The following is a 71,544-nucleotide window of genomic DNA, read 5'->3' on the forward strand; positions in this document are numbered from 1 at the left end:
TTCCTATATTCCCGCCATGGGTATAACTTCACAACGGCTGGACCGTTTGGGCTGAGAATTTGCATAACTATAGTTTCCTATTTTTCATAATTTCCGTGTAAATTTCGTTGTATGTTTTAATTATGGATCCTACGCAATCATCGTCTTGTCCCTGAGCTCGGACTTTTGATGTCGCTATTCCCGTTATTGGATTTCTCATTAACGCATGATCCTTTTATTATGGAAATTTGGGAGGATTAAGAGTAGATCCTTTCCTTTCTAATGGGCTATCAAGCTTGTCTCGGTCGTTACTAGTTAATCTTCGCGCTTGCTTTTTAGACATTGTCCTCGTTTTGCAGGAGTTTTAGTCATATCTCCGTCGTTTATGGGTAGTTTCCCCTATAATTACTCTCATTGGTTCCGTTTGGGTGACATCTACATTTCCTATTATAAACACGACTTTGACTTTTGCATTAGTTCCTGAGGAATCTTTGTTCCGTGGTACTTCCATCCTTGCTATGTGTGCGGACGTGGGAAAGTAGTTTCCGTGGAGGTTCTCTGATTATTTTTATAGTCAAATCTTGGTCGATTGTCCTAATTCTTGGTTTAATATTTGCTATAAATTCCCCCGAGAATTCCGTCTCGTTGATGGTAAGCTTGAAGTATTTTTGTTATTTTTCTTTCTTTCGATTTATCGTGTATAGTCGTAATAATTCGTAAAAATTCGTAAAATTCGTTAAAATTCAGGTCCTTCTATGTTCTCATATCTACTTGTCGTATGAGGTTTTGTGATTTATCTGGCATATTTCCATAATGGGTTTCCATAGTGTGGCCGTTATTTCTCCTACAGCGCGTCCACTCTTTCCTCCGCTTTGACGTTGAGGGACTCCTCAGGAACTAGGAATGAACTGGGCAGACGGGGCCGGAAACCCATCAGTAGCGTAGCAGGAGCTTCTCCCGTAGTAGTGTGAGGACTATTATTGTACGCTAGCATCAGAACGTTCAAGAATTCATGCCAGTCGTCCCTGTCCTTATTGACATAAGCTCGTAACATGACTTCTAATTGCTGGTTCATTATTTCCGTCTGTCCGTCCGTTTGCGGGTGCGCAGCTGAAGACATCGCCAGCTTAGTGTTGAAGTGATGCGCTAAGGAAGACCAGAACGTCGAAAGAAAACGAGGATCCCGGTCGCTGACTATCACTGCGGGCAACCCCACATGTTTAATCACATGGCGCCATAATAAGTCTGCAGCGCCCGTCGCGTCTGTGGTGGAAGAGCATGGGATAAAATGCCCATATTTCGTGAACTTGTCTACCACTACTAAGATGGCGTCTGGCTGCGTGGCTCCTTTAGGAGGGGGTAATCCAGTCACGAAATCCAAGGTTATCGTGTGGTAAGGCAATTCTGGGACAGGCAAGGGTTTCAGCAGACCCGGCGTTTTGCCTCTGTCATGCTTGATCTTCTGACAGACGTCGCAAGTTTCCACATACTGTCGAGCATCCTTTCCCAGGTCCTTCCAATAACACTTAGATTTCAGGCGCTTGAGCGTTCTTTCTATACCCGCATGGGCGGCCTCGTGAGGGGTGTCATGAATTTCCTTGAGGATCGTGGTCCTCAGACTTCTCGGGACACATAGGCGTCGGTTGGTTTGCGGGTCGTCCCAAAGTAGCAACCCTTCCTCCGACACTTGGTAGGCACCTCCTGCTACACCGCCGTCAAGAGTTTTGCGGTATATGTCCCCGAATTCTTCGTCCGTGTGGTAGGCCAGACAGAATTCCTCGGCTGTTCTCGGGGCTAAACCCAACCATAAACTTGTCGTGCCCATTTCCACTTGATTTTCGTCCACGATGTCCATGCTACGCGATAGGTCTAACTTGTCTACGGCGCGAGACCGTGCCCTGGTAACCACGAAGGCTCCTTTCGCTGGGTCCCTGCGCAGATACGTGCTCCAACTTTGGATAAGGTCCTCCTGAGCCAGGCTGGTTTCTAGACTGAGTAGCTTTTCCACGTTCGGGGATATCGTCTCCAGGGTCCGGGCCAAGCGAGATAAAGGGTCTATGTTAGAATGTGCAAGTCCCGGACGGTGGACTATGGTCATCTTCGGGAATGCTGCGAAGACTAGACCCCATGCCGCTAGGCGACGATTGTAGTTTTCGAAGGTCCTCGCCCATTGTAATGCTGTGTGGTCCGTGATTAGGAGTAGGTCCTCGCCCTCGATGAACGGCGTGAACCTGACTAACGATTCCTTAGCTGCTAAGGCTTCTCTCTCTGTTGCCGAGTATCGGGTCTCGGGACCCTTGCACGTTCGACTCCAATAGGCGATAACCCTTTCCACCTGGACAGTAGAATCTTCGAAAGCGGACGCCCACTGTGCAGATGGGGGGCGATCGTCTCGTCCGGCGTTCAACTTCTTTACCAACTCAGGGATCTGCTCCTGTTGATCATATGCGAGTTTCAACTTCTCGTAGGCGCGCGTCCCCTTGAGGTCCTTAATAGTCATCGGCTGTATCTGCTGTAACGTACCCGCCAAAGCTACGTCAGACGCGTTGGTATAGAGCCTATAACCCAACCCTTTCATGGGGTGTCCCCTGACCGGAGCCGTGGCTAGGGCGTATTTCAACAATGAGAAGGCTTGTTTGCACGGCTCATGCCAGATCCAGGGAGCCCCGTCTTTCAATAGGTCGAAGAGGGGTCTGGCAATGAGTGAATATTGAGGTATGAACGAGGAGAAGTAAACCGCTATCCCAAGGAAGGTGCGCAGCGCCTTCCTGTTTTGGGGTTCTTCGATCTCCAGTAAGGCTTGCACCTTTTCCCTGTGAGTGGAGAGTCCCAGGCGGGATACCTTTTGACCTAGTAGCAACAAGCTCTGGTATCCTAAATGACACTTGGGTGGCGAAAGCGTAAGGTTAGCCCTCTTTATAGCATCAAGAACTCGATCTATATGTGTCAAGTGTTGGGCGAAAGACGTGGAGTATACTACGATGTCGTCGATGTACACTAGGGCAAATTGCCACAGGAAAGGAGCTAGGACTTCCTGCATGACTCTCTGGAACACGGGTGGGCCGTTTCGCCACCCGAAGGGCATCCTCGTAAATTGAAACAATCCGCGATGGGTACGAAAGGCCGTCTTGTCTCTCGATTCTTGATCGAACTCCAATTGCGTAAACCCTGATAGCGCGTCGAAGGTTGACATGTATTGGGAGCCGGAAAGGGCCTGTAGAATATCCGTTTGTCTTGGAATGGGGAACTCGTCCGGGATAGTGACCTCATTCAGTTTTCGCCAATCCATGCAGAGCCTATTCTTCCCTCTTTGGCTGACGATTATAACCGGGGTGCCCCAGGGACTCTGGGACGGCTCGATCACTCCCATCTCTAACCAGGTGTCTAATTGTTTATCGATGATCTCTCTTTTCAGAGGGGAGGCATGGTAGGGCGGAAGCGAGATGGGTTTCGCGCCTTCTCTTAATGATATATGCACGCGGGCATCATATCGTCCCAGGTTCCCAGCCGTAGCGAAGGCCCTCTCGTGCTTCTGCACCAAGGCTCGGAGCTGCTTCTTTTCCTCGGGCGATAACTCTGGGTTTACGTCTACCACATCCACTAAGGTTTCAGGGAGGACCTCGTCTCCAGGTATCGTCTCCGCTGTCTTTGGTCCGACTAAAGCTCCGTCGATATCATGGGCTTCCTCAGGTTGTCCCAGGACGTTGGCTTCCGCTGCGACAGCCTGTATTAATAGTCCTTTACTCTGGAACTCACGGATCTGAGGTTCGCTTAGTTGTTCGGCGCCATCTAGATCCTCGTTGGGATTGGACATGGATGCTATCGTTGTCCCGCTCTGGACTTTGATCGGGTATGGGTTTGGATTGGTCAAGGGTAGCCTAAAGGGATGGGCGGTGTTTACGAGCATGGTCGGAGGTGGCAGACAGTCACCCTGCTTCCATCCCGTCCTCCGTCCTTCGACGAGGCGTACTCCCGAGTTGTGGTCGAAGTTACCAGTGACCCCAACCAGGCGGACTGTGTACGGTTCTAAGGTCACATCCTCCGTGATTTTTAGTCGACCTGTACCCGAGACGTTCACTCGTTTAGGTTCATGAGAATGAGAAGGACCGGCTATAACTGGATAGACGGGCGCGTGATGAATCTGGCTCTTAAGGGGAACCTGGTGGTCTGAGTCTGCCACTTGCCAGAATTCTCGTTCAGCTGGACGCATGGTATGCAGCTGGAACGCTGTCTGCACGTCTTCAGCTATCAACAGAGGGATGGTCATCCCTTTGAGTACGTAAGCTTCTACACTCCTCAGCAGGACGTGACCTCATTGTGAGGGCAGGTATAAGTCAATCGTCGTGTAGCCTTGGCATTTAGCCTTCCCTGTTAGCTGAACCAAATTCAATTTCAATCCTTGCTTAATGCGGGTGCCTTCTCCTTTAATACGGTCATACAGGTCAGCCGAAATTAGTGTGCATGCTGCCCCGGAGTCGGCCAACGCTTCTATCTCAATCCCGTCTATTGCGTTGATACGACAACGGACTCGACAAGCGTCAGATCCTAAGGACTGCTGGCCTGGGGGTCGCTCGAATATCTTACGGACTTCATATATCTCACCCGGGACCAGGGCGGCCCCAATGAGTCTCTCGTCAGGCAGGATCTCCTTCCACGTACAGGCCGCAATGTAAGAAAAGGAAGTATCTTCGGCATTATCTATGTCAGGTATGTCCGACGATTCGGAATCGGACAGGGTACAAAACTCTGTGTAAGCCACTGCGAATTCTGCTTCCTGACCTCCCACTAAGGCAGCATAAGCACGTCGGTAGGTACTTTCCAACTTGGACGAGTTGTCACGTTCCTTATGGTCGTTCCTGGCTCGATCAGCCTTCCTAGGGGGACAGTCGTTGTCCCAATGGTTCGCACTTCCACAGTGCCGACACGGTCTGGGCGGTTTCTTCCGCGACTTGAAGTCGCTCGTAGGGTAGGTCTGGCTTCCGGACGCGACGGCGACACTTCTGGTCTCAACACGGTCTCCTCCGTGTTTGTTCCTCTCCAAATTGATGCGGGCGACTCGGTTTGCTAAAGCGTCGATACTGAACTCGTCGCTAGCTACTAATTCGTCATGCTTAAGTTTAGTCAACCGTAAGAGTTCTTCGGCTGTGTCGACCTGATCGATGTTGAGATGGGCCCACCATCCTTTCGGGATGTCTTCTAGAAGTCTTTGGGCCTCGCCCCTCAAGACCTCTGGTCTGGGAACATCGGCGAGTGGATATAGGATGCGTAAGAGTCATAGTTTGCGTGTCGCGAAGTCGTGTGGGGACTCCTTAGAGTACCTTTCACCCTTACGGTACCTACAAGCGTGGAATCGATCTCGAATCTTGTCGAGGAAGGCGGGTGTTAAGAAGAAGTGTAGCACATATCCGTGTAGATCTTCCCAATTGGTGGTAAAATACAACTTGTCGGCGACCGGTACAGTCGACCACCAGTCTGCCACAGCGCCTTTGAAACGATCAGGAAGTACGCGGGTCATTTGTTGGGCGAAAGCAGGCGAGTGCCTGGCCAGGTTCCGACATATGCTGCACCACGTTATATAGCTGTCGATCGAACCATCGAACTCCGGGAAGTCTGATGCAGTATATTTGCGATCCACATAAGGTTGCGTGCGGTCGAGAGGAGGTCTGTATCCAGGATTCTGCTGAGGCGCTGCCAACGCTCCAGGTCCGGGAGGCGGGGGAGGGGGCGGTGCCCCAGCGTATCTGATGGGTGGAAAGTGCCCCGGGTAGGGAGCCCCACCGGGCGGAGGGGGTGGTCCTGGTGGAGGTGGTGGTCCTGATGGGGGTGGTGGACCCGCATCTCGTGGTGGCGGCTGCCAGGGGTCGGGAGGCGGTTGTCTCGGATCATGACCTGGATCTCTGGATCCAATGGGTCCTTCATTCGCCGGATGGTGAGGGACACGAGGGGGTTCGGGTCCACGGTTGTCGGGATCGAGTCTCTCCTCGATAGGTCCCAACTCTGTCTTCCTTCCAACCCTCAGACCTTTCACAAATTCCGTGTAACCCACATTCTCCTTGGGGTTCTCGAAAGCGTTGGTCTCTCGACGAACTGTGATGAATGGCATCGAGGGTTCGTCTCTGAGTAACATCCCTGCAGCGACATTAATGCTTGGTCTAGGCACCGGGAAGGCCCTGGACGGTAGGGTGCGTTTACGAACGAAAGTGGTCTCTTCCGCGGGAGATATGAGATCTTCAAAAGTAGTCCATCCTGACAGGGGCTTCAGGTTGACGTGTGGGTCGCATTTTGGTCGACCACGCCTCCTCGACTTGCCCAGGATCCGTAAACTTGGCGGGCGAGACATTCGCCAACCTGAGTCCACTCATGCGCGACTCGTCAAATTCCTGTGAAGGACGAGCAGCTTTCTTGATGGCATCGAAATGTTTTTCGAAGGAATTGAAACGCTGGTCTAGGAAGTTCCATGCAATACTGAACTCCTTTGGTGACGACCATCCTCTTATAGTGAATATCAGGGCTAGGTCGCCTCGGGGATCCACTACGAAATCACCTGCAGCTAAGTTGGCCTTGGTGGCTAGCTGGGTGAACTCGGTAATTTTCATGAGCAGGTCGGTTAGCTCGACCCGCCAGACGGTCCCTAGTCGATATCTCAAAGGCTCTCCTTCAAGACCAACTCCAACAGACTCTTTCTCGAGATCAGCGGGAGCGAGACGACGCCAATTTCGTATACGTTTCATGTAGTTATTTGAATCCTCAAAAATTCCACCTTCAAACTCTCCAAGAGCTTCGATGACTTGCCTGAGAGCTTGTTGTCGTAGGAATGCGCCAGGCGAGGAATGCACGTCTTCGCCTACTGGCAAGGTATCTCTTGAATTGGATCTACGATCTGACTGACTAATCCTCGTGGGGCGGGAAGGAGGATACAAATCGTGCGTCATTTGGGCCGGGGTGACTGGTTCGTCTCCCAACAGGGACACCGTCTTGGGTGGCATGGTGCGAGTTTCTCGCACCGGGGTTGGGGCACCAATGTTACGGGGATGGGGGAAATTCCCCATTCCTCGATCCGTTCTTATAGTGGGAAGGCGAGAGTCATGTCTAGTTTGTACCATAACTGGAAGTGTAATTGATGAGTGATCCCAGTCTGACCTGGGAGTGGGCCATCGAATTCCCATCGATCGCGATGGGTGATGTAGTGAGCTATTAAGGGATTGATGATTGATAGTCGGAGATATCAGGACAGATGGGTCAGCCACGGATACTTGGCGCTCCTCAATGGAGCGTACCGTGTGCGAGGTCGCGACTGGTGAGATGGGTGAGAGCTTCGCGTAGTTGCCATCGGGTACTTGGCGTTCGCAGTGCGAACGTACCGGTAGCGGGTTGATATCGTAGGTGTGCAATGAGGGCTGATTATTAGGGCCTTCGGTGACTTGGCGTTCCCAAAGGGAACGTACCGTTGGCGGGGACATATGATGACTGGCAAAGGAAGAAACAGACGGTGGATGGGCGGCTACTTGGCGTTCGTGTAGCGAACGTGCCGGCATCGAGGGTAAGTGGGCCTCATAGTGTTCACGATCACCATGATCGTGATGGGACGTCGTATGTTGAGTACTGGGGGGAGAGCGGAGTGATGAAGACCCATAGGGTACAGGTTCAATAGGACGATACACACATCGAGAGTCTTCGACTCTCGACTTCGAGTTCTCACGGCGAGGGCCGTTAGAGGACTCGATATAACCAGACTTATAAGACATATTGAGAGTTGTACAGTCACACAGGTTCAGTTGAGTCACAGGGAGGGTTGTTACAGAAGACGGTACACGAGACAGTTGTAGAGCAGTTGTTAGTTAGTGGGAACCGCCTTCGGCGGTTTCCGTACATGATGCGTGACTATCTACAAATGGTAAGGTCGCGGGAAATCCCGCGAAACACAAACAACCTCGGCCAGCACCAAAACCCCAATGGGGAAAGCTTTGCACGAGGGGGGGGAAAGGGGTAGAACGGGTAAGGAGGATAGGGTAGCAGGATAGAGGACAGAAAGTAGAAAGAGGGGAGGAGCGATAGAGAGGGGAAGTCTTTGACCATGCGACGGATATGGTTGTTGGAGACTCCGTATCCGTAACAAGGTGAGGTGGGAATCCAGAAGTGGTGGAGAAGAGGGTCCGGAAATTGGATCAGGATTGGGTATGTATGGATATGACAGCGATTCCGTATATATTTCCCTGCGCACCCTGAAGATGAAGGACTGGAAACTTGATCCCGACCCCGTAATATCTTCAAGGGCTCACCTTATGAATGCCAAAGCAGGTGCAGGTGGGACACTGCAAATAATTGACCTGGGCAAGAATAGTGATTATGAGTGCATTGCATTCTCAATTCCAGCAGTGTTGGAGTTATGGGGGGAGAGGATAAGAGAATTGGTGATGGACTCAACTTGTGAGTAATCTTTGCTAGTCCAAAACATGGAGCTGAAGGTGAGTTACCCTTTAGGGAAGTGTGCAACTGGGAATTGGGAGTTATTCATGTTGCTCAGTGAAGCTCAGGGTTCAGGCTTGCCACTGGGGTGGTGCTTCATAGACCAAATCAAAAGAAACTAGGAGTGGGAGTAAGGAGAAAGTACTTACTGCTTGGTTGTGCCATTTCTGAGATGAGTGGCATATAAAAGCAAAAGTCACTCACTCGGACAAAGATTGGAGTGAAATAAATGCCTATTCTGGAGTGTTTCCTATGGCTAAGTATCAGTTGTGCTTTTGGCACGTACTTAGAGCCATAAAGCAACAACTTTCAAAATTGCGCCATCAACCTGCTCCATATAATGCAGCAAAGGCAATAGCAGAGTTCCCATTTATCAATCCAATCTTCATTCCTGTTGCACAGCATGATCAACTCCCAGTCTGTAATTCCACTCCAATCCCAACATGTACTAAAAAGTTTATTTAGAGGCAGCATGCAGACATAAAAGTTGTCTGCACCCTTATACCCTGAATTTATTTTAAGGTTGGTGGCCAATCAGTTGCCCCAACCCAAATTCCACCAATGTTCCAGCAAATCGAGGAAATCCCTGATGGCCAAGGTGATGAGGACGGTGATGGTTCAGTGCCTGTGTCAGAGACCGGGTCAAGACGAAGGAGTGTCTCCGTGACAGAGGGCTTCGGCCTCAGCGACTTATGCCAGGAGCGCTGTGCCTAGTAAACATGTCCGTGCCCTAACTTACTAACTGGCCACCAGAACTGAAGAGGGTAAACTCTAGTCGATTTTATTACTGAAGTGTAACCTATGTACAAGCTGGATATATATATGGTTACAGCGAAGATGGGTCCGCAAATGGCGGAGCCGAACGGAGCGGAGCTAACAGGGTTAAACATTAGCTGACTGAATATTACCGACGAGTCGGGTTACGGGGTTAACGGAAAGGCAGGCGATAACCCAGAAACGGAAAGGAGGGATAGGCCGGAAGGTAGGCTCTGCAGGGCAGGTGAGTGTATTACCCAACAGAGGCGGGAGTGCGCTAGCGGACATCGGAGCTGTCCGGAAGTCTTCGGGGCTCCGTACTTAGGGAGGCGCAGGTAATAAATTGAAAGGAGGGGGTGGTGACCATCGAGGGGTACCGAGGGAGTTGCGGAATACGGGAGCTCCGAGGTTAGTGGAGAAGGAGCGGGAATAATCGGAGGGATTGGAGGGATTGGAAGTTGATGGCCGGGGATGGATATGACAGCCTGGTGATGTCAGGCAGCTCATTACAAAAGCGCTTGCCAAGAAATTGTGTAGTAAGTAGATGTAGATGGACTTTCAACACCAATTCACTCACCTGTAACCCAGGATTTAGAAGGGGAGCTTGATATGGATGGATCAGATGAGGAGGATGGGCCTGACTGGGCATTTGATGCAGATGAGAAACAGTCAAAGGATCCTGAATATGAATTTTGCCCAGCCACTCACTGCAAACAACTCCTTTCCATCATGACTGTTAGAACTTGCGGATTCGGACGACTCCGGAATGGAATCGGAGACTTAGCATGGAAGGACCTTGGCCTCAGCGACTCAGGCAGAGCGCTGTGCCATTGCTGGTTGTCCTAGGGGTCCCTAATTTCGGATCTAGCAGAGGGAAAGTCTCTTGGGGGAATTCATGTCGATTTCAGACTGAGGTTACAAGTTACTAGGTACATTGTATATAAGGAGGGGTCCGGAATCAAAAGGAACAAGGGTAGGACAAAAGGAGACAAAGGGAGATGGAAAGAGGAACAACACTGAGGGTCAAGAGTTTGACTCAATGGTGTTTCCCAAAGGAGGAATGAAGGGCCATGGCCCAAGAAGGAAGGAAGGAGGATGGGAGTCGGGAATGGCTAGCTGACTGAATGGAAAGGAAGCAGCAGCCCAAATAGGAATGAGGGAGAATAGCGGAATTGAAATGGACAATGCAATAGTTGCAAGGTCCGGAGTAAGTCCGGAAAGTCCGAACTCGGAGGTTAAACTCCGGAATATTGGCAAAGGTAATTAAATGGAATGAGCTAACCAATACAATGGGTATAAGCGGAGGTGGGGTCAAAGTCCGAGGTCGGAGCTAAGACCGGAGGTTCCGGAGACGAGACGTGAACAGGATACCGGAGCGGAGGTCCGGAGTCGGGAGCATAGGTTTTGCGTACTCGTCTGGAAGGTGTCGAGGTTGGGGTCGGACCCGGAATGTTCCGGAGTCGGACCGAAGGTGGTGTCCGAGCCGGAGGTGGGATAACCTCTTGGGAGTCGGCAAGGAGAAGGTGACGGAAGGGAAGTAGGGCTCCGGAAGTCGGAGTTCGGAGTTCCGGGAGCCCAGAGCAGAGGTCGGGATTGTATGGATATGACAGGACCCCCTTCAAACTCGACACCAGGCAACACCCCAGGATGGGGACAGAACCCACCTCTATGTCCGAAGTAGAGGCTGCTGATGCCTTTTCGTCAAGGATGATGAAAATGCAGGAGGAGGCGAAGGCGGCGCTAGAACATGCAGCAGACGAGATGGCCCACTATTATGATTGGGGCTGTGAAGCAGCCCCCGAATACCAAGAGGGTGACCAAGTCTGGCTCAATGCCCAGAACTACACAACTGACCACCCCACCAAAAAACTAGACCACAAATGGCTTGGCCCCTTCACAATAGTCAAAGTCATCTCCCCTGCCGCTGTCAAACTCCAACTCACTGCATGACAGAAAGGAATCCACCCGGTTGTATCTGTAACAAACATCAGGCCACACCACCTGGACGAAATCGCAGAATGACCCCTCGACCCCCGCCCAGGCCCGGAACTTGTAGATGGAGAAGAGGAGTATGAAGTTGAAAAGGTATTGGACTCCAAATGGCTATGCCGGAAACTCTGGTACCTGGTAAAGTTCACAGGCTGGCCAAACTCGGAGAACCAGTGGCTCCAGCGGGACCACTTAACCCACGCCCCCAACTGAATCGAGGAATTCCACAGAATGCACCCCCAAGCCCCAGGGAGAGAGAGGGAAAACCACCTGGCCGCTTCGAGGCGAAGCGGCTTAAGGAGGGGGTGATGTCAGGGCACACCTGCCTGACCTGGCCCCACCTGACCCGGTGCCCCACCATCCGCTCCTCCCGACCTCCCCCCTCTTCCCCTTTTACTCTTCTCTCTTCTCTTTCCTCTTTATTCTTTTCTTATCACACAGATGACTTCCTTTGTATCAATGTACCATTGACCTGGCTGGAGTGTAATGCGCCCGGACCCGGACACACCGGATGACCTCCCACATACCGGATGCTCCTTGGACCTCTTACAGAGGTACCCGGATGGATGCGGCTGTGTGCATAGATGACGTGGCTGTCATATCCATCCCTGGCCATCGACTTCCGATCCCTCCGATCCCTCCAGTCTACTTCCGCTCCTTCCTCACTAACCTTGGAGCTCCCGTATTCCGCAATTCCCTTGGTACCCCTCGATGGTCACCACCCCCTCCTTTCAATTTATTACCTATGCCTCCCTAAGTACGGAGCCCCGAAGGATTCTGGACAGCTCCGACGTCCGCTAGCGCACTCCCACCTCCGCTGGACAATACACTTGCTTGCCCTGCAATGCCCACCTTCAGGCCTATCCCTCCTTTCCGTTTCTGGGTTATTGCCTGCCTTTCCGTTAACCCCATAACCCCACTCGTCGGTAATATTCAATCAGCTAATATCTAACCCCGTTAGCTCAGCTCCGCCATTTGCGGACCTGCCCTCGCTGTAACTATATATATACTCAACTTGTACATAGGTTACACTTCAGTAATAAAATCGACTAGAGTTTACCCTCTTCAGTTCTGGTTGCCAGTTTAGTAAGTTAGGGCACGGACGTGTTACTTGGCACAGCGCTCCTGGCAAAAGTCACTGAGGCCGAAGCCCTCCACCATGGAGACACTCCTTCGTCTCGATCAGGTCTCTGACAGTGGCACTTCCCATGTGGCCTCAACCACATGTATATAATCACAGCCTAAGTGGGAACTGAGAAGCAACCTTCTTCTCACATTTCCCACTTTAGGCAAGTAGCTTACATTTCCCTTGTTAATAACAATAACACATTTCCCACTTTAGCCTGAGTGGCCAGGGACCCTTGTCTGCTTCGGGCCCGTTGTTATGCGTGCCTGCATCATACCTACTGGACCCTCAGCCCTGGGCAATTTACCTGGGCGCTCTCGACCCCGGGTCGGTCCCTGACAGTGTGCCCTGACAGGGAAGGAATAATAATGCCCGTGGAGAAGACTTTGTTGGAGTGGGAAGGGAGGCAAGTGCAGTGGAGAGCATATGCCACAAAGTTGGCAAGCTTGGGGAAGGGGGAGGAGTGCCCATGGAGAGGACTGTGTTGGAGTGATACATTTGACCTTTGAAGCGATGCTGGAAGGGAGATGAGTGCGGTGGAGAGCATATGCCACAAAGTTGGTGAGCTTGCAGGAAGGATAGGAGTGCCTGTGGAGAAGACTACATTGGAGCGGGAAGGGAGGTCTGGGGACACTAAGCAGTATCTGTAAACATGATATAGGTGAAAATAAGGTAAATATTAGTTAAGAAATGTAGAATGATGGGTGAATGACAGTAATAGATATTGATGTTAGGGATGTGTCAGAAGCTGGGAGCTTGAAGAGATATTCAGAACTGGTGGTAAAGAGTGTACTGAGATTGTTGTTTTTCTTGAGGACTCCTCGGCCATGTCCTTGCTGGACTGTCAAAGTCTGAAATACTGTCAGAAGACGAATGGGGGTTCTGTCTGAGTTGAGGTCAGAGGTGTTGGCAGAGGTCTGTTTGTCAGGGGACAACTCCCAGGTCCCCATGACCCTCCCCTATGGTCCACAGCCCTATGGTGTAACCAGCCCTATCCAGGGCACAACCTACTGTGGGTAAGAAGATGAGAAGGAAGCTAACTTCTCATCTTCCCACAGTGGCCACGATATCAGGAAAACTTCTGGGGATACCCGGAAGTCACATGAAGAATAGGAACCGGGCCCGGAGCATGTGGCACGCGGAGCATGTGGGGCAGAGCACACATGCGGGTCCGGGTCCAGGCTAGTCAGGGTGTGTGCCCTGACACTGTTGGAGCGCGCATGTGCAGATGTGTGGGCAGAATTATGCGGCACATCCGGAAGCACTGTTCAAGGTTAGCAGAGTGGGATCATGGTGTCAGGGCATACACCCTGACCTAGCCCATACCTGCATCCACACCCACACTCGCACCCGCACCCATGCCTGCACCCAGCTGTTGCACTTCCCACACATGCCCTGTGCCAGACACTCAGTGCGGCCGGATGGCCCGGACCTCGGGTCTTGGGTCTCATGTGACTTCCAGATATCTCCGGAAGTTTTCAATCTATTGTGGCCACTGTGGGAAGATGAGAAGTTAACTTCCTTCTCATCTCTGACCCACAGTAGGCAAGTTGTATATACTTGCCTCTCTTTTATATAACATCTCTGACCCACAGTAGGATTGTGCCCTGGATAGGGCTGGCCAGACCTAAGGCTGTGGGCCATAGGGGAGGGTCATGGGGACCCGGGAGTCGTTGTAGGAGTGCATAATGGGTGTGCTCAAATTCATGGAACCTTATGCAGCAAATACATCAAAATTGGGCTCCCACCCTTGTACATTATTAGGAAGAAAGAATGATAGAGGGGAGTAATAGGAAAGAAGAAAAAGGGTTTTCGTACGAACCGAATGAGCCTTTCCGCAAAGGAATTGGTTGAGATTTGGTGGTGAAATTCAACCTGAGATGTCCTCATCCGCAAAGTCCGTGCACTTGACTGCAACCATGAGAACAAGGTCAAAAGCTGACGGAAGAGGACGATCTTGGGGTCATTAAATTGAGAGAAATGTCCAAATACTCAGTGTTGAATTTCACCCTAATCGGTTCAGTGGTTGTGGAGATATTCTGATTATCAGGCAACCTAACCTTCCTCTTCTTGGGTGGTTCATCACACACACCATCGTGTGATGATGCGCAAGCATGCTTTAACTTGCTGGTCAAGCAAGTTCTCCATGTGCCATTCGACAACTGTTTATGTGAGTCCATCCAAACATTGTCCCCATCCGAGATTGACCCTGCAACTTCGGATTCGCCATTCTGAATGTGTGCGATTTTATAGATTGGAACTGTTCGACATCGTGAAAGGTTTCGAAAGAAATCTGAGAGAAGCAGCCCTCGAGCTTCCACTGCCTGGACAAGATGCTTGCACAGGTGCTGAGCCTGCAACTCTTGGGCGCCACACTGACATGTCCATTGCAAGATGGACATGCCATAATCCTTCCTGCTGGATGGCCGAGTTGCCAGGGTTACCCATGATTTTTTAACTTGAGTTTGGAAGGAAGTCAGGGGGGGGAGAGGCCAAGGTGACATTCTCCATCTAACTCGGTGGATTTATTGATTATTTTGAGAATGATGCTTGTTATCATTGTATAGATTGTTTGATTGAGTCTTGGCTGATGCATGAAGACAAGATGGACATGTTTCAGGTATTGCCAGTGCTTTTCTGCGGTCATTGTCATACGAAGATGGGGGAGGAGGGATGGAGCACTGGACCTAGCCCATAGTTTCCACATTGCAGGTGCATACCATGATGTCCACATGTATCCCCAACATCTGCTAATCCCCTTTTGACACAAAAGGTGTACATTTCATGTACACTTTCCTCACATATCTGGACTGCTGTTTGGAAAGAGCCATTGCGAGTGGGGAAGAAGGGATGCCGACAAAAGTGTCGAGTCATTGTCATATCCATACAATCCCGACCTCCGCTCTGGGCTCCCGGAACTCCGAACTCCGACTTCCGGAGCCCTACTTCCCTTCCGTCACCTTCTCCTTGCCGACTCCCAAGAGGTTATCCCACCTCCGGCTCAGACACCACCTTCGGTCCGACTCCGGAACATTCCGGGTCCGACCCCAACCTCGACACCTTCCAGACGAGTACGCAAAACCTATGCTCCCGACTCCGGACCTCCGCTCCGGTATCCTGTTCACGTCTCGTCTCCGGAACCTCCGGTCTTAGCTCCGACCTCGGACTTTGACCCCACCTCCGCTTATACCCATTGTATTGGTTAGCTCATTCCATTTAATTACCTTTGCCAATATTCCGGAGTTTAACCTCCGAGTTCGGACTTTCCGGACTTACTCCGGACCTTGCAACTATTGCATTGTCCATTTCAATTCCGCTATTCTCCCTCATTCCTATTTGGGCTGCTGCTTCCTTTCCATTCAGTCAGCTAGCCATTCCCGACTCCCATCCTCCTTCCTTCCTTCTTGGGCCATGGCCCTTCATTCCTCCTTTGGGAAACACCATTGAGTCAAACTCTTGACCCTCGGTGTTGTTCCTCTTTCCATCTCCCTTTGTCTCCTTTTGTCCTACCCTTGTTCCTTTTGATTCCGGACCCCTCCTTATATACAATGTACCTAGTAACTTGTAACCTCAGTCTGAAATCGACATGAATTCCCCCAAGAGACTTTCCCTCTGCTAGATCCGAAATTAGGGACCCCTAGGACAACCAGCAATGGCACAGCGCTCCGCCTGAGTCGCTGAGGCCAAGGTCCTTCCATGCTAAGTCTCCGATTCCATTCCGGAGTCGTCCGAATCCGCAAGTTCTAACAGGTCCGGTGGGTGGACGAGTGGATGCAATTGTTGTAGGCGAACTCTGCTAACGGGAGCCAGTCTGCCCAGTCGTCCTGGCAGTGGTTGACAAACACCTGGAGGTAGGCTTCGATCTCTTGGTTGACCCGCTCGGTTTGCCCATCCGTCTGGGGGTGGTAGGGTGTCGAAGGGGTGAGTTTGACTCCAAGGAGGTCCGTGAGCTCTCTCGAGAAGTGGGAGACAAAGGCACTCCCTCTGTCACTGAGGATCTCCTCTGGGAGCCCATGATGCTTCCAGATGTGTTCCAGGAAGAGCTGCGCAACGCCCGCTGAGTCTATTGTCGTTACTGTGGGGACTGCATGGATGCGTTTGGACAAGCAGTCCACCACAACCAGGATGGCATTGTACCCCTTCGACTCTGGGAGCTCTCCTACCATGTCCACTGAGATTATCTGCCAGCGGTGGGTGGGGACCTTGTTTGGGGTGAGCTTCCCAACCTTTTGTGAGGGGAAAGGTTTGACTCAGTTGCAGGTATCGCACCTGCGTACGTACCACCTGACGTACTCTGCCATCCAGGGCCACCAGTAGTCACGGGAAACGAGTTCTAGGGTTTTCCATCGCCCCGGATGCCCCATTGCCTGTGTGTCGTGGTGCAACCGCACCAGGTCATGGCGGAGTTGCGGGTCTTTCGGTACATACACCTTTCCTTGGTATAGGATTAACTCTCCTTGCTTCTCCCATTCATCCGACCTCAGGGTCCCTTCTCCCAGTTCCCACATGGCTTTTACCACCCTCTCATCGTGCTCCTTCACTCCACGTATCCTCTCTAGGATCCCCGCCTCTTCTCCCTCTACCAAGATCGCTTCCATTGCCCGGGCTTCAAACCAGGTGGGTTGGAGGAGTGTCAGCCCCTCATTGTCATCCTTCCCCTTTGGGTGGTCAGCACATCGTGAGAGCACGTCTGGCTTCCCCATGAGTTTCCCTGGGCGGTGGACGAGGGTGAAATAGAAGCGGGAGAGGAAGAGGGACCACTGTGCTTGGCGCCGGTTCAGCCTCTGGGCCATGCGGAAGTACCCCAAGTTGCGGTGATCCATGTAGACCTCAACCCTCTCCTTGGCGCCCTCCAGGAAGTGCTGCCGCTCTTCAAGGGCTCGGACAATCGCGAGCATCTCCTTGTTGTATACCTCATAGTTGCGTTCCATGTCCGTAAAGCTTTGGACATGAACGCTACCGGGTGGAACTCTCCGTCCAACTGGAGCTGAGAGAGGACTGCACCGGTTGCGAAGTTGGAGGCGTCGCACTCGAGCCTGAAGCGGCTGGAGTCGGTGGGGAAGGAGAGGACGGGGGCAGTGGTGACGGCCTCCTTAAGGGCATGGAAGGCGTGGTCCTCATCCGGGCCCCAGTTCCAGACCTTGGTCTTCCGGGTCAGTGCATGAAGCGGGCGGGCCTTCTCAGAGAAGTCTCTGATGAACCGGCGATAGAAATTCACAAACCCTAGGAAGGACTGCACTTCCTTTACCTTGGTTGGGGTGGGCCAGTCAAGGACTCCTCTAATCTTCACAGGGTCCATCACGACACTTCCCTCAGAGATGACAAGTCCGAGATACTTGATCTGTGTCCACTCGAACTTGCACTTCTCTGGCTTCAGGAAGAGCTTCCTCTTTCGCAACGTCTCCAGGACTTCTCGGACAACCCTCCAGTGCTCCTCTAGGGTAGTGGTGAAAATGAGGATGTCATCCACAGCCCCAGCCACCTGGGTATCCCCATGGGGGATCCCGAAGGGATCCGCTGCAGGTGCATGTGCTGGATGTACCCGGGGGTCGTCCGGAGCATCCGGGGTTGGGTGCGTCATGCATGGGTCGCAGGCGGGTAGTAGTACATCGATCAAGGGAAGTCGTCCATGTAAATAGAAATAGAAAGAATAGAGAATGAGACAGAGAAGAAATAAGAAGAGGGGGAAGTGGAGGGAGGAGGAGATAGGGAGGGGGAGAAGGGGGTAGCAGGTGGAGTGGAGCCGGGTGGAGCCGGGTGGAGCCGGGTGAGGCGGGTGAGGTGGGTGTGCCCTGACACCACCACGAGCACAAGGTGACCAAGACCCCATGCTAGAGCCTGGAGACGGGATCTATGCCGCGATCATTCCTCCAGAGTGGGGACATGAGCTAAGAGCGACTACTACACCCTCCTAGCGGATGGCCCAAGAAGCCCACGACCCGGAGGCAGAACCCGCATCGTTTGAAGCATTGGTGCCAGAGCAATACCAGGATTTCCGGGATGTGTTCTCGAAAGAGGCCTTCGATCAACTACCCCCCTGGAAACCCTGGGACCATGCCATTGATCTAGTGCCAGATTGTCAGGGCACACCCGCCTGACCCGGCCCCACCCGGCCCCACTTCACCCGGTACCCCGCCACCCGGTCTTCCCCTACCTCCTCCCCCCTTTTCTTCTTTCTTTCTCTCTCCATTCCACTCTCTCTTTACTTATCTCACCTGCTCTTTATTTTCTCTTTATTCTACACGGACGACCTTTCCTTGTATCAATGTACCATTGACCCACCGGCAGCGCACTCATGACACGCCCAGCCCGGGCGCCTCGGGCGACCCCCGCTATGTCCAGCTCGCGCGTTCACAGCGGACGCCCTCGGGATCCCCCACGGGGACACCCGGGTGACTACGGCTGTATGCGAGGATGACATGGCACCCGTCATGTGACCTAAGCCGCATGTATATAAACATACCTGAAGTGGGAACCGAAGAAGTAGCCTTCTTCTCACCCTTTTCCACTTCAGGTAAGTAACATAGTATTCCCTTTTAATAACAATAACACCCTTTTCCACTTCAGTCTAAGTGGCCAGGGACTGCCTCCTGAGCCAGGCCCGCCAGTACGCACGCCCGCTCCACTCCCCGCGAGGCTCCTAGTGTCGGGCGTCTCACCCGGGCCCCCTCTACCCCGGACGCGTCCCTGACACAGATGCCAAGCTCCCCAGAGGGAAGACCTTCCCACTCTCACAGCCAGAGCAGAAGGAGCTGGATGAGTTTCTGCGAGAGAACCTGCAGAATGGACGCATTCGGCCATCCAAGTCCCCGATGGGGGCCCCAGTCTTCTTTGTTAAGAAGAAAGATGGGTCACTACGGCTAGTTCAGGACTACCGGAAACTGAACGAGATCACGGTAAAGAACTCGTACCCGCTCCTGCTCATCTCTGATGTCCTAATCAAGGATGGTGATGAGTGGAAGGCTGCATTTGCAACCAACTGGGGGCTGTTTGAGCCCATGGTAATGTTCTTCAGGCTATGCAACTCACCCGCGACCTTCCAATGTCAGGGCACACCCGCCTCACCCGGCTCCACCTGGCTCCACCCAGCTCCACTCCACCTGCTACCCCCTTCTCCCCCTCCCTATCTCCCCCTCCCTCCACTTCCCCCTCTTCTTATTTCTTCTCTGTCTCATTCTCTATTCTTTCTATTTCTATTTACATGGACGACTTCCCTTGATCGATGTACTACTAACCTGCCCGCGACCCATGCATGTGTCAGGGCACACCCGCCTGACCCGGGTCCACCCGGACCCACCCGGCCACACCACACCCGCTCCCCGCTGTCTATCCCCCTCCCCCTCCTTCCTCCCTCTCCTCCCCTTTCTTTTCCCTCTTCTTTCCCCCTTCTTTATTTCATTCTTCTCATCTTCCTCTCCCTGTTTATTTCTTTCTATCTACATGGACCACCTTCCTTTGTATCAATGTACTATTGACCCGTCCGGCCCACACACCCCGGACGGCTTCCCGCTGTGCCCAGCACGCGCGCATGCAGCGGACGCTGTAGGTGGGATAATCGCCCACGCACAGAGCCGGCTCAGATACCCGCTTCCAACATTCAGAAATCTACTTTTATTCATGCGACAACTCGGTACGGAATTGGTATCTAAAAATAGTGCTAATTCGTACGATTCCGACGATATCAAGAACGTCCTAATCGGTGGAGATTTGATGGAGTTCTATATTGGACAGGTTAGGCACGGAAGGTCACGAGCATGTGCGGGCGTGGGAATCTCAAGCGGCAACCCAGAATTCCAGCCTCACTCGTTCCCACGGCGTCTAATAAATTGGTAAAAATGCTCATTGGCTGCGTGAGAGTTATCTCCGGCTACATTTCCAATTTAGGCTCTTAATTCCGTAAATCCATTGAGATATCGCTTATTTTCTCTTATTTTCATATTTCACCATCATTTCAGTTATTGATTGATATTCTTTTATTGTTACTGTTACCCTTTTTTATTATTTCGCCTAATAAGGTACCCAGGTGCCATATGGTACCAATATTCACCATCTATTATTTCTAAAAATAATTATTTCTTATAATCCTGTACATACCGGATTTTTGAATTGAAGTTCTCCCCTCCCCCAAAAATTCTCTAGGACGTGCTAGAGTTGGAGTGAGTGTGTGGAATCCAACAGTAGGAATAAGGGCAACTGTCTAGCCCACAACGAGTGGGTAGTAGATTAGTTGAGCCCGGACCTTGCGGAATCCCGGAGAACCCACCATGGAGTTTTAGGATCGAGCCTAGCGAAGTCAAGAGAGAAAGTAGAGTTTAGGGAGAGTTGTCCCCCACGAGCTGTGTCGGCATAGAGAGCCGCGAGCCCTCTTTCAACGCTCTCGGGATCCCCCACGGGGACACCCGGATGCCTGCGGCTGCCTCCGAGGATGATGTGGCACCCGTCATGTGACTCAAGCCGCATGTACATAAATGTACCTGAAGTGGGAACCGAAGAAGTAACCTTCTTCTCACATTCTCCACTTCAGGTAAGTAGTATAGTTTTCCCCTTTAATAATAATAATGCATTCTCCACTTCAGTCTGAGTGGCCAGGGACCACTGTCCCGGATCGGGCCCGCCAGTACGCATGCCTGCTCCACACCCCGTGACGGCCTCAGTGCCGGACATTACCCCCGGGCCCTCTCGACCCTGGACGCTGTCAGGGCACGCCCGCCTGACCCGGCCCCACCTAACCCAGTGCCCCACCATCCACTCCTCCCGACCTCCCCCCTCTTCCCCTTTTCTCCCTTCCCTTCCTTCCTCTCCTTCTTTTCTATTCTCTCTCCTCTTTATTCCTTTCTTATCACACGGACGACTTCCTTTGTATCAATGTACCATTGACCCGGCTGCAGTGTAACGTGCCCAAACCCGGACACACCGGACGACCCCCGCACACCGGACGCTCCTAGGACCTCTTACGGAGGTACCCAGACGGAGGTGGCTGTGTGCTCGGATGACGTGGCGCTTCCCACGTGGCCTTCAACCACATGTATATAAACACAGCCTAAGTGGGAACTGAGAAGCAACCTTCTTCTCACATTTCCCACTTTAGGCAAGTAGCTTACACTTCCCTTGATAATGACAATAACACATTTCCCACTTTAGTCTTAGTGGCCAGGGACCCTTGCCTGCTTCGGGCCCGCTGCTACGCGCGCCCGCATCATACCTACCGGACCCTCAGCCTCGGGCGATACACCCGGGCGCTCTCGACCCCGGGTCGGTCCCTGACAGACGCGTCCCTGACAGCATGATGCACCCAACCCCAGATGCTCCGGATGACCCCCGGGTACATCCAGCATGCACGCCTGCAGCGGATCCCTTCGGGATCCCCCATGGGGATACCTGGGTGGCTGGGGCTGTGCATGGGGATGATGTGGCAACTCTCATGTGACCTGAGCACCATGTATATAAACATACCTGGGGTGGGAACCAGAGAAGCAGTCTTCTTCTCACCATTCCCACTTCAGGGATGTCTGCCTGTGCCGGACCCGTTGCCGCACGCACCCACTTCATACCCCACTGGGCCCTCAGCGCCGGGCGATATACCCGGATGCTCTCGACCCCGGACCGGTCCCTGACAGGTGGCTGGCAGGAGGATGGGCAGCAGGACATGACGACCTTTTGCCGTACCCAGTCCACCTCCGGGTTGTGGTGCAGCAGCCATGAGTGTCCTATGATGAGGGACTGTCACCTGAGGTTTGCAACTGCGAAGCGGGCCCGCTCTGTATGGCGTCTGAATGTCAAGAGGGCCTCTAATTCTTTGGTTATGGCCCCGTTCTCGTTTGGGGTTCCATCAACGTTACGGACAGGGATGGGTGTGGGGAGCGGGGTGGTCTTGAGCTTGTGCCTCCGGACAAACTCAGGGCTCACGAAGTTTCCAGTGGCTCCTGAGTCTAGGAGCGCTGATACAGACACAGAGGCAAGGGAGGTCAGGGAGGTCAGCCTCACGGCAAGGTTGAGGGATCTTGGTGTCAGGGACGCGTCCGGGGTAGAGGAGGCCCAGGTGAGACGCCCGACACTAGGAGCCTCGCGGGGAGTGGAGCGGGTGTGCGTACTGGCAGGCCCGGCTCAGGAGGCAGTCCCTGGCCACTTAGACTGAAGTGGAAAAGGGTGTGCCCTGACATCACCCCCTCCTTAAGCCGCTTCGCCTCGAAGCGGCCAGGTGGTTCTCCCTCTCTTTTCCCGGGGCCTGGGGGTGCATCCTGTGGAATTCCTCGATCCGGTCAGGGGCGTGGACTAAGTGGTCCCGCTGGAGCCATTGGTTCTCTGAGTTTGGCCAGCCAGCAAACTTCACTAGATACCAGAGTTTCCGGCGTAGCCACTTAGAGTCTAGTACTTTCTCGACCTCATATTCTTCGTCTCCATCTACGAGCTCTGGGCCCGGGCGTGGGTCGGTGGGTCGTTCCCTGATGTCGTCCGGGTGGTATGGTCTGATGTTTGTCACGGATACGACTGGGTGAACTCCTTTCTGTCGTGCGGTGAGTTGGAGTTTGACGGCAGCCGGGGAGACGACTTTGACGATCTTGAAGGGGCCAAGCCATTTGTGGTCCAACTTTTTGGTCGGGCGGTCGGTCGTGTAGTTTTGCGCATTGAGCCAGACTTGGTCACCTTCTTGATACTTTGGGGCTGTCTCGCGATCTCGGTCGTAGTAGCGGGCCATTTCGTCCGCTGCGTGTTCTAGCGCTGCTTTCGCCTCCTCCTGCATTTTCATCATCCTTGACGAGAATGCATCAGCGGCTTCCACCTCAGACGTGCGTGTGGGTTCTGTCCCCATCCTGGGGTGTTGGCCGGTGTCGAGTTCGAAAGGGGTTCGGTGGGTGGAGGAGTGGATGCGGTTATTATAAGAGAATTCCGCTAAGGGGAGCCAATCCGCCCAGTCGTCTTGGCGATGGTTGACGAACACCCGGAGGTAGGCCTCGATCTCCTGATTGACCCGCTCCGTCTGTCCGTCCGTCTGGGGGTGGTAGGGTGCAGAGGGGGTGAGCTTGACACCTAGGAGGTCCGTGAGCTCTTTTGAGAAGCGGGAGACGAAGGCGCTCCCTCTATCGCTGAGGATCTCCTCAGGGAGGCCGTGGTGCCTCCAGACGTGCTCTAGGAAGAGCCGTGCGATACCCTCCGAGTCCACGGTCGTCACAGTGGGGGCCGTGTGGATGCGTTTGGATAGGCGGTCCACCACTACGAGGATGGCATTGTATCCTTTTGACTCTGGGAGCTCCCCTACCATGTCCACTGAGATCACCTGCCAACGATGGGTGGGGACTTTGTTTGGGGTGAGCTTCCCAACTTTTCGTGAGGGGAACGACTTGACGCGGTTGCAGGTATCGCACCCGCGTACATATCGCCCGACGTACTCTGCCATCCAGGGCCACCAGTAGTCATGGGAGACGAGTTCCAAGGTTTTCCATCGCCCTGGATGCCCCGTCGCCCGTGCGTCGTGGTGTAGCCATACCAGATCGTGACGGAGTTGGGGGTCTTTTGGAACATACACTCTCCCCCGGTATAGGACTAGGTCTCCCTGCTCCTCCCACTCGTCCGATCTTAGTGTCCCTTCTCTCAGCTCTCGTATAGCTTTTACCACTCTCTCATCGTGGTCTTTTGCCCCGCGTATTCTCTCTAGGATGCCTGCTTCCTCTCCTTCTACTGAGACCGCCTCCGTCGCGCGAGCTTCGAACCAGGCTGGTTGGAGGAGGGTCAGCCCTTCGTTGTCGTCTTTCCCTTTCGGGTGGTCGGCTCGACGGGAGAGTGCGTCCGGCTTCCCCATGAGTTTCCCTGGGCGGTGGACGAGGGTGAAGTAGAAGCGGGAGAGGAAGAGGGTCCACCGGGCCTGGCGCCGGTTTAACCTCTGGGCTGTCCGGAAGTAACTCAGGTTACGGTGGTCAGTGTAGATTTCGACCTTCTCCCCGGCACCTTCTAAGAAGTGTCGCCACTCTTCCAGGGCTCGGACGATCGCGAGCATCTCTTTGTCGTATATCTCGTAGTTACGCTCCACGTCCGTGAAGCTCTTGGACATGAATGCTACCGGGTGGAACTCCCCGTCCGCTTGGAGTTGGGAGAGGACTGCACCGGTTGCGAAGTTAGAGGCATCACATTCAAGCCTGAAGCGGCCAGTGTCTGTAGGGAAGGAGAGGACGGGGGCGGTGGTGACGGCTTCTTTGAGGGCTCGGAAGGCATAGTCCTCGTCCGGGCCCCAGTTCCAGGTTTGGGTCTTCCGGGTTAGCGCGTGGAGGGGCCGTGCTTTCTCGGAGAAGTCTTTGATGAAGCGACGGTAAAAGTTCACAAACCCCAGGAAGGACTGCACTTCCTTCACCTTGGTTGGGGTCGGCCAGTCAAGGACTCCACGGATCTTCACGGGGTCCATCGCGACGCTGCCCTCTGAGATGACCAGGCCCAGGTAGTCGATCTGCGTCCGTTCAAATTTACACTTCTCCGGCTTCAGGAAGAGCTTTCTCTTCCGTAACGTCTCTAGGACTTCTCGGACTACCCTCCGGTGCTCCTCTAGGGTGGCTGTGAAGATGAGAATGTCGTCCATGTAACAAATGACGACCTCCCGATCGATGAAATCCCGAAGGATGTCGTTCATCATGGTCTGGAAGGTCGCAGGTGAGTTACATAGGCCGAAGAACATCACCATGGGCTCGAACAGCCCTCGATTGGTTGCGAATGCTGCTTTCCACTCGTCGCCATCCTTAATCCGGACGTTGTTAAACCCCCATCGTAAGTCCAGAGCTGAGAAGTACTTGGCGTTGCGGAGGCGGGCGAGAACGTCTGAGATGAGTGGAAGCGGGTACGAGTTCTTTACCGTGATCTCGTTCAATTTCCGGTAGTCCTGGACCAGGCGTAGCGACCCGTCCTTCTTCTTGACGAAGAAGACTGGGGCCCCCATCGGGGACTTGGAGGGTCGTATGCGCCCGTTCTGCAAGTTCTCGCGTAGGAACTCATCCAACTCTTTCTGCTCCGGCCGTGAGAGGGGAAAAGTCTTCCCCCTGGGTAGTTTGGCGTCCGGGACTAAGTCTATAGCGTGGTCCCAGGGCTTCCGGGGGGGTAGTTGGTCGAAGGCTTCTTTCGAGAACACGTCTCGGAAGTCCTGGTAGTGCTCTGGCACCAACACTTCAAACAGCACGGGTTCTGCCCCGGGTCATGGGCTTCCTGGGCCATCCGCTGGGAGGGTGTCGTAGTCGCTCTCAGGTCATGCCCCCACCCCGGGGGAATGATCGCGGCATAGATCCCGTCCCCGGGTTCTAGGGCAAGGTCCGGGTCGCTTCGTGCCTCTAGCAGCTTGCAGGAGGATGGGCAGCGGGACATGGTGACTTTCTGTCGTGCCCAATCCACTTCCGGGTTGTGGTGCAACAGCCACGAATGTCCTATGATGAGGGACTGTCGCCCGAGGTTTGCAACCGCGAACCGGGCTCGCTCTGTGTGTCGTCCGAATGTCAGGAGGGCCTCCAGTTCCTCAGTTATGGCTCCATTCTCGTTGGGGGTCCCGTCGACATTGCGGACTGGGATGGGCTGATGTCAGAGTCCGCGCGTCAGTTTGCGCGTAAGAATCTCCCCGGGAAACTAGTCATTGTAAAAGCTGGGGGGCCAACCCAGCTGGCGATAAGGCCTTATATACATGAGTTCCGCAACTCATAAGAGCGCGGCTACACTGGGAACACATGGTAGCCGATAGAGAAGCGACATGAAATAGGAGAATAGATCATGCGGATAAGGGGGCGATAACGGGTGAGGGATGACGCGATAGCGGAAATAGCGCATTGAATACAGCCTGCGTTCTAACTACGGCAAATCACACGCAGATATCGGCTTACGGGTACTCAACCTATCCGGATAGAGGTCCGGGCCGGCCGGATAACCGTCCGTGCCCTGACAGCTGAGGGAGCCGGGTGGTCTCAAGGTTGTGCTTCCGGATGAACTCGGGGCTTACGAAGTTCCCGGTGGCTCCTGAGTCCAGGAGGGCTGACACGGATACAGAAGCGAGGGAGGTCAGGGCGGTCAGCTTCACGGTGAGGCTGAGCGACCTGGGGGATTGTTTAGAGAGGACGTAGATGGCGGGTGGGGACACCGCTACCTCAGGTGTTACCCCTGGGGTTCTTTCACTCTCTTGTGCTGGAGATGCGCTTTTTCTCCTTTTCTTCGCGATAACTCGGTGAAGCTTTGGCATTGCTGGCTTACGCGCTTTGCGGTATTTACACGAGTTATGCTCTACGGGTGCCCGGGACGCATCCCTCACCGGCCGCCTTCCTGAAAATCCTCCTGAGGCCCTGCCTCTGGCTCTTCCCCCTCTCCCTCTGGTTCCTCAGTCAGCTGCCTCTTCAACCCCTCCATCAGTGCTCGAAGGTCTTCCGGGTGGAGGCGTCGGACTCGGTGGACCTTAGGTTGCGGGCAGTCTCGTGCGATATGCCCTGGGGCGTTACAGTTGTAACACAGCCCGTTCCTCCTGTGGTCAGTCTTCGAGCGGTCGAGGTCCATGGGTTGTGGGCCCGTCCATGGGTTGTGGGCCCGTCCCTGTAGGGGGGCGGGCTGCAGGAGTTGGGGGCGGGGGTGCGGGCCCAGGTCGTGGGGCTGCGGGTGTGGGACGTGCGTGAGGGGGGTTCGTAGTTGGCGGGGGTTGCGTCAGGGTAAACGGAGGCCTGGGCGGGGGCGCGCGGGGTTGTGTCGCCTGGAAGCGTCGCCACTGGTTGTCCAGGAGGGTGGCTTCACGTTTCCATTCGGCCCAGGTGGTAGGCATGGGGCGGAGGCGGTATATGCTTTCGCGGAGCCGGGCGTTGATTGCTTGCTCGAAACGGTCGACAAGCCCAACGTCGCCCAGCTGCGAGGCGGGTCCCAGTATCTCGAACTCCTGGATGACTTTGTCCACGGAGTCACTCCCCTGTCGGATGCTCGCCAACTTCTGCCGGGCAGTGGCTTCCCGGTTGGGGTCTTGGAACATGGCATCGAGTTCCGTGTTGAACTCGTCCATGGTGAGGGTGGGAGAGTTTGCCGTCAACAGCGCGATGGTACGCTGGGTCGCCCACGCTCCTGCGGTCCCCCCCTTCATGTAGGACAACACGAAGAGGATCTGAGAGAGGGGGGTGGGGAACTCGGCCGCGCGGACGTGGAAATAGATGCCACATTCGGCCTTGAAACGGTCAAGGTCCTCGCTGGCTCCTGAGAAGGCAGTGGGGGGGGCAACCTTAGGCCCCTTGGGTCTAGGCGCGGATGGGGGCGCAGGGGCAGGTGTAGGTGCGGGCATGGGGGCGGGTGCCGGCTGGTTCAAGACCTGGCTTTCGATGATGGCCTGTAGTTCTTGGAACCGGGCCAGCAGGTCGTCGTACTGCTCTTCGGTTACCATGGCAGGGGAGGGAGGAGGGATAGGGGAGACGAGGTTGAAGCCTTCTTCTGCTGTCAGGGACGCGTCCGGGGTAGAGGAGGCTCGGGTGAGACGCCCGACACTAGGAGCCTCGCGGGGAGTGGAGCGGGCGTGCGTACTGGCGGGCCCGGCTCAGGAGGCAGTCCCTGGCCACTTAGACTGAAGTGGAAAAGGGTGTGCCCTGACACTTGGGGACCGTTTGGAGAGGATGTAGATAGCAGGTGGGGACACTGCTACCTCTGGGGTCGTCTCTGTGGTTTCCTCATCCTTGCGGGCCTGGGGTGCTCCTTTTCTCCTTTTCTTTGCAATGACCCGATGGAGCTTCGGTGCTGGTGGCGGCTCATGGGCATCATGGCATCTGCGTGAGCTATCCCTTGTGGGTGGCTGGCATGCGCTCCCTACAGGCTAGGTCTCCGGGCGCCCTCTTTGGTCTGGGTCTAGTCTTTTCCCTCCTGCCTCTGGTCCTTTCGTCGCTTGGCCCTTCAGCCCCTTCATCAGTGTTTGAAGGTCTTCCGGGTGCAGGCATCATGTCTGGTGGGTCTCAGGGTGCGGGTTCGTCTCTGGGGCGGGTTACAGGGGTCACGGGTGGGGCAGGTGGAGGGGGCCCGGGTGAGGGCATGCATGGCTGCATCCTCTGGAAGCGCTGCCACTGGCTGTCAAGGAGCATGGCTTCACGCTTCCATTTGGCCCAGGTGGTGGGCATAGGGTGGAGCTGGTAGATGCTCTCACGGAGCCGGGAGTTGATTGCCCGCTCGAAGCGGTCGACTAGCCCTACTGTCAGGGCACACACCCTGACTAGCCCGGACCCGGACCCGCATCCGGACCCGCTACACTTCCCGCGCACATTCCCGCGCCGCATGCTCCGTGCGCCGCATGGTCCGGCCCCGGATCCTGCCTTCATGTGACTTCCGGGTATCCCCGGAAGTTTTCCTGATATGGTGGCCACTGTGGGAAGATGAGAAGTTAGCTTCCTTCTCATCTCCTTACCCACAGTAGGCAAGTGTACCTTACCTACTGTTTATCTATTCATCTCCTTACCCACAGTAGATTGTGCCCTGGATAGGGCTGGCCAGACCTGAGGCTGTGGGCCATAGGGGAGGGTCATGGGGACCCGGGAGTCGTCCCCTGACACCTACATCGCCTAGCTGCGAGGTGGGCCCTAGTATCTCAAACTCCTGGATGAGTCTGTCCATGGGGTCACTTCCCTGTCGGATGGTAGCCAGCCTCTGCCGGGCTGTGGCTGCCTGGTTCGGGTCTTGGAACATGGTGTCAAGTTCTGCATTGAACTTGTCCATGGTGGGTGTAGGGGAGCCTGTCCTCAGTAGCGCCATGGTGCATTGCGTTGCCCATGCTCCTGCAGTCCCTCCCTTCATGTAGGAAAGCATGAAGAGGACTTGGGAGAGGGTGCTGGGGAATTCGGCCGCGGGGACATAGAGATAGATCCTGCATTCGGCCTTAAAGCGGTCGAGGTCCTTGTTGACTCCCGAGAAGGGGGTGGGGGGGGGCGACTTTGGGTGGTCTGGGCACGTGCACGGGCTGGCCCTGGGCTTGGGCTACCACAGTGGCCTGTAGTTCCTGGAACCGGGCTAGCAGGTCGTCATACTGTTCTTGTGTCACCATGGTGGGGGAGGTGGGGGGAAATGGGGTTGAAACCTTCTTCTGCTGTCAGGGACCGACCCGGGGTCAAGAGTGCCCGGGTATATTGCCCAGGGCTGAGGGTCCGGTAGGTATGACGCAGGCACGCGTAACAATGGGCCCGAAGCAGACAAGGGTCCCTGGCCACTCAGGCTAAAGTGGGGAATGTGTTATTGTTATTAACAAGGGAAATGTGAGAAGAAGGTTGCTTCTCAGTTCCCACCTAGGCTGTGTTTATATACATGTGGTTGAGGCCACGTGGGAAGTGCCATGTCATCTACGCAGCTGCATCCATCCGGGTACCTCCTGTCAGGGGACGCGCGTGCTTGCACAAGATGCTCCGATAACCTAGTTGTGATTAAAGCTGGGGGAAAGGGATGTCCCCATCTTAGGGTCAGCTATATACATGTAGAGTCCGGCAATAAGGAAACCAAATGGATTGCCGATAGAATCACGTGATCATAGAATGTTCCAGAACAATGCCGGAGATGATCCGGGTCACCGGGGCTTAGGTAAGCGGAGTAGACGGGAATTACCGGCATACTTCCCACGTGCATATGCGCAGCTGGCATAGGGTCCAGGGTCATTGCTGATCCCTGACACCTCCGTAAGAGGTCCTAGGAGCGTCCAGTATGCGGGAGGTCATCCGGTGTGTCCGGGTCCGGGCGCGTTGTCAGGGGATGGACCCCGGGTCCCCATGACCCCTCTCTATGGCCCACAGCCTAACCTATGAACAGCCCTGTCCAGGGCAATGACTCTACTGTGGGTAAGAAAGTGATATAAACAAAGGGGCAAGTAGATACACTTGCCTACTGTGGGTAAGAAAGTGAGAAGAAGGTTAACTTCTCACTTTCCCACAGTGGCCCCAATATGGCGAAAACTTCCGGGGATACCCGGAAGTCACATGAGGTGGGATCCGGGGTCGGATCATGCGGCGCACGGAGCGTGCCGCGCGGGAAGTGCGCAGGAAGTGGAGCGGGTCCGGACGCGGGTCCGGGTCCGGGCTAAGTCAGGGTATGTGCCCTGACACGTGTTACACTGCAGCCAGGTCAATGGTACATTGATACAAAGGAAGTTTTCCGTGTGATAAGAAAAGAATAAAAAGGAAAGAGAAGAGAGAAGAGAGGAAAGAAGAAAGAGAAGAGTAAAAGGGGAAGAGGGGGGAGGTCGGGAGGAGCGGATGGTGGGGCACCAGGCAAGGTGGGGCTGGGTCAGGCGGGTGTGCCCTGACACACACCTGCATGACCCCACTCCACCTGGTCCGACCCCACCTGATCCCACTACCCTCACCTGGTGCCCCTGTCCTCCCTCCTCCCTTCTCTCCTCCCTTCTCTCCTCCCTCCTCTCTCCTTCTTTCTTTCCCTTCTTCTTTCTTCTGTCCTTTCTTTCTTCTTCTTTCCTTTTCTACTACATGGACGACTTTCCTTGCATCGATGTACCATTAACCCGGCTGCGCAACACACCTGGACCTGGACACACCGGGTGATGCCCTACACACTGGACACTCCTGGGATCTCTTACGGAGATACCCAGGCAGATATGGCTGTGCGCATAGATGATGTGGTGCCCCCCATGTGACCTTCAACTGCATGTACATAAACATAGCCTAAGTGGGAACTGAGAAGTAACCTTCTTCTCACACTTCCCACTTTAGCCTAAGTGGCCAGGGATGCCCTCTTGTGCTGGGTCTGTTAGTACATGTGCCCATGCTACACCCTATTGGGTCCTCAGTGCCAGGTGATACATCTGGGTGCTCTCAACCCTGGGTCGCTGTCAGGGCACACCTGCCTGACCCGGCTCCACCTGGCCCAACCTGACCTGGTACCCTGCTGTCCACCCTTCCTTACCTCCTCCCCTTTTCCCTTCCTCCCTCCCTCTTCTCACTTCCTTCCTATCTTACTTCTTCTTTATTCTCTCTTTATTCTACATGGACGACCTTCTTTGTATCAATGTACCATTGACCCATCTGCAGCGCACCCACCATGTACCCGGCCCGGGCACCTCGGGCAACTTCCCACTGTGCCCAGTATGCGCGCTGTAGGCGGGATAATCGCCCACGCACAGAGCCGGCTCGGATACCCGCTTCCACCATTCAGAAAACCCCTTCCATTCATGCGACAACTCGATACGGATTTGACATATAAAAATAGTGCTAATTCGTACGATTCCGACGATATCAAGAACGTCCTAATCAGTGGAGAATTGACGGAGTTCTATGTTGGGCAAGTTAGGCAGGGCATGTGCGGGCATGGGAATCTCAAGCGGCAACCCAGAATTCCAGCCTCACTCGTTCCCACAGGGTCTAATAAATTGGTAAAAATGTTTATCGGCTGTGTGAGAGTTATCTCCGGCTTGATTTCCAATCTCGGCCCATAATTCCGTAAATCCGTTGAGAAATCGCTTATTTTCTTATATTTTCATATTTTGCCATCATTTCAGTTATTGATTGATATTCTTTTATTGTTACTGTTACCCTTTTTTATTATTTCGCCTAATAAGGTACCCAGGTGCCATATGGTACCAATATTTGCCATCTATTATTTCTAAAAATAATTGTTTCTTATAATCCTGTACATACCGGATTTTTGAAAAGAAGTTCTCCCCTCCCCCATTTTCTCTAAGGTGCTAGGACGCGCTAGAGAGGGTGTGAGTGTGTGGAATTCCAACAGTAGGAATAAGGGCAGTGATCTAGCTCACAACGAGTGAGTAGTGGACACTGAGCCCGGACCTTGCGGAATCCCGGAGAACCCATGCGGAGTTAAGGATCGAGAGTCGAGTAAAGTCTAGAGAGAAAGTAGGAGTTTTGGAGAGTTTGGCCCCACGAGCTTAGTCGGCATAGAGAGCCGCGAGCCCTCTTGCAGTGCCTGCACTGGATGCCCTCAGGATCTCCCATGGAGACACCCAGGTGGTTACGGCTGTGTGCGAGGGTGACGTGGCACCTGTCATGTGATCTAAGCCGCATGTATATAAACAAACCTGAAGTGGGAACCGAAGAACTAGCCTTCTTCTCAACTTTCCACTTCAGTCTAAGTGGCCAGGGACCGCTGTCCTGCATCGGGCTTGTCAGTACGCATGCCCGATCTGCCCCCTGCCAGGCTCTCAGCCCCGGACGATACACCCGGGCCCCCTCGACCCCGGACGAGTCCCTGACAGTCGCTCCCTGACATTCCCCAGCTCACCAACTTTGTGGCATATGCTCTCCACTGCACTCATCTCCCTTCCAGTGTTCCTTTCACAACCCTTTTCTCCAGCGCCTCCAAGGCTCGGTTCCCACTCATGGATCATGTTGAATCTTCAAGATCACTCAAATGTGGTGAGTGTTATACCTTTATTTTTCATGTCTGAATTTTTGGACTTAGTTTGACCACCTTGCCATGGAGCAATGGTTGCATCTGAACCCATTCCCCTATGTACGACAACCCATCACTGAACAATGGTTGTGTATATGGAATTTTTGGAACCTCTCACCCTCAGACTCGTTTGAGACTGAGGTGAGATTTCATTTCCTCATTCATGTCAATGTTCATACAACATACAACACCACTGGCAGCCATGGTCTCTGGTATCCCATGCAGGTGGCTACTGACAACAACATGAGGTGCTGGGTCCTTGCTGTTGGATGGTGTTGCAGGGGAAGTCAATGTGGGAGAAGATGTGTCAGAGTGAGAGGGAGAACCAGGACTATTGGGCATCGCAGGGGGAGTCGATGTGGGAGAAGATGTGTCAGAGTGAGAGGGAGAACTGGGACTGTCAGGCATCGCAGGGGAAGTCGATGCAGGAGAAGATGTGTCAAAGGGAGAGGGAGAGCCAGGACTGTTGGGTGGTGAGTCTGAGGAAGCACCCTTGAAAGGCAGATGATGCTGGTAGAAGGGGACAGTGATGAATATGGATGGCTTGTTCAAGGATGCTGGTGGAGGTGGCAATATAGATAAAGTTGGAGGAATGATAAGCTGAGGTGCCAACCAAGATGTCGAACTCGATGCCACCTCTAAAGAGGTTGTACTCGAGCCAAATTTACAGCTAATTTTAATCTACAATGTTGAGCATGATTCAAATTTAACTTAAAAAATTTCACTTCAGGTGGATACCTCCAGCTGGGACTGAAATGAAATTTTTATTTTCCATACAGTCATTTGCCTCCGAAATGCACACACCTCTGATGTACACACCGGCAATTTCTCAACAACAACTGGGCCGTTTCACTCCATTTTTTTTGCATAACATTCCACTAGATAATGCCTTCACAGATGCTGAATATTAACTACATTGGCTTCATGGTTATTTCAGGGAACACTGAAATATGCATTTTTAGCAAATTAGCAATTCAATTGATCCATGCTACAGTGTTCTTGAGCCCCACTTGTGGCATTGTTGAAGAAGGACAGGAGAACAAGTGCCAATGGGAGTGGATAAATACTTTTTTGAGCATATTTGATCTGAAATGGGCACTACATGCAGCATAAAGTCACAGCAGCCATAGTGCAGCATATAAAAACAGAAAGCGGGTCATGGAAGTACAATAACAAGAGTGTGTACAGTGGTTCCATATGCCTGATCAATAATTAGCAATGATAGCATGCATCAGCAACTTGGGCAATGGCCTTTTCCACACCTGTGCACTTCAGAGGTCATGCCTCAAAATCATCCCCCTTGGAAGATTCATTATAATGCCATGGAAACTCCATATTTTCTTCCCAAAATTTGCCTGCACAGAGATGAGATGATGGTCTTTCCCTTAATAAATTTTATTAATTTTTATATATACGAAATTCTCATCTAGGCGCTAAGCATGAAAAGTGTGCATTTCGGAAGCAAATGACTGTACATTTTTTTCTTTAGCACATGACTCCGGCGAACTCCTTGCATCACGTCCCATGGGGTGGATTTAGGTTTAGTCTCAAATGATCTGGAAATTTAGAACTAATATTCCAGAAATACTGTAGAATTGTCAACTGTTCTTCTTGAGTCCGAAAGCTTGAATTACGATCATTTGCACCCAAAGCTGTACAAACAAGAATTTGTATATTGACAGAGGTAGAAGGGGAAATAAGGAAAGTATAAAGGAATTGGAGGTAATCATCGATATGAGCGAACTCCGATCTTGTTTGAGCACAAGCGGAACCAGCACAAAAATAGCAATCGCCATTACAATGTACCATTAATCGTGACAATCATTGATCATTGGATGAGGCTCAATGAGGCCATGGGTGATGGCATCGTTGGTGACCGAGGTTAGGGCATCGTCGGATAAGAGCATCAAAGAGAGAATGGGTGAGGAGGAATGCAGCATAGTATGGAGGGGAAAGGAAGTTATTAGGGAAGGGCGGAAGGGCGATGCTTTTAAAGCCAGAGACGACGGAGAAGTTGCACAGAGTTTTCTAGAGCATGAATTTGTAATAAGGGAAGAAGGACCCAGGTTGGGCAGGTAATTGGCAATAATAGAGGACCTCATGCACGGGCATTCAGTTCACGCTTTCAATTCCCGCTACTCTGTCAAGACCCGCTACAGAGTAGCGGGAATTGATTGTGTGAAACAGTAAATAGAAGTGATATATATATCAGGGCTATCAACCTTAACCTTCAAAGTGTCATTTCTCAACCCGATGTCATCGATTCATCTCCTCTCGATTTTGTCTATCTACTTTTACATCCTGTAGGGAGTCAGGAATCGTTTCCCACCCCGAATATCGCCTCCTGATCGAATCGGACCGCCGGTTCATTCGAAGTATTGTCTCGGACACCACGAATCATCAGCATTGAAGGCGACGACTAAATGGTAGGGGGCATATGCTTTACTAGTAGTTCAAGTTAAATGCCGACGATGCCGACGAGGTTTGAAGCAAATGGCTACGGCGTGGCGAACGAGCGAGCAAGCGACTGGCCCTGCTCGGCAACTAAGTCGGAGCTAGCCCTCAATTCTGCAAGAAAAAATACATCCACTCATAAATGCCTTGCCCACGAGTCGAGGAAAATATTAACTGGAATAACCTCACAGAGACCGACAGAAATAGCAAATCGGATATCGAAGAGAGAAATTGAAACGAAGGTCAACGCCAAGTCAATCCATCAAACGATTGCTCCAAGTGATTACGTCGCCATGCTTAGCCGGAAGCCTGACGGCTACGTCTGACCAAACTCCGGAAAATCCGACCATGTCCCACTTGTTCCAGCCAGATCAGAGCTTTGGGCGCAATTCTCATCGGTAAACCATACACACGGTTCGCACCCGGAGCCACCACACCACGCCAGTTACCAATATCTTTGTACCACCCTCCTGACTCTAAATTCAGCTGTGGATTCGGTACCAATACCCCAGGCCCGTTGTTAGTATAGATGCTCATGCTTAGATTGGTGGAATCCTGCGAGGACTTTGGGGGTGGAGCGGTGCTGGTGGGAGGGCAACGGGGTGATTTTGGGATGAAAACCAACGTTGGAAGCCGCAATAGGTACCTCAGATTAATTGAATGTAATTGAGGGATGCTGTTGTGGAGAAACGGGCGACTGTTCCGGTGATGGAGCATCGGGGTTTAAAACACGTAGAGGTTTGCTGGTTTTACCACTGGGTTGTTCCTGGCTGAGATACTGCTGGACTCGGCCCTCACGCTCCAGAGGTTGATTTTGGGGTCGTGGGGATGACTGTAGCTGGGGATAAAGCTGGATTTGAGATGGGAATCTGTCTCCGGTAGTTGTGTGACTGCGGCTCTCGCTAGTCCCAATGGTAACACCTGAACTCTGGATATACGGATCATAATGTGACGACGCCATCGAGGTCACAGGGGCATACAGATCCCATCGTGCACCACCTAATCCTGGCGGACCAGATGGTTGACTGTGTTGACGGGACTTCCTGACCACTGGGTACTCACCGTGACCATGCTGCTCGAGTGCAGATTCTTCCAGATAATCAGGTTCGTCCGTTCTGGAACACCAATAAAGCAGGAAAGCGAGAAAAAAAAAAGCCACTCCGCCACCTGCCGCTCCGCCTACGATTGCTGGTAAGTTCCTTGCACGATGTCCGGTGACAGGAATGCCAGTGGATGTCGTCACGATACTAGAGAGATTTCCGGATGCTGAAGTCGACGAGGGTGCAGATGGCGTTAGAGTTGAAGATACCGTGCTAGACGGCACCGAAGAAGCAGGAAACGACACAAAGGACCCGGATGGAGTCAAACTCGAGAATCTCTGTCATGGCGTTAAAGAATGATGGCCAATGCCAAATGCAATAATCCAGTTGACATCAGTGGAAGTTTTGACTCTGAGGAAATATTCTTACCCCCAGGGATGAAGTCGATCGAACCGAACGCGATGAGAGGTATGCGGGAGGTCGAAGAGAATCAGAGGACTGCACTGAGAGTGACGAAAGCCTGGCAAGGGATTGGACACTACTCGTGGACTGTACGGACTGTACGGACTGTACGGACCGCACGGACCGCACGGAGTGTACAGACAGTGTCGAGCGCTCTGACTGGACAGAGTTCGCTGACCGAATTGAGATCGTCGATTGTGCCGAGAGCGCCGCGACAGAGGAAACCTGCCATAAAATCAGGGCACCCCGAACTTAGCACCGAGCCCCAATCTACCTATGTTGTGCTTCACTCACACTGACAAGGCTGACAAACCGAACAGATACAGCACTGAGCGAGACGAATTGTATGCTCTAGGCAGCGATTTAACAGGCCCGTCGTTCAACGGTGGAATCGTTGGTAAGATTATGGGGACGCTTACTGAGGCGGACATGGAGGACGAGGACACAAAGGCAGAATTCGGCTATTTGAATGTACACACATATTAATAGCCGGGTCGGATAGACATATTGTTAATCATGGCATGCCTTGACAACGTAAGGTAAGCTTGAATGAAAGGATCCAGTCCGATCTCTCAAGCTAAGGTAAATCGTCCTGCCCACATTGCCGTCAGTGATGTTACTATCGAAGAACTCATCAGCTCTCAGCTCATATCCTAGTCGCAGAAGGTAGAGGTGAATCACGTACATGTAGGAAGGAGATTCATATCTAATGTAGTTTTGAAGTACGTAACCTCCGGGTTTGTCCAAAACTTGAACTTGAACGGGCGTCTGTGGGCCCCAACACTGAGAGTGGGATGAACCGTTGATGAAGAGAACTCACTGTGCAGTTAGTCCACGAGATCCGGAACGGAAGGCCAGCCGTTATTCCGCCTGGTGTGTCAGGAAATCGAACCACGCATTGCGACGCGCTCGGGTGGACATGAAACGTGAGCAGAAGGGCCATCATGGCCAGGGCTCGCCTGACACGTCCATAGACACAGAATCGTACCAGCATCTCCTCATAATACCCTTAGCCTTTTACCCTTTCCTCTGGGGAGTTGGAACTGGAACATGGATGGTATTCAGCTGCAGTATAAGAATGCCCATGATTACGGTTTGAAAAACGACACATGCAGTGCAAACACGCGCAGTAGGACTTACGGGATCTGACTCCTGAGCATGGGCCCACACGCCTTCAATTAGAAAGGCAGCTGCACAGCATTGAATCGATGGGGTTCTCATCTTGGTAATAGAGGCTGGTCACCTGCCCACGCCAGGGACACCGCCGGATGTTGCACGTACTGGCATGTCCGACCGCGCCAGAAAGTAGCTCGATTCAACGATCGTACTTCGGGCCCTTGGTCTAATTCAAACCCCACAGGCAGACTGGCTCCTGCAACAACAATCTCCATCTCCCTAGCGATCTCCTAGCCGGTGTGAAAGCCGCAATCCCACAGCCATACGGCTCCTATCTGGCCCGAAAACCCCACGGGATAACGAAGCAAAGAGGAATAGGTAAAATTAACCAAATCGATCGACAGGCAGTGCAAAACGTATTTCAAATTCCTCCCACTAATTGGTTGTGCAGCCAACTCGCTCGGGAACACAAATATTGTATGTTGATGCCCCCGACTTGAACGCAATAAGAAGCACCGACAATATAATCTTAAAACCGAAGCAGGTCGCTACAAATTCTTGGGATTAACATACGGCATGACTCCAAATCGCGACTTCCAAAGAACAGATGATTGCAACAAGCCAAAGTAATGCAGGACAGTCCGCGAAGAAATTGGTCAATAGGTCGATATCACCAGGAAAAAAAGTGAAAACAGTTGGATAGGCAACACTTTGCCTCCTACTAGTCTTATACGGTGCCACGAATGCCTACGGTCACTCCCTTATGCGATATGATTAACAAGACCAGGTCTCCCTTGCACACCATATCCGGCAGCTGGTCAAATCCCGAGCCGACCTCCTGCCGGCAGGCCCAACCCTCCGGCAGGTTGATCTAACCCTTCCGCCAGCTTGCCCCACCTTCCAGCCGGTCCACGCAACCCTCCATCAGCCCCTTTTCAGAATATTGGGCAGGAGACTCACCCCTGTGGTCGGACCAGGCTGGCTGATCGTTGCGGGGAATCGTTGCCCAAGTAGATTAAGTCTTTTAAAAAAATAAAACAATACCGCAGCCAGTGCAACAGTCCCTCCAGCAGCACCAGCTATCATTCATCCGGAGTAGAGTTACCGCCCGGAGATGACCGAGTTGAACTGGAATTGGCGCTTGTATGGGCGCTAGAACCTGGGTCAGGGGGCTGTGGGGCACTAGGATGCGTTCCTCCTAGTAGAAAGGGGGAGCAGGGGAGCAGGGGATGCGGCTGCGAAGCCTGTACCGAAGGAAAGAGCTTGTGGTCGCGGTTGTTGAGTGTTCACAGACCATTTACGGCGGAAGAGAGGTGAGAAGTCCAACAGTCAACAGTGTAAATCCTGTCAGACTCTTCGCCAAAAGCGTAGCCGAGAATTCGCCTCAGATAGGACCGAAGCGATGCTGCTCAATGACGAGGGAGATTCAAGCGAACACAAAGAAATGGCCAGACCGTTGGAATGTTGTCGCCTCACCCGCCCAGGGTCCGGAGAACGTGATACGTACCATGCTATACGCAGAAGTACCCTAGTGGGAGGTGTAATAGTCTACCCCAGGTATCAGTCTGACAGAATGCTGACCGAGAGGCTAGCGATGAAGTGGTTATTACATTATCTGCCAAACTGACGCCGAAGTTACGAACCTGGACAAATTGCTGATGCTGTATCATGCCATGATGTTGCTCAATGTATTCAGAACCCCAACTAGACTGGTTTCAAGTTTGTGAAAAAGTGAAGACATCATTATGTGCATAAACCCAATCAGCTCAATCAAATGCATTCTTGGTGTGTTCTAGGGACCTGATTGGAATGGTTGGAAGTTTCAGTGACAATGATATGATCTCAATCACTTCAATCAGAGTTTTCCTGATGCATGTCCGCGTACTTCTAATTGCCGGATGCGGTTATGAGCACCTACTACTCGTGACCCAGTCAATATATTTAAATTTAATGGAGGCACGAGATTAAATATGACTTGTGTGCGCCGGCCTCAGCGCCTCAGTTTTCTTCTGGGTATCCGCCGTGCCCTTTGCTAGGTCAAGTCCTCGTCTGTACGCAATGTTCATTGCTTTATGCCTTTAGACTGTTCATCCGCGATGTTCAGTTTTTCTTAGTTGTCTGGTATGCAATTCTGTCTATGTTTCTGATTTCTGCTGCTTGATCGGTACTGTTGTAAACGCGGCGTTCCATATATGGCAACCTGCTTCAGCGGTTCACTCGCAACCCGGATGTAATATAGAAATGAGAAGAAACTGTTGTTGGAGGAACCGTGTGCTATGGGAGGCCGGACGAGTTTTCGTACAGCCACATTCCCACATCCGAGCGAGGAACTCGCCCGGACAGCCACATTCCCGCGGTAGCGTGACTACTTGGTCACAACACCTTTTCTTCTTACTTATTTTGGTCTCTTCGGACTTATCCGCGAAGTCCACAAACTATATTCAATCTTTTGAATTAGTTTCCCTTTTCCTCAGTTCTCGCGCATATAGTGAGACTGAGGTTAGTTGTCTTTCTTTCTTTCTTATATCTTATAACTCATTGTATATTACCTTATAGCTTTACTACTAGGTAATATAATAGTTCTCGCGCATATAGTGAGACTGAGCTTTACTACTAGAGCAAGCGGTTATTCCGTTAACTGTAACTAACTAAAGAACATACAGTGCTAAAGCACCCATATTTATACTCCTGAATAACATTCCAGGCTCTTCTATGCCCAGCACTTATGCAGGCACCTAGTAATCCCTAGAATATTCTCGGATATTCCGGTTCAATCTAATCATGTGACTTGTATTCCAACAGGTATGTCGGTTTATTTTCTTTCTCTTTACACGTGTCCACTGTATGCTTCAGCCTCTGTGCCTTCTTTCTTTTATGTGCACCTGCTGAGCGCTTTGGCCTCCATGCCTTCTCTTCTGCATCCACAGTACGCTTTGGCTTCTCAGCCACCACCTCTTGCATCTGTTGGAGGAACCGTGTGCTATGGGAGGCCGGACGAGTTTCCGTACAGCCACATTCCCACATCCGAGCGAGGAACTCGCCCGGACAGCCACATTCCCGCGGTAGCGTGACTATTTGGTCACAACACCTTTTGCTTCTTACTTATTTTGGTCACTTCGGACTTATCCGCAAAGACCACAAACTATATTCAATCTTTTGAATTAGTTTCCTTTTCCCTCAGTTCTCGCGCATATTGCTTGAGACTGAGCTATCTACTAGAGCAAGCGGTTATTCCGTTAGGTTATGAGCCCAGAAGCTCTCTATAGCTCCAAGTCCACAAGAGAACTCGCCATCTAATCTTTACTATGACCACAGATATGAACTCTGTCCGACCCGACATGAAAATTTTCGAGTATACCAAACTCAAGTCCGATGGGTCAAATTACGCGACATGGAGACAAAGGATCTCCCTAGTTCTACAATGCCACAATCTGTTTGGTTATGTAGATGGCTCTAAACCCGAACCATTACCTCCATCCAACTCCTGCTCATTTGCCAATTCCGACCCTGCTCCATCCCAATCAACAACCACAACTCCCTTAGAGACATGGAAGAAGGGCAACTCCGAAGCCCTCCTCCAAATCTTAGTGTCCATTGAAGATGAGATAGCGGAAATCTATACCGATCTCATGGTCGCATCCCAAATTTGGGATGCATTACGGACCAAGTTCTCAGGGACGGGTATCAAGCCCATGGTGTTTCTTCTTACAAAGCTACGGAAACAAAAACTCACACCGGAAAAGGACCTAGAAGTCCAAATCCAGGAACTAAAAGAGTTAGCCTCCAAGCTCAACACACTTGGGAATATGGACAGCGAGTATTTACAAACGGCAACCCTAATCTCATCCTTACCCCCAGAGTGGAACACTCTCCAGACATCCTTAATCAACCGGCACTCCCTCACCCTCCAAGAGACCATCGAGTCCATTTGCAACTATGAGCGCAAAGGGAAATGTCGGGAGCAAAAGCCGAGTATGCGAAGCCGAAACAGTGAATGTCCGAGATCGGACTCGAGGCAAAGGAAAGGATTGAGATGCCAAAACTGCAGGAGGCGAAGCCATTCCACTGAGAAATGTTGGGCTGAAGGGGGAGATGTGAGAGAGCAAGGTCCGAAGAGAAGTCCGGGGAAGAGGCCGAAAAGAGACTCGGCAAGCGGTAGTGATGGGAGCTCAGACAGTCAGCCCCACATACCAACACCAGCAGTGGATAGTGCTGCTACTTCGCCCAAAGACAGCACCTATTTTATCATCGACTCTGGTGCGACTTCGCATATGAGCGCGGACCGCTCACTTTTCACCACATATCAAACATTTAATCAACCTAAACATATCCGAGTCGCAAATCAGAAATCCGCAATAGCGATCGGCATCGGAAATATCAAAGTCCAAACACTCACCGAAAATAATTTGCGCCCGGTGACAATCAAAAATGTCCTCCACGTTCCATCTATCACAAACAATCTCCTCTCTATCCACCAACTCTCCAGTGTCGGACTCTCAATAACCCTCGGTACAGAAACCGCTGACATTCGATGCTCCAAGACCAAACAACTCATTGCCCAAGCCTACACTCATGGAAGTCTTTATAGACTCCGAGTAGAAGTCCAACAGACCCGCGAGGAAATTCCCGGAGTCATGGAAGAGCGGGCAGGTGAAGTTCTTGGAAGGGTAACAAGCGACATATGGGGACCAGTACACCAAGCGAACCGGGAAGGACATCGCTACATTACAACCTTCACCGATGAATATAGTCGCTATACACGTGTTGGATCCGCAAGCACGAAGGAAGCTACCCTAGAGCTCTTCAAGAGCTGGAAAGCCAGTGCTGAGATGGAGACTGGTCGGAAACTCAAGATATTCCGGACCAATGGGAGTGGAGTGTATGATTCGGAAATTTTCCAGAGGCTCCTGGCGAAAGAGGGGATCAAACATGAAATCATTAACGCAGATTCCTCACAAGACGGCATTGCAGAGTGCGCAGACCATACTTGGAACAATCGCGCAAAGTCCATGCTGAAGGAAGCCAGGGAAGTGCTGAGAGTAAAGAAACTCCCGCAGAACCTCTGGGATTTCGTGATCCGACACGAGATCTGGACCAAGAACCGAGTCTTGGCAGGCGCCTCAGAGGGAGAGAAGACCCCATACGAGATCTATGTTGGGGAGAAACCGAAACCCAGGCAGATGAGGCCATTTGGGTGCGCAGCATACATGCGCATACCAGAAAAATCCCAGGAAAGGCTGGGTGTGCGATCTTTCGAGGGAGTCTACATCGGATTCGATGAGAGGAAGAGCAACTGGATGCTCTATAACCGGGAGAAACGACGGATAATCGGCGCGCGCAAGGTCGAGTTTATTGAAACCGACAGTAGCAGATGCGCGCGAATGGGTGTGGTCGATGGAAAGGGGGGAATATGGAAAGGATTGGCTGAGAGTAAACCTAAAGGCGTTGCAGGACGTCAATATGGCGATTTAAGGGGGGAGAAAGGTGCGAAGAACCAGAAAATGGAGAAGTGCGCACCGAAAATCTCCAAATCGACGAAAACTCGCCCATCCAAACTCCAAAACCCATCGAAATCGACGCCAAATGCTCGCGCGAAGCGGCCTGTCACCACAGAATCCATTCCCCGTCGATCAACGCGCAAATATCCTTCGAAATCGTCGAAAAATGTCGATAAGAATCGCGAAATTGACCAAAACACTGACTATGCATCAGACCAACCAGTGACATCAAAACCGAGGCTAAGAGCGCGTGCAGAGCGGCTCACCACCACAGATAATGGACACCGTCGATCCAATCGCCAGAGATCAAGGAAGTTGTCCAGGGAGTCAGACCCGGACACTAGTACGGACTCAAATCCGGAACGCCCAAGTCATACACCAAAAATCTTCGAAGCAACGACTTCAGTGGGCGAAATCGAGACGGATTCTTCAGTGGGCGATACAGAAGACGACGACGGGTCATCACTCGCGTTTTCAAGGACGGAAAATGGTGACGAAATTGATTCGCGCACGTCAGAATCGCTACAAGACTCTGACAAAGCAACGATGCGCGATGCCTCAGACTGGATGGAAGAACTCATAGAAAACTATGAGAGTGGAGAGGATTGCAGAGATGAATGTAGGGATGGAGAAGATAGTTGGGAAGGTGGCGCTTCAAGGGGGGAACCGATGACCAATGGATACGACGGAGCAAGACATGCACGCGAATTGGCCATACTGAACCGCCGAAACCTCCCATTCACTCCAAATCCAGATCGATATCCATTCCCCAATCCAATCCCATTGTTCAAATGGAACAGATCGCCAGGATCGACGACTACAGAGTCAGATCAGCAAAGATCGGTCCACACCAACGAATGCGCAGGAAGCGCAGGTGAAGAGACAACATACCGATCAACAAACGATGGCGAATCCTCACCGATCACAGCCGAAGCTCCCCGATGCAATCAAGGGATGAGGCACAGAGAAACCTCAAGCCGGGTGGAAGCATTTATCGCGAAGTATGAGAACTTCGAACGATGTCGAGATGTCGAGATTGACAATCCGATCGACGCGCGGTTGTGCACAAGCCGAATCAGTACTGCTAAGAGGCAGGATTAGTAGGCGAAATTGACGGGAGAGACAGCTAAAGGCTGTTCAACGGTGAATAATGATACTCACCTGTTTTGAAACCCCGTTCTTTCTTTTATCTCTTATCTTGTGTTTGTTGTTTCTTTGACAACGCCTCACATCCAATTTGTGTGATCTGGGCATCCATTATTTGGACTGCAGGATTTACCCCATCGCTACAGATGACTCTGGAGGAGCATTGAGAGCTAGGGAAACTCACCTGGACTCGTTCCAGTGGGCGCACACGGAGTGGGCATGTTGGAGGAACCGTGTGCTATGGGAGGCCGGACGAGTTTCCGTACAGCCACATTCCCACATCCGAGCGAGGAACTCGCCCGGACAGCCACATTCCCGCGGTAGCGTGACTATTTGGTCACAACACCTTTTGCTTCTTACTTATTTTGGTCACTTCGGACTTATCCGCAAAGACCACAAACTATATTCAATCTTTTGAATTAGTTTCCTTTTCCTCAGTTCTCGCGCATATTGCTTGAGACTGAGCTATCTACTAGAGCAAGCGGTTATTCCGTTAGCATCTGCTGCACACTGTTGCTCTACAGTCTTTTATCTCTCTTGTGTCCGCACACGCTGGAGTTTATTTCCTTTTTCTATGACTCTGACATACTGTACCCACATGACCAACTACCGGTCACGCGTCACGCGGGCTCGCTGGTCAGGCTCATTTGAAGACTCTGTCACGCGTCACGCGAGGCAAGCGGTCAAATTGTCCCATGTCACGCAAAAATGCTCATTCGCTTGTGGCTATGCAAAGGCAATTTCAAATTTTCTTTTTTGGGTAATTGGTATGTTCAAAACCGAAAAACAGCCATCTCCTCATCCAAATTGCGTGTTTTTCTAGCTCGCATTCCACGGCCAAGGTCGGAGGGAGCCAAGGAAACCTCATTGAGGGTGTCAGGCTCAGCCTCCTCAGTGCAAGTTGACGCAACTTGCAGGCCACCATTAACCACTTCAAGCCCGTCTGGGGCCGTGCACCTATCCATGTGCTCAAAGACTTCTTCCATCCTTACATCAACATCATCTTCTATGGTCTCAGTGAATTCTCCCTCGTGTATGACAGGATGTGAGTCTGGGTGGATGTTGCTGTTATTATGGGGTCGGCTTCGCGGTCCTGTTATCGCTCTTGCAAGGTCGGGATCGTGTTCATGAAGAGCATCGAGGATCAGGTGTAGTGGGCGACTGGTAATACTAGGGTGAGACAGATTGAAGTCGCCTGAGTGACACAGTTCAAAGGCCTAAACTACTTAGTATTCATGCACGGAAATGAGGATTTGTGTTTGGAGTGACTCACTTTCTGAATTCTGTCGCGTCGATTCATATGTTGGAAAGCATGTACTAATGTTTCAGGGACATGGTCCCTTAGTACACCTAGCTTGGTATTGAGAGTTATGCGACATGAGTCAATACCGCTTTGTAGCTGTGAATAAACCTCCTTCACAGCGGCAGTCTGCTGAGCCTGCTTCACAGCATGTTTCAGTGGACGCTGGATTCCGACATCGCAGGGCTGCCAGAGACCTGTACATCCACCAGGAACATAGTCGAGTATAATCCAGGGATAATTTTCATACATCCAGACTCGAAACTCAAGTGATGCGTGGACCGGCCACACATCGAGCTGCCAAATGCACTCCTGAAGCGGGTCAAGGGAGAGCCGGTCCTTTTCAGTATTGAAATAAGGAACTAAGATGCGAGTTACAAATGACTTCATTGTCGCAATATTAGCCCAGTATGTGTCATTGCCAGAGATCTCGAAAACAAAGCCAAGATGCATTGCTTCAGGATAACTTGAGGCATTCGGTGAAGGGAGACTTGCTGGAGTTTTGCCTCGGAAGATGGCCTGGAAGGGTAAAAGGATTCCACTTGCAGAGACAGCCACATTGAGAGTGAATGCACGCTTCTCATCGTGGCCGACAGTGGAGACCTGGCGCGATCCCTTCTTTTCATATGTAGTGGCTGAGTTTTGCTGGTAAATCACTTGTGTCTGATCTGAGTTCACCCGAAGACAGTCAGGAATCACATATTGACGGATAGAGTAGGCCTGGCGAAGCAATGAGGAACGGATTTTTTCATCCGCATCGGGGGGGGTTTTTTGGGAAGCACGCGTTGCTCGGCGCAGGCTCCAATTCATTTCCTGTTTGAGAAATTTCCGAACCCATCCCATGCTTGCAGAAAACGTGCTTCCATCCGTCCTCACAACAGTCCTCAAGATACTGGGCTGGGCATGTTGAATTTGCGCGAGGATGATACCACGGACTTGGTGAGCATCCTGTTACGGGGATGGGGGAAATTCCCCATTCCTCGATCCGTTCTTATAGTGGGAAGACGAGAGTCATGTCTAGTTTGTACCATAACTGGAAGTGTAATCGATGAGTGATCCCAGTCTGACCTGGGAGTGGACGATCGAATTCCCATCGATCGCGATGGGTGATGTAGTGAGCTATTAAGGGATTGATGATTGATAGTCGGAGATATCAGGACAGATGGGTCAGCCACGGATACTTGGTGCTCCTCAATGGAGCGTACCGTGTGCGAGGTCGCGACTGGTGAGATGGGTGAGAGTTTCGCGTAGTTGCCATCGGGTACTTGGCGTTCGCAGTGCGAACGTACCGGTAGCGGGTTGATACCGTAGGTGTGCAATGAGGGCTGACTATTAGGGCCTTCGGTGACTTGGCGTTCCCAAAGGGAACGTACCGTTGGTGGGGACATATGATGACTGGCAAGGGAAGAAACAGACGGTGGATGGGTGGCTACTTGGCGTTCGCGTAGCGAACGTGCCGGCATCGCGGGTAAGTGGGCCTCATAGTGTTCACGATCACCATGATCGAGATGGGATGTCGTATGTTGAGCACTGGGGGGAGAGCGGAGTGATGAAGACCCATAGGGTACAGGTTCAATAGGATGATACACACGTCGAGAGTCTTCGACTCTCGACTTCGAGTTCTCGTGGCGAGGGCCGTTAGAGGACTCAATATAACCAGACTTATAAGACATATTGGGAGTTGTACAGTCACACAGGCTCAGTTGAGTCACAGGGAGGGTTGTTACAGAAGACGGTACACGAGACAGTTGTAGAGCAGTTGTTAGTTAGCGGGAACCGCCTTCGGCGGTTTCCGTACAAGACGCGTGACTATCTACAAATGGTAAGGGAGCGGGAAATCCCGCGAAACACAAATAACCTCGGCCAGCACCAAAACCCCAGTTGGGGAAAGCTTTGCACGAGGGGGGGGGAAAGGGATAGAACGGATAAGGAGGATGGGGTATCGGGATAGAGGACGGAAGGGAGAAAGAAGGGAGGAACGATAATGAGGAGAAGTCTTTGACCATGTGACGGATATGGTCGTTGGAGACTCCGTATCCGTAACACATCCAGTGCAGCACCAGCCTGTCGAACACTTAACAACATCTGTTTGATCACTTCCGCAATTTCAGGATACGATGCCTATGTTTTTTCATCTTATAAGTCTTCAAAACTCGACTAGCTAGTTCCCAACTCACCAATATCCCCCTCTGTGTAATGCCGCTTCCTGGGCAATTCTCCTTTTCAACCTTCGCAAGTGTTTCATTGGACCAACATGGACGCGACCCTGAACGATCGATCCATTTACAAACAACGTCGGCACGGAGTGAGTGGAATAGTCTCCAGCTTCTCCTTTGACACCGTTTCACTATTTCGGTAGGACTCATTTTCCGGCCAACAGTTGTGGCCACTTCCGTTATCACTGTCCAGAAGATGGGCTGGAACCAGTTTGTTGCCCGGGCAAACTTGCGCACTTTTCGCCTAGGAGGCTGGACAACATTGTCCAAATGGTGAGTAGTCTTTTGGCGCTTTCGTTCCTTCATTGAATCCTGAATCTGACGCTTTGGCCGTGACAACTCTGCGATCGGAACCAACACACCTGTGGCACTTGCATTGGACCCCATATCAACCAAGCCCTAAGCAATCCTTTCCATTAGAAACTAGCACATTCTCAACAAGACCACTTGGTTTACCTCTTCCTTCAATTCTTCCTTGCCCTCTACCAACTTCGTTCGGCGACGCTGCTGACGTTCCCGAGCCAATGCTCGACTTCTCTCCACCTTTCTCCTTGCTGCTAGGTCTGCTGCCATCTGCACTCCTTTGCGTCTCTCAGCGAGTCTTTCAAATTCGATCATCGTTTGTTGCTCAAATTCTTCGTGACTCACACGGCTGAAGAATTGGAGCAGCCCGTGCTTGTCATTCCCCTCCTGGATGGTGAGGTCTACCTTTGATTTTCTTCCCTCCAGCTCTCGGGTATTTGAACCAACCAGGTTGTCCACTGTGGCTGGGGTGGTCATGAGGATTGCAGGCAGCACCGGTGATTCCGGCATCCTCGCAACTTGGACTGATGCTGTTACCGGTGTTGCCACAAGTGTAGCGGCCATTGTCGCTGTTTGTGTCGGTGCTGCCTTATCACAGGGAAGTTATATTTCATCCATCCTGTTGGTTCACTCAGTTACTTACCTGTGCGCTGTGACGGTCAAGGATGGATGTCAGAAATTTGACACGCAGTATTGCTGCATCTTCACCGGTGTGAAGTGGATACTTGTTTGGGATAAGGTGATGCATGAGTGCATCAAGAGCGAAGAAGCCGCATGATACAAAATCATTTTGGTACGCAATTGGTAGCCATTGAATCTGAAACAGAGACGCAGACTGGCTCGGCTCTGGACTGGATATGTCAAGCCACCATTGAAGAGCCCTGATCACTTCCTTCACTGCAACCGATTGCCCATCATCTCCCATTGGCTTGTGAAAGGAATCACCGAGGTAAATGGTTGATTCTAGGGGGGAAATGGAGAATGCGATCCAGTGATTATTGACATGGATAATCCCTCCAAATTGATGTACAGATCCAGATGCGAGCTCAGCACCAAACTGGTGGAGCATTTTGCAGGTGAGACTTCGTCGATATCTTTCTGGCCCATTCCCATCTGATTGCATTGCACACCCAGTCAAGTACTGAATGTCCAGAGGGCTCAAAAGCCTAGCGCTTATATCTGCAACCTCTAGGGCATGTTTCAGAAGTTCAATATGGTACGAAATATCTGTAGTGACAAGGCAGGAGAAAGAGAGGTAACGCGTCAGCCCTCCAATACAGCCAGAAGTTGATTTTGAAAATCCAAGGATTTTGGTGTTCCACTTGGATGATAGGAGCTGTTTCTGAGCTGCTAGGATAGCAACACGCTGAGCAGGGTAACGGTTTGCCAGCTTCCTGACTTGCACCTCTGATTCCTTCCACACCTTCTGCAGGTTCTGAACACGAAAGAGGGTTTCCCAAATTTGGAGGATTTTGATAGGGATGTAACGTGTGCCAAATTTAACCGAACAAGGTGGGTTGTCAAAGTTGGACTCATATTCAGAAATTAGATTATTAATTGCGGGGTAGGAAGGCCAGTGTGTGTTGCGGAGATCACTCTCGATTATATCTCTGATGGAGGGTGGGTGATAGCTGAGACATGCACATGAGTGTAGATTTGTTTGGAGGGATGGAACCTTGAACCGGAGCAGCTCGGCGACGGAAAGGGTTTCCTTGGGAAAGTAGGGTCCAATGAGCATAGTAGGGATGTTACTATATGAAATAGGTTCATCCGCACAAGAAGAACTTTGTTGTGCAAGCGTGAAACCGTCCATATGTGATAACTGGTGCAAGAAAGTTTTTACAAGGGGGCGCTCCAACCGAAATTTTTTTTTTTTCAAATTCTTACTCATTGCCAAACGTGACTAATTTTCCCGAAATTAGCACTGCCTCCCTTTTAGGGCCCGGCTGGCCGGTTGGGTGTCACGCATCAAACTGAGTCGCCGGTTGAAAAATTTGTGTCACGCTCAGGACCCAGCCGGTAGTTGGTCATGTGGGTACAGTATATTTCTAACTAATTCTCTTATTAATTTTGGTTAGGGTGGTTGGTTGGCATTGAATATTCGGTCTTGCATTGGATAAGGCAGTTAGCCTTGGTTACCCTTTGCAAGTTGGATCCCGGATGTTTATGGTGTCTTTCATTTTTTGGCTCATGCCTTGTTTTTGTAACTTCACTTCTTCTCTTTTGTTGGCACTTCTCTGCTGCTACTCTCGGTTGTCTTCATCGTTACCCTCCACCTGCCCCATCGCCTCCTTTTTTTGGGGTTTTTGTATCTACCAGCTCACTTCAAATCAAGAGGCTTTGACATCCTGTTGGGGCCATCACCACGCTATCTGTTACGCCTTTGCCCATGCACAAGAAATGGTATCATGGGGTTACCATCCAACCTACCTTCTTAGATAGTATTCAAGCGTTTGAGTGCATGCACCCATGCACTGGTGCACTGAGAGAAAAATATGTTGGGAATGTGGTTTACAGAGGGGCCCAAGAAGCTCTGGGGTGCCCATGATCGGTTTTTTCAATTACAATACAATGCACAAGCACTTCAGCACCAAATGTATTGCCGGCATCATCTCCCAATCCGTTGTCATCGCTGCTGCCATCGTTGACAACGTCAAAGTCAATCTTCACAAATTTCCCATATTTTTTCTTTGTTCTTTTTCCTGCTTGCATTGTTACTACCCATGTATTAACCCTACTGCTACGTTCATTGATATGGTAATTATTACATTGATTCCAAATCCATACTTTCCAATGCATTCACAATCCTGTCAGGGCATGCCCTGGCATGCCCTGCCTGACCCCTGCTCCGCTTCCCCACTCTGCACCACTTCCTTTCTCCTTTCTTTCTTTCTTTCTTTCTTTCCTCCTCTCTCTCTTACATGGACCACCTTTCCTGCTGTTCAATGTACCACCGGCGCACATGCCCATTTCCCCTCCTGTATCTTACCATCCCTACATCGCCACTACTGCCGCTGCACTCGCCCCGCACCCACAGCGGGCCCTCTCAGGATCTCCTGCGGAGGCACCCGGAGAACCACGGCTGTGTGTGAGGGTGACATGGCACACCCCACGTGACCAATCCCACATGTATATAATAACAGCTGGGGTGGGAACCAAAGAAGTAGCCTTCTTCTCACATTCCCACTTCAGGCAAGTAGTGTAGCCTTCCCTTTTAATGATAACTCACATTCCCACTTCAGACTAAGTGGTTGGGGATGCTCACCCACAATGGGATCACCACTACACACAGCCGCTATTTGTCCCACCGAGTCCCGCACACCAGGACCTCGCTGCTTTCGGAGCTGTCCCTGACAAATCCTTCCAATGGTGTGCCAATAGTCCTATCCCCATTGGCATAACAGGATAATGATAATGTCGGATAGGGTGTGAGATAAAGTGCCTACAACCATAGAAGATTTGTTAGTAAGAGTCTTAACAAACAATAAAACTAACACTCCACCCCAAGTTTGGCAAGAGTGAACTGAGGGGGTGTTGGATCAATGAAAGACCATATTCTATGGGCCCTATGTCAGGGACAGCTCCAAAAGCGGTGAGGTCCCAGCGTGCAGGACTCGGTGGGATGAATTGTTACAAAAATGGGGCCGGAGGCGCCCATTTTCGTCCGTTCGAGGCGCAGGAAAGGGGAAAGGTTGGGGAATGGGGTTCATATGGTTATACAGATGTTATCACAGGCAGTTTAACATTAGTTGTAACAGATGTTAGCACAGCGGGTTTTTGGTTGTTTATTGATTGGTTAAACTTAATTACTATACAAATCATGTGACACAGAACCCATAAGAGTCTAAAATGGGAAATTCCCATTTCCATAACATGAATACTGGCTATGTGTAGCAGCGATCCCATCGCAGGGTGAGCATCCCCGACCACTTAGTCTGAAGTGGGAAGTTGAGAAGAAGGCTGCTTCTTCTGTTCCCACCCCAGGCGCTATTATATACATGCAGCTAGGGTCATGTGGAGGAAGCCACATCATCTCTGCACACAGCTGCACCTCTGTCTCTGCAGGAGATCCCGGAGGTGGCCGCTCAGTAGGCAGGAGTGTGCGTGGCACGTGTGGCGATCAGGGGGGCAGGGTTAGGTATGTAGTGGTACATGGAGAAAGGGAAATCGACCATAGAATAGAAATAGAGAGAAAAGGGGGAAATGGGAAAGGAGGGATGGGGAGTGATAGCGGGGGAAGCGGAGTAGTGCATTACAGCGCGGGGTGCAGTGCGGGGTCAGGTGGGTGTGCCCTGACACCCTAAAGCTTCCAAGGAATGGAAATAGAGTAAAAGAAAAAAAAGCGATAGTCCAGGCCACACCACCTTATGTCCACAGTGGCCAAAGCCATATTAAGTGCCATCAGTCATCATTGAACTTCTAACAACAGAATGGTCAGGATGAAAATTGTTTGCTTGATCCAAATGCCAGCTTTGAGATACACAAACATACCACAGAGGGAGAGGGTGGGTTGGACAGGGCAGAAACATATTGAGTGATATACAAAGTACTATTCAATTGGCATGCATGCACTCTTAATCCTGGCATGGTCTGTCATGAATATTCCCCAGGCTCTACTAACCTCTCATCTGGGTTTGTAATCGGCAAAGATGGTTGGCCATAACATGCAAACAACGTTCTGACTCAGATCACAACCATGGTTGTCCACCATCATGCTTGACTCAAGATGAGCGCTGGGCGGCTAACACCATGCAGCAATGAACTTCACAGGTGTGGCTCAAAATCTGTGGGATACTGGACAGCTGCTTATCTACGGGATTTTATTTCGCTTTCCTATGTTGTCCTGCTAGGGAAGGTGCTGGGATTTCTGGGTGACTGACAGCACTTAACATTGCTTGGGCATGTAGCCATAAGGTGGTGTGGCCAGAATTATTATGCTCTTTCATTTGCATCCTGCATGCTTTTGCCTTCAACTTCATGCATAAACAGTTATTTCACACCTCCTTGATTCACTATTGTGAGGCTGATTGTATGCCACTATTACATAGTGTCTTCCCTTTTTGCTAGTTTACTTGTACCTCTCTCTGTCATTCACCCATCTTTTCTCACTGTGTCCTTTTTACTGCTCACTTGTACAGTCTGTCGCTTTTTCTAACCGCTTTGCACCTTGCATGCTGTTGTTACATTGAACAATAACAATGACAAACACTAATGCTAAGGCTAATATAATAAATTATCTTGCCAGCAAGTGGGAAATAGAACAAAGAAAAAAATATGCGAAATTTGTGAAGATTGACTTTGACGTTGTCGATGATGGCAGCAGCAATGACAATGGATCGGGAGACAATGCCAGCAATACATTTGGCGCTGAAGTGCTTGCACATTGTATTGTAATTGAAAACACCGATCATGGGCACCCCAGAGCTTCTTGGGCCCCTCCGTAAACCACTTTCCCAACATATTTTTCTCTCAGTGCACCAGTGCATGGGTGCATGCACTCAAACGCTCAAATACTATCTAAGAAGGTAGGTTGGATGGTAACCCCATGATACCATTTTATATTGACTGGGTCACGAGTAGTAGGTGGTTATGAGTTCGGAATCCGCGGATTCTGATTTGAATCCATGTTCTCTCCCAGCCTCAGCAACCCTAGGGTGTGCATGTAAAATTTGTGTAAAATCCTTCCAACAAGCCGTAGGCACAGTCTGCCAAATGACATGATTAAAATCCTGCTCCACTCCACCAATACCATGCGCTGCAGTGTAAATCAGTGATTCTGAATTCACCGTGCAATTGTGGATTAAGGAATGTGGAAAAGCAAGAACGACTGCTGGAGGATTGAGAAACTCAGCTGAGGGCAACGTTGATGGTGAACAAGCCTGCAAGGCAAGAAGAGCAGCATGTTCTGCCCCTTCCGGTGGCGTTCCCCACTTATTCCCAGGACCAGCCTGCCTATTATCAGGTTGTATATTGTGCAGACCAAGGCGAAAACTGGGTTTCACATTACTATATATATAACTCTTTGGATGCCCTCTCAGTCTTCCTTGTACCAATAAAGTTCTCAGCCACAGTCATTCCCATTGCTATATTCGCTTCCACTATCACAATGGCCCTTGCTGCTTCTGTTCATACCAAGCTGAAGGGTCCAGTAAAGCCCAACTCGTACATTGTGTAGGTCCTACACACAGCATAGCATAATACTGGCTGACTCATTGCTTAGTGTGCTGAAATCCGGCGAAGATATGGAACATCATATCGAGGGTATCACTTGGATATCCGCTCGGAGCCCTGGGTCAGAATTTTCCATCAATCACCGGTATGAAAGTAAGATGATATTGGGAATTTCCTGTCGAAGATAGGCTAACTTTCGTAGTCCTGAATGGCTACTCCGCACATGCAACTGGAGCATCCCTTTCTCACATTTTCAGTTGCCCTGAAGTTGAATATGTCAAAGCTGATGGCATGGTTTCCATTTACCATGAAGCACATGAGGGGCATGTGACAGAGTGCGATGTGCAATGGTGTCCCAGCCGAAATAAGGGATGACCCAGGCAAATCCAGAGGACTTGAGAAGCCAGTGAAGTTTTTTTTTGGCAGATACCGGTGTCAATGGTGCCCACTCCTGCTTTAAGTACAAGGACAAGCACAAGCACAAGGTTAAGGACGAGCCTGTTAGAGACCGGATCAAGACGAAGGAGCTGTCTCCATGGCAGAGGGCTTCAGCCTCAGTGACTTAGGCCAGGAGCGCTGTGCCAAGTTACATGTCTGTGCCCTAATTTACTTACTGGCAACGAGAACTAAAAGGGGGGTCAACTCTAGTCGATTTTATCACTGGAGTGTAACCTATGTACAAGTTAAGTATATATAGTTACAGTGAGGGCAGGCCCGTGAATAGCGGGACCGAGCGGAGCAGAGCTAACGGGGATAGATGTTAGCTGACTGAATATTACCAACGAGTCGGGTTGTGGGTTTAATGGAATGGCGGGTTATGACCCACAAGCAGAAAGGAGGGATAGGCCCAAAGGTAGACTTGCAGGGCAAGCAAGTGAATTGCCCAGTGGAGGCAGGAATGTGCTAGCGGACATCGGAGCTGTCTGGAGAGCTTTGGGGCTCCATACTTAGCTTAGGGAGGCATAGGTAATATATTGAATTGGAGGGGTGGTGACCATCGGGGGGGTCGGAGGTGATTGCGGAAACTGGAGGCTCCGAGGTTAGTGGTGGAGGAGTGGAGGTGGTTGAGGGTGATGGCCGTGGATGGATATGACAGAGCCTGACAAGGACAAAAAGAGCCATGTGTTATAATTGCGGCATTGCAGCCTGATCCTCTGAGCACAATATCACAGTGTCGTTAGATAGTGTCATCCAGCTCTACACATTGTACTTATATACATTTCTGTGTGGCGCAAATGAACAAAGGCTAAAGCATTAGGACAATGAAACTTCCCATAAAAGGGAACAATAACCGTAACAACAAGGGCATCGGAATGCCACTTCAACACCGTGTGCTTGAGACTGTTGTGCATATGTCTTTATGCACTGTCATATATGTTCACTCATATCTGCTCGCGAGTGCAGGTCTATGGTCCTTACTCCTCGGAAGATAATAACAGTCATGGCACAATGATGGCTGGAAGAGCAGTGGGGATCACATGTGGTGTGGCGACCTTGGTGTCAGGGACAGCTCTGAAAGTGGCAAAGTCCTGGTGCAGGGACTCGATGGGACAAGTAGCAGCTATGCGTAGTGGCAGTCCCGTTGCAGGGTGAGTGTCCTCGACCACTTAGTCTGAAGTGGGAAAGTGTCAGGGGATGACTCCCGGGTCCCCATGACCCTCCCCTATGGTCCACAGTCTCTGGTCTGGCCAGCTGTCAGAATCTGGAGATTATTGTCAGAGACTGAAATATTGTCGGAGTCGAAATATTGTCAGAGTCGGACATACTGTCCAAAGACGGATGGAAGATGGATTGGGTTTCTGTCTGAGTCGGGGTCGGAGGTTGTGGCGGAAGCCTGTTGGAGCATGCATGCGCAGATATGCGGGCAGAAATATGCGGCGCGTCCGGAAGCGCTGTTCAAGGTTAGCAGAGTGGGATCGCGGCCTCAGCGACTCAGGTGGAGCGCTGTGCCCTGAGCTTGACGTTTTGGGGAGATCCCGTATTTACAGACTGACACTTACAGCACACTTCAAACAAGACTTGCGGGCGGAGCGGACCTGTAGGAGGAGCGCAGACTCCGTGTGCACGGACTCAGAGGGGGGGAAGCCCCCTTTGCAGAAGGAGTGACTCAGACCAGAACAGGGGGGGTACTCTAGTTGATTTCAGACTGAGGTCCCTGAAAGTATTTACAAGGTATAAGTAGGTAAGAGAAATCAAAAGAGGGACCGGTCGGTCCGGTGTGGAAATAAGCGGAAATGAGCAGGGACTTGTCAAACTAAACCAAGGACAAGAACCTGGGAAATGGGAGGCAAGGAATGAATAAGGTCAAAGCGGATCAAGTACCAATATTGACAGATTAAATGAATGAATAGGAAAGTGCAATAGCACACGGATCAAATGCCAATATTGGGGTGAACATAATAGGCACTTGGCAAGGAATGAATGTTATGTTGCCGAGTGACAAAAATGGCCAGAGGACAAAAGTGGAGGTCAGCGTGCGGCACTGATACAAGTCCGCAAATAAGCGGGGTCGGTGCGGTGCCGACACAACACAAACAGAGGTTGATCTGTCAGCACTGTCACACAAGGACAGCATGAAGGCCAACAGAGGTACAGAGGGGAGTGGGAGTGTTGACCTGACCAGAGGTGTCAAGGGCAACCAGAAGTGGCCAGAGGGTGCAGAGATGGGCAGAGGGTGCGGAATGCATGGAAGTGGGGCATGGCTGTGACCACAAAGCGGGAAGCAATGAGTGTGGTTCAGATGGAGACAAGGCAGGCATAGGAACTGGAGGGACTGAATGCCGGGAGTGCCAAGGGCTCAGGAACTGGAGGTAAGGTCAGAATACCGGCAGGGTCTAGGTTCTGATTATTGGCCAAGTCTCATGCAATAAGGCAGGGGGCCAGACATGGGGTTGGGGGCTGGTTAGGATGGGTTTCGGGTCGGCAGATTTGCCTATCGGCATTGGTTCACCGCTGACGGAGCCCCGGGATTTGTCGGTCATGACACCAGCCCTATCCAGGGCACAATCCTACTGTGGGTAAGAAGATGAGAAGGAAGCTAACTTCTCATCTTCCCACAGTGACCCCAATATCAGCAAAAACTTCTGGGGATACCCAGAAGTCACATGAAGGGGTAGGAACCGGGCCTGGAGCATGTGGCGCACGGAGCGTGCACGCATGCAGGAAGCGCAGCAGGTGGAAGCAGGTCTGGATGCAGGTCCGGGTCCGGGCTAGTCAGGGTGTGTGCCCTGACAGAAAGTGAATCATCATTAAAAGGGGAAGGCTATGGTACTTACCTGAAGTGGGAAAGTGAGAAGAAGGCTGTTTCTTCTGTTCCCACCCCAGGTGCTGTTATATATATATACATGCAGCTAGGGTCACATGAAAGGGGCCATGTCATCTCCACACACAGCCACACCGCTCCGGGTGTCTCCATGGGAGATCCTGAGGGTGGTCGCTGTGTGGGCGGGGATGTGTGTGGTGGGTGTGGCAATAGAGGTGGTGGCCTTAGGGTGTGGTGGTACATAGAGAAAGAGGAAATCGACCATAGAATAGTGTCAGGACACGCCTGCTGTTGTGGGGACAACTCCGTGTACCGCAAAAAGTCGGATTCTGCGGAATTTGGTCACCAACACGCAGTACATATCCGCTGACGCTCCCGATACTCATTTTATCACTATCCAAACTCCATACACTCACTCCATATTTTTCCATATTTTCCCCATCATTCCCGACAACCCCAAGCAAAATTCCCACGCCCAACCATGCCGCCAATTTCACCCCCTCTCCAGACCTCCATACCCACACTCACAACCCAGCCGTTTTTCCACCCGATAGTGATGCTCTACCACCCTTCTTCACCCCCGGAGCATTTCCCAGAATGGCAATCCCATACCCGGATGGTTCAGCACGGAGTATACTCTCATGTGGTCTTGACAGCACCTGTCAATGGCCACATCTCAAGAAGTACTGCACCAAATGGGACGAATAGGGGCTCGTTGGAAAGCTGGAGACGAGGAGGTTGCTGACGGGAGGATAGGTGGGCGCTGTGGCGAAGTGTTGCGGAGTTAACCTTCACAATTTCCATTTCGGACCCGTTATCACATATTCCCCATTCATTCATTTTTCTTTTATTGTTTCTTTGTTCCCAATTGGATATTCATCATTTACGGTTGCCTAACGGCCCGTTTACATTCCCCCATGCCATTTATTCCATTTCAAACATATATAAACTAGATAACAGCTTGTACATAACAAGTTAGTATTGAATAGACCCGTGAAGGGACAAGCAGAAGTTGCATCCAAGTGGCAAAGATGCCATCCACGACCCTAACGCCCCCTCTGAGCTAGTTGCTCACGTCTAAGACCCCTCACATCATAATACTCAGCCTTGACGTCCAAGAGAGACATAGGTGAGTGTTTGTTTGAGGTTTTTGCAGACTCGGTAGCACCTGTTACAAAAATGGGGCTGGAAGCGCCCATTTTCGTCCGTTCTGGCGCAGGAATAGGGAAGGGGGTTGGACATAAGGGTTTACAGGTTGTTTCACAGATGGTTTAACATGTTGTTGAACAGGTAGTGTGGCAGCAGGTTTTTGTTGATTATTGATTGGTTAAACTTAATTACTATACAAATCATGTGATACAGAACCCATAAGAGTCTAAAATGGGAAATTCCCATTTCCATAACAGCACCCCAGGACCAAAACCCAGCCCCACGAACCACAACCGCGCACACTACCACCCTCCCCCTTCTCTCTGTCTCGAGTCTAGGCGAAAGACCTGTAACACCACCTGACCCCACGCCGCACCCCGCGCCGTACTGCACTACCCTGCTATCACTCCCCCTCTCTCCTCCCCCACTTTCCCCTTTCTCTCTATCTCTATTTCTATTTCTATCCTACAGTCGATTTCCCTTTCTCTATGTACCACTACATACCTAACCCCACCCCCCCTGATCGCTGCACGTGCCGCGCACACTCCCGCCTACTGAGCGGCCACCTCCGGGATCTCCTGTGGAGACACCCAGGGAGGTGCGGCTGTGTGCGGAGATGACGTGGCTTCCTCCATGTGACCCTAGCCACATGTATATAATAGTGCCTGGGGTGGGAACAGAAGAAGCAGCCTTCTTCTCAACTTCCCACTTCAGACTAAGTGGTCGGGGATGCTCACCCTGCAACGGGATCGCCGCTACGCACAGCTGCTATTCGTCCCACCAAGTCCCGCGTGCAGGGACCTTGCCGCTTTCGGAGCTGTCCCTGACAAATAGGAATAGAAAGAAAGGAAGAGGAAAGAAGGGATAGGGGGAGTGGAGAGTGATGGCAGGGGGAGCAGAGTAGGGTGGTGCAGTGCAGGGTGCAGTGTGGGGTCAGGCAGGGTATGCCCTGACATCACCCCCCCCCTTGAGCCACTTTGCCTCGAAGCAGCCAGGCAGTTCTCTCTCTCTCTCCCTGGGGCATGGGGTGCATTTGGTGGAACTCCTTGACTAGGTCAGAGGCATGGGCCATGTGGTCACGTGCGAGCCACTGGTTCTCTGAGTGCGGCCAGCCTGTATACTTCACCAAGTACCAGAGTTTTCGGCGTAGCCATTTAGAGTCCAGGATTTTCTCGACCTCGTACTCCTCTTCTCCATCTACAAGGTCTGGGCCCAGGCAGGGGTTGGCGGGCCATTCTGCGATTTCATCAGGGCAGTGCAGCCTGATGTTTGTCACGGATAAACTGGGTGGATCCCTCTTTGTTGGGTGGTGAGCCGGAGTTTGACAGCAGTGGGGGATGTCATATCCATACAAACCCGATCCTGATCCGACTCCTGGACCCTCCGCTTCACCATCTCCAGAGTCCTACCCTATCCCTGTCTGCTCTGATACTCACCTTCGGACCGAACATCACTCCTCTCGCCACCCTCCTCCTCTTACTCCTCATCACTCCGTCCCCCTCCTACCCTACCTCCATCCGCTCTGATACTCACCTTCAGACTGAACATCACTCCTCTCACCACCCTCCTCCTCTTACTCCTCTTCTCGTTCCTCTCATCACTCTCCTCCCTCCTCCCCTCTTCTGCCAAACCTCTGCCAAGTTACGACCTTCTGCCACCGTCCTGTACCCTGTACTCGGACACCGCCTGTACCTTCACTCCAAGATTCTGTCATAGTTCCGACCTTGGACTTTGACTCCACCTTGGCTTAAGTCCATTGCATTGATGACCTCATTCTATGTAAACACCATTGCCAACATTCCTCGGACTTTCAACCCTGCCTCCATAACCTCCGTAAGCTCTGCAACCTCTGAGCTCCATGGACCATACTCGGCACTTTTGCTGATTGTAATGTATCTTTCACGCTTTCCCCTCATCCTTATTTGGACTGCTGCTTCTCTCCATTTTAGCCAGTTAGTCATCATCCCCACTTCACCTCATCTTCCTGCCTGTCAGGGACGGTACAGGAGAGGCAGGGGTGGCGGTGTAGCCCCCGGCACTAGCGGCCCAGGCGGCGGTGGAGTGGTGGGAATGTATAGTGAACGACCCTTACTTGGGCTCGCGTCCCTGTCTGGCTTCTTAGGCTGAAGCAGTAGTGATTGTTATTAGGATGAAAGACTAAGCTAAACTAAAGTAAGACACTTGCCTGAAGCAGTAGTGAGAAGAAGGCTGCTTCTTCGGTTCTGCTTTGGCTCGGTTTATATACAGGTGGGAACGGGTCACATGTGGGGTGCCACATCAGCCCGGGTGGAGCCGGGTTATTGCAGATGGCTCCGCGGGCGGTCCCGGGTGTCAGAGGGGAGAAGTACAAGTGAAGATGCGCAGTGTATCCAGCAGCGCAGTATCCACACAGGGTACTCGGCGCCAGACACGTCCATGCTACATGGGTAAGGGGAGAGGTCATCCATATAAAGAAAGAAAGGAAAGAAAGAAAGAAAGAAGGAAGGCAAAGGAAGAAGGGAAGAGGGGCAGCGGGAGGGTGCGGTGCGGAGTGGAGCAGTGTGGCATGCCCTGACACTGCCCCTCTGGGCTTCACCCTCCCTATCTCCTTTCGGATGTACCACAGGTTCTAACCTATGACCTTCAGTGCTGCTCCACTTCCATCATATCATCCCTTTGTCCCTGTTCGGACACCTTTGTTCCGATTCGGACCCCCTTTGATTTCCTTGTGCTTTTGTCTCTCCATTATATACAGGCGCTTGTACATACTCATTTTAGGCCCTCAGTCTAAAATCGACCAGAAATGCCCCCTAGAGACTTCCTGCTCACTGCCTCTGAAATTAAGGACCAAATGGACAAACAGCAATGGCACAGTGCTCTGCATGAGTTGGTGAGGCCAAGGTCCCTCCTTGCTAAGTCTCCAGTTCCCCTCTGGAATTGTCCACCCTTGCCCAGTTCTAACAGGGGAGACGACTTTAACAATCATGAAGGGGCCAGTCCATTTATGGTCCAGCTTCTTGGTTGGGTGTAATTCTGGGTGCTGAGCCAGACTCGGTTGCCTTCCTGGTACATGGGGGCCACCTTGTGGTTCCAGTTGTAGTAGCAGGCCATCTTGTCCACTGCATGCTCTAGTGCCACTTTCGCCTCCTCCTGCATTTTCATCATTCTCAATGAGAAGGCATCAGCAGCTTCTACCTTGGATGTGTGTGTGGGCTCTGTCCCCATCCTGGGGTGCTGGCCGGTGTCGAGCCCGAAGGGGGTCTGGTGGGTGGAGGAGTGGACGCAGTTGTTGTAGGTGAACTCCGCTAGCGGGAGCCAGTCTGCCCAGTCATCTTGGCGGTGATTGACAAACACCCGGAGGTAGGCCTCTACCTCTTGGTTCACTCATTCTGTCTGCCCATCAGTTTGGGGGTGGTAGGGTGTCGAAGGGGTGAGCTTGATGCCAAGGAGGTCCACGAGTTCCTTTGAGAAGTGTGAGACAAAGGCGCTCCCTCTGTCACTGAGGATTTCTTCAGGGAGGCCATGGTGCTTCCAGACGTGTCCAAGGAAGAGCTACCATGATTTTGGTATGTTCAGGCTATCTAGGACTTGTTTGAGATTCCAACTCATTCTAAACCAACCCACACACCACCACCCCTTACTCTTACAACACCTTGGATCATCCTGTTCAACCTCCTATAACGCCATGGAGTTATCACTATTCTCCGGTGACTCCACACATCGAAGCACTTGGGCTATACGTTTTACCATTGGCCTAAGCTGTTCTTCCTCTGCTCTGCAACTACGCTACTTCCTCCTCAGAAGGTTCTGTCAATTGCCTGTTATGTTGTATAGACACTGGGATGTCTTTCCCTAAGAAGGGGATATGGACTCCGCTCTACCAACTATCAGTGCCTTGAACCTCCGAACTTCAGGAGTTGTTCCTTTCAGGAGTTTTCGCGTCATCCTTACAAACCTTGGATTTGTTTCCATCCTGTGGTTCTACCAGGAACGTCCTCGGAACCCCTCCCAGGACACTCCCAACATTATTCCTTCCATAAGAAGTTACCAAATGCAGCATGATACATCCACTTTTGTGACAAGTATTTGAGAACTCTTACACCGTTCCTTCGGACATTCCGGAATCGTCTTCGGACCTCCAGTTGTCACCGTTTGGGTCTTCGGATTCCTCCTCAAGCTTGTTGGACTTCATTGCGTGTTGAGAGACTCTGTGGAGTACTTCAGCCCTCTGTGGAGTCGTCATTAAGCCTCGGAGCCTTGCCAGTAGATTGTTCTAACTCTGGCAATTTCTCTTCTCCACACCTCCTTGAGCTTTCCGATACCTTGGGCACACCGCCTCGGTCCAGCATCTCTTGACTTGATACCTCTTCAGACTCCTATGTGGATTCCCTGCAAATATCAGTATAACCTTGAAGGAATCTACCACCAGGTTCTGATTTCGGTATCTCCTATTATGACCCATTGGGGACCCTAGCCGTGACTCCTATAATTCTCTTGTCTGATCCGTCTTCACATGGTTCCTTCTTACTTCATACTTGTCCCTGTCAGGGCACACCCGCCTGACCCGGCTCCACCCAGCCCAACCTGACCCGGTACCCTGCTGTCCACCCTTCCTTACCTCCTCCCCTTTTCCCTTCCTCCCTCCTCATTCCTCCCTCTTCTCACTTCCTTCCTATCTTACTTCTTCTTTATTCTCTCTTTATTCTACATGGACGACCTTCTTTGTATCAATGTACCATTGACCCATCTGCAGTGCACACCCACCATGTACCTGGCCCGGGCACCTTGGGTGACTTCCTGCTGTGCCCAGTACGCGTGCCTGCACCGGATGCCCTCGGGATCTCCCATGGAGACACCTGGGTGGTTACGGCTGTGTGCGAGGGTGACGTGGCACCTGTCATGTGATCTAAGCCGCATGTATATAAACAAACCTGAAGTGGGGACCGAAGAACTAGCCTTCTTCTCAACTTTCCACTTCAGTCTAAGTGGCCAGGGACCGCTGTCCTGCATCGGGCTTGTCAGTACACACACCCAATCCACCCCCTGCCAGGCTCTCAGCCCCAGACGCTACACCCAGGCCCCCTCGACCCCAGACAAGTCCCTGACAGTGCTGGGGACCCTGCCGTCAGCAGCGAGATCGTGCGCTGCGTTGCCCATGCTCCTGCCGGTCCTCCCTTCATGTAGGGTAACACAAAGAGAATCTGGGAGAGGGCAGTGGGGAATTCGGACGCATGGACATGGAAGTAGATTCCACATTCGGCTTTGAAACGGTCCAGATCCTCGCTGGCCCCTGAGAAGGGTGTGGGGGGGGGGGGGGCGACCTTAGGTGGCTTGGGTCTGGGGGTGGGTGTGGGAACGGGTGCAGGGGTGGGCGCAGGTGCAGATGCAGGAGCGGGTGGGGGTTAAGGACTTGGTTCTCCACGATAGCCTGCAGTTCCTGGAACCGGGCTAGGAGGTCATCATACTGTTCTTCTGTCACCATGGCAGGGGAGGCAGGGGAGATGAGGTTGAAGCTTCTTCTGCTGTCAAGGACTCGCCTGGGGTCGAGGGGGCCTGGGTGTAGCGTCCGGGGCTGAGAGCCTGGCAGGGGGCGGATCAGGCATGCATACTGACAAGCCTGATGTGGGACAGCAGTCCCTGGCCACTTAGACAAAGTTGTTATTATCATTAAAGGAGAAATATTGTACTACTTACCTGGGGTGGAAAGTTGAGAAGAAGGCTAGTTCTTCGGTTCCCACTTCAGGTTCGTTTATATACATGCGGCTTAGATCACATGACAGGTGCCATGTCACCCTCGCACACAGCTGTAACCACCCGGGTGTCTCCATGGGAGATCCTGAGGGCATCCGGTGCAGGCACGTGTACTGGGCACAGTGGGAAGTCGCCCGAGGTGCCTGGGCCAGGTACATGGTGGGCGCACTGCAGATGGGTCAATGGTACATTGATACAAAGAAGGTCGTCCGTGTAGAATAAAGAGAGAATAAAGAAGAAGTAAGATAGGAAGGAAGTGAGAAGAGGGAGGAATGAGGAGGGAGGAAGGGAAAAGGGGAGGAGGTAAGGAAGGGTGGACAGTGGGGTACCAGGTCAGGTTGGGCCGGGTGGAGCCGGGTCAGGTGGGTGTGCCCTGACACTGGGGTTGGAACCTACACCAACCCCTTACACTTGGATAGGTCTGATCGCTATCCAGGTGATGCTGTTGGGTGGAGCTCGGTGTTCCAGGTTGTCTGACAGTGGGTCAGAGACAGACCAGAGGTGGGGCGGAGCTCTGAGGGTGACGGGGTGTTGAAGGGACTCGGCTTCAGCGACTCGGAACGGAGTGCTGCGCCCAGTACGTTGTAACGGGTCTATCACCTAGATTCGAGACAGAGAGAAGGGGGAGGGTGGCAGTGTGCACAGGTGTGGTTCGTGGGGCCGGGTTTTGGTCCGTGGGTGCTACTGAGTCTGCAAAAACCTCAAACAAACACTCACCTATGTCTCTCTTGGATGTCAAGGCTGAGTATTATGATAAGAGGGGTCTTAGACGTAAGCAACTAACTCAAGGGGGGCGTTAGGGTCGTGGATGGCATCTTTGCCACTTGGATGCAACTCTTTCTTGTCCCTTCACGGGTCTATTCAGTACTAACTTGTTATGTACAAGCTATTATCTATTTTATATGAGTTGGAAATGGAATGAATGGAGTGGGGGAATGTAAACGGGCCGTTAGGCAACCATAAATAATGAATATCCAATTGGGAACAAAGAAACAATAAAAGAAATATGAATGAATGGGGAATATATGATAACGGGTCCGAAATGAGAAATGTAAAAGTTAACTCCGCAACGCTTCGCCACAGCGCCCACCTATCCTCCCGTCAGCAACCTCCTCGTCTCCAGCTTTCCAACGAGCCCTTATTCATCCCAATTGGTGCAGTACTTCTTGAGATGTGGCCATTGACAGGTGCTGTCACATCAGCAAACCACCGAAGTTGATAGAAATGATAGGAATCATTTTTATCGTGATTACAAGAGGCCATATCGAGTCAATTCCAACTTAAAATTCAGGGGTGATTGCAGTGATATTTCAGATTTCACAATCTCTATGTACTGTGCATAAATACATAATACAAAATGTAAACAAAGTTGAAGGGGCAAGGCCCAGTTCATCGAAGGATTCCGGGTGTGTGTCGGACATGGGGGGCTTGGGGAATGGTTGGATTCAGGAGTTGTGGGATGGGTGATTCTGCAAGTTATCAGGTCCCTTAGGTGATGAGGGATTAGTGCGTGAACATGTACTAATGGGTAGCTGTTACGGGAATGGGTTCCAGGGAACCCAACCTGAGCCGTTCGACTCACTGATGGAGGTGGCTGCATAGCCATCGGAGGGAGAGTGGAATAGGATGAGTGTACGGAAGCACAACCTGTGGGTTGGCCAACGGTAACTTGGCGCTCCTGGGAGCGTACCGGTAGCGAGTATGATGACGGCTCCTTGAGGGAGCCACCTGGCTGTCTGCTAACGGGGACTTGGCACTCCTGGGAGCGTGCCGGTAGCGGGTGTGCTGGGAGTGTTTGGCTAACGGTGACTTGGCGCTCAATGGAGCGTGCCGGTAGTGAGGGATACTGGGACTCCCAAAGGGAGTCACCCAGATGGTGGCTATCGGTGACTTGGCGCTCATGGGAGCGTACCGGTAGCGGGAGTTGTTGGGGAAAGCGGGTTGGTGGACCAGTGCACGGTAGTGGGTGACCGTGGGAAGTGGGACCCGTGGGTGTGTGGCCAGGCATCCTGGAGCTGCCTGGACCATATCCCTCTCCTAAGGAGGTGGGATAGGCTACAGTTCCTGATAGGGAACTTCTGGTTGGATGGGAGTGATTGCTCAACCACCTGGTGGACTGGTGGGAGCGGGCAGCAGGAGGTTGGGCGTGGGAATGCCCTCCTCGTTGCGGTTTTGTCATGGAGAGGATGAATAGGGAGGTGGACATGGTTCCAAGGTTACAGGTTGAGTTTACAGTGGTGGCACAATGGTGAGGATGTTACAATTGCGGTACAAGGTTTTTGGGTTATGTATTCGATAATGAACAACATCCTCGGCATTTGCCTTTACATGTCATATGACTGGTTTCTATCTAATATCAAAGTCTCAATGGTCAAGGGAAGTCCCTTGAAACTTAACAATTCCCCCAGCCAGCACCAAAACCCAGTGGGAAAGCTTGGCATGGAGTTTGACAGAGAAATATAATGGAGGGCAGAGACAACCTACCTACTTGCGGTCACGGGCCGTGGGAATCTGGTCCGTCTCTGTAACGGTGGCACTCACCAGACATGGCTGAGCAGCTCGTACAACCTGTAATTATGCATAGAGTGCTATGAGTAACTTGGAAAATATGTACTATGAAAGAAATATAAGGGACCTACCTGGAGAACTAGAAGTGATGCATAAGAGCCACGTCACTGTCACCGAGTGAAAAAAATGTTAAGTCCACGAAGCTATTCATTCGGAGCCAACCTGTGAAGTTGATCGGATGCAAATAGGCATATTTCCTAACCTAGTTGAAGCCATGGTTTCACATATCATGCATGGGAAGGAAAGTACGTAATTGTACATTGAGATTGTTGTGATTGAGCTGCTTGAGTCTCAATCAATGCATAGATTACATTGGTATGACAAATAGAAGTGATTAAAGTGCTTCCTATCACTTTTATCAACTTTGGGGGTTTGCTGATGCAAGACCATGTGAGACTATACTCCATGCTGAACCGTCCGGGTATGGGATTGCCATTCTGGGAAATGCTCCGGGGGTGAAGAAGGGTGGTAGAGCATCACTATTGGGTAGAAAAACGGCTGGGTTGTATGTGTGGTTATGGAGATCTAGAGAGGGGGTGAAATTGGCAGCATGGTTGGGTGTGGGAATTTTGCTTGGGGTTGTCGGGAATGATGGGGAAAATAAGGAAAAATAGGGAATGGGTGTATGGAGTGTTGGATAGTGTGGGGATGAGCAATGGAAGCATTAGAGGGTATGTGGTGTATGTTGGTGGCCAAATTCCGCAGAATTGTCAGGGCAACCACACCTGACCATACAACCCCAGAACCACCTTCCCTGACCTCCCCCACTTCCCTGATCCTCCCATCTTTACACACCTCTCACAACTACAGCCCGCATGCGAACCCGTGGGAAAAATCACGTGGGTCAAGGCAAGCAACTCGCCTTAACCCATGTGACACCTTTTCCGCATTGCAGGAACATGCTCGGCTTCCACCCTTAGTCACATTATGAACTGTACAGTACATTTCCCTTTTATAGCAGCCAAGCAGGGAATAGGGAAACTTACCCTTCTTCTCAACTCAATCCCTGCTTAGTGAGTTTGAGGAGCTTGGGGTAGGATCCAGCACCTGGCTGCCTGGGACACCGCAAGTGTCCAGCTCTGAGGTAGGGCCGCCCCCAGACAGAGGCTGGGCCCTGACAAGAATCCGACTTTTTGCGGTGCACGGAGTTGTCCCCAATTTGTCAGGGGAGCTGGTGATGGAGGAACCGAGGCTGCCAGCAGAAGGGGGCTGGAAGCCCCCCCCTCACTACTTAATGATGGAGGCGTTAGCAAGGGTCAATCATTTGTCACGCGATTCATTTGGGTTTTACTGTATACCAAGGCATCTCTAGATGTGCCTGTTACTCAGTTCTTAGTTCTAGGGTAGAGCAGCAGATGAGTGGGATGCGATAGACATCCTAGAGGAGGGTTTGGAGGACTCAAGACTGTTTATATTATAACTGGGGGGAACTATTTACTAGAGGGGTATGCATGTACATATAGTGGTGTCAGGGACAGCTCCGAAAGCGGCGAAGTCCCGGCGCGAGGGACTCGGTGGGACAGATGTCGGCTGTGCATAGTGGCAATCCTGTCACGGGGTGAGCATCCCTGACCACTGAAGTGGGAAGTTGAGAAGAAGGCTGCCCCTTCTGTTCCCACCCCAGGTGCTATTATATACATGTGGCTAGGGTCACATGGAGGAAGCCACATCATCTCCGCACACAGCCGCACTTCCCTGGGTGTCTCCATGGGAGATCCCGGAGGTGGCCGCTCAGTAGGCGGGAGTGTGTGCAGCACATGTGGCGATCAGGGGAGCGGGGTTAGGTAAGTAGTGGTACATGGAGAAAAGGGAAATCGACTGTAGAATAGAAATAGAGAGAAAGGGGGAAAATGGGAAAGGAGGGATGGGGAGTGATAGTGGGGGAAGCGGAGTAGTGCAGTGCGGCGTGGGGTGCAGTGTGGGGTCAGGTGGGTGTGCCCTGACATCACCCCCCCCTTAAGCTGCTTCACCTCGAAGCAGCTGGGCGGTTCTCCTTCTCTCTCCCCAGGGTGTGGGGGTGTGTTTGATGGAACTCCTCAACTAGGTCAGGGGCATGGGTCAGGTGGTTGCGTGTGAGCCATTGGTTTTCCGAGTGTGGCCAGCCTGTATACTTTACCAGGTACCGGAGTTTTCGGTGTACCCACTTAGAGTCCAGGATTTTCTCGACCTCATACTCCTCTTCTCCCTCTACGAGGTCTGGGCCTGGGCGGGGGTCAGTGGGGCATTCCGCAATTTCATCAGGGCAGTGCGGTCTGATGTTCGTCATGGATACAACTGGGTGGATCCCTCTTTGTCGGGCGGTGAGCCGGAGTTTGACGGTGGTGGGGGAGACAACTTTAATGATCGTGAAGGGGCCAGTCCATTTATGGTCTAGCTTCTTGGTTGGGTGGTCAGTTGTGTAATTCTGGGTGCTGAGCCAGGCCTGGTCACCTTCTTGGTACGTAGGGGCCACCTCACGGTTCCGGTCGTAGTAGTGGGCCATCTCGTCTGCCATGTGCTCTAGCACTGCTTTCGCCTCTTCCTGCATCTTCATCATCCTCAATGAGAAGGCGTCAGTGGCTTCTACCTCAGATGTGCATGTGGGCTCTGTCCCCATCCTGGGGTGTTGGCCAGTATTGAGCTCAAAAGGGGTACAGCAAGTGGAGGAGTGGACGTGGTTGTTATAGGCGAACTCCACTAGCAGGAGCCAGTCCACCCAATCATCTTGGCAGTGGTTGACAAATACCCGAAGGTAGGCCTCCACTTCTTGGTTTACTCGTTCCATCTGCCCGTCTGTCTGGGGGTGGTAGGGGGTCGAAGGGGTGAGCTTGATGCCAAGGAGGTCCGCGAGTTCTTTCGAGAAGCATGAGACGAAGGCGCTCCCTCTGTCACTGAGGATTTCTTCTGGGAGGCTGTGGTGCTTCCAGACGTGTTCAAGGAAAAGCCGCGCAATTCCTGCTGAGTCCACCATCATCACTGTTGGGATTGCATGGATGCGTTTGGATAGGCAATCCACTACAACCAGCACAGCATTGTAGCCCTTCGACTCGGGGAGTTCTCCAATCATGTCCACAGAGATCACTTGCCAGCAGTGAGTGGGGATCTTGTTCAGGACGAGCTTCCCCACTTTATGGGAGGGGAAGGATTTGACACGGTTGCAGGTGTTGCATCCATGTATGTACGTACCGCCTGACATACTCCGTGATCCGTGGCCACCAGTAGTTGGGGGAGATGAGTTCCAGGGTTTTCCACCACCCTGGGTGCCCCATTGCCCGCGCGTCATGGTGCTACTGCACCAAGTCATGGTGGAGTTGTGGGTCTTTCGGCACATATACCTTTCCTCTATACAGAACCAGCTCTCCTTGCTTCTCCCACTCATCCGACCTCAGTGTGCCCTCTCCAAGTTCTCGCATCGCCTTCACCACCTTCTCATCTAGGTCCTTTGCCCTGCTGATCCTCTCAAGGATAGTCATCTCTTCGCCTTCCACTAAGACCGCTGTAGGAGAAATAACGGTCACACTATGGAAACCCATTATGGAAATATGCCAGATAAATCACAAAACCTCATACGACAAGTAGATATGAGAAAACAGAAGGACACGAATTTTTACGAATTATTATGACTATATGCGATAAATCGAAAGAAAGAAAAATAGCAAAAATACTTCAAGCTTACCATCAATGAGACGGAATTCTCAGGGGAATTTATAGCAAATATTAAACCAAGAATTAGGACAATCGACCAAGATTCGACTATAAAAACAATCAGAGAACCTCCATGGAAACTACTTTCCCACGTCCGCACACGTAGCCAAGGATGGAAGTACCACGGAACAAGGATTCCTCAGGAACTAATGCAAAATTCAAAGTCGTGTTTATAATAGGAAACGTAGATGTCCCCCAAACGGACCCAATGAGAGTAATTACAGGGGAAACTACCCATAAACGACGGAGATATGACTAAAACTTCTGCAAAACGAGGACAATATCTAAAAGGCAAGCGCGAAAATTAACCAGTAACGACCGAGACAAGCTTGATAGCCCATTAGAAAGGAAGGAATCAAATCTTAATCCTCCCAAATTTTCATAATAAAAGGATCATGCGTTAATGAGATATCCAATAACGGGAATAGCGACATCAAAAGTCCGAGCTCAGGGAAAAGACGATGTTTGCGTAGGATCCATAATTAAAACATACAACGAAATTTACACGGAAAGTATGAAAAATGGGGGACTATAGTTATGCAAATTTTCAGCCCAAACGGTCCAGCCGTTGTGAAGTTATACCCATGACGGGAATATAGAAATCCGCATCATGTATAATGACACGTGAGGGTGGCGATGCACAGGGAACCGGCCGTCGGAACCAAGATCTGCACTTCGGCAGATCGCGAAGAACAATTTCCGTCCAAATAAGGAAGAGCCCGGTCAAAACAAAGCACGGAAAGTGCAAAACAACCTTAG

At 51.6% G+C, this 71,544-nt stretch overlaps 4 protein-coding genes across 4 annotated transcripts; 1 reads left to right on the forward strand and 3 right to left on the reverse strand.

Annotated features, from left to right (window-relative positions):
* Positions 1-32,806: 32,806 nt before the first annotated feature.
* Positions 32,807-33,469, reverse strand: EI90DRAFT_3134521 (uncharacterized protein; the record flags this gene model as incomplete). Its single annotated transcript, XM_039064670.1, has 2 exons — positions 32,807-33,367; positions 33,425-33,469. 2 exons carry the CDS (start codon positions 33,467-33,469, stop codon positions 32,807-32,809), a joined length of 606 nt encoding a protein of 201 aa, XP_038909094.1.
* Positions 33,470-34,531: 1,062 nt separating this feature from the next.
* Positions 34,532-35,096, forward strand: EI90DRAFT_3021628 (uncharacterized protein; the record flags this gene model as incomplete). The annotated part of the gene is made up of 2 exons (XM_039057681.1): positions 34,532-34,761; positions 34,994-35,096. 2 exons carry the CDS (start codon positions 34,532-34,534, stop codon positions 35,094-35,096), a joined length of 333 nt encoding a protein of 110 aa, XP_038909095.1.
* A 696-nt stretch (positions 35,097-35,792) lies between these two features.
* Positions 35,793-37,073, reverse strand: EI90DRAFT_3134522 (uncharacterized protein; the record flags this gene model as incomplete). The annotated part of the gene is made up of 4 exons (XM_039064671.1): positions 35,793-36,518; positions 36,610-36,867; positions 36,937-36,993; positions 37,062-37,073. The coding sequence occupies 4 exons, from the start codon at positions 37,071-37,073 to the stop codon at positions 35,793-35,795; spliced, it is 1,053 nt and encodes a 350-aa protein (XP_038909096.1).
* Positions 37,074-47,875: 10,802 nt separating this feature from the next.
* EI90DRAFT_3021630 (uncharacterized protein) lies at positions 47,876-50,112 on the reverse strand (the record flags this gene model as incomplete). The annotated part of the gene is made up of 4 exons (XM_039057682.1): positions 47,876-47,968; positions 47,994-48,317; positions 48,375-48,809; positions 48,865-50,112. The coding sequence occupies 4 exons, from the start codon at positions 50,110-50,112 to the stop codon at positions 47,876-47,878; spliced, it is 2,100 nt and encodes a 699-aa protein (XP_038909097.1).
* Between the last annotated feature and the right edge of the window lie 21,432 nt (positions 50,113-71,544).

Source organism: Cantharellus anzutake (assembly GCF_015039405.1).
Source record: "Cantharellus anzutake strain C23 chromosome Unknown EI90scaffold_120, whole genome shotgun sequence".
Classification (NCBI taxonomy): Eukaryota; Fungi; Basidiomycota; class Agaricomycetes; order Cantharellales; family Hydnaceae; genus Cantharellus; species Cantharellus anzutake.